This window comes from Triticum urartu, chromosome 6A, assembly GCF_056163025.1.
Source record: "Triticum urartu cultivar PI428250 chromosome 6A, HENAU_Tu73, whole genome shotgun sequence".
Taxonomy (NCBI): domain Eukaryota; kingdom Viridiplantae; phylum Streptophyta; class Magnoliopsida; order Poales; family Poaceae; genus Triticum; species Triticum urartu.
The window spans coordinates 600,555,214-600,627,302 of NC_141878.1; the positions used below are offsets into that span (position 1 = coordinate 600,555,214).

The 72,089-nt window shown below is 45.4% G+C and overlaps 2 protein-coding genes and 1 long non-coding RNA gene across 3 annotated transcripts; 1 reads left to right on the plus strand and 2 right to left on the minus strand.

Moving 5' to 3' along the window:
• Positions 1-29,184: 29,184 nt before the first annotated feature.
• LOC147967102 (uncharacterized) lies at positions 29,185-29,724 on the minus strand. Its single transcript, XM_087531047.1, has one exon. It carries the CDS (start codon positions 29,722-29,724, stop codon positions 29,185-29,187), a length of 540 nt encoding a protein of 179 aa, XP_087387173.1.
• Positions 29,725-33,412: 3,688 nt separating this feature from the next.
• LOC147967103 (F-box protein At5g25290-like) lies at positions 33,413-34,003 on the minus strand. The gene has a single exon (XM_087531048.1). It carries the CDS (start codon positions 34,001-34,003, stop codon positions 33,413-33,415), a length of 591 nt encoding a protein of 196 aa, XP_087387174.1.
• Positions 34,004-56,715: 22,712 nt separating this feature from the next.
• Positions 56,716-57,402, plus strand: LOC147967104 (uncharacterized). The gene is made up of 2 exons (XR_015607892.1): positions 56,716-56,873; positions 57,102-57,402. It is a non-coding gene; the product is annotated as an uncharacterized LOC147967104 (long non-coding RNA).
• The last annotated feature ends 14,687 nt before the right edge of the window (positions 57,403-72,089 follow it).

Here is a 72,089-nt window from a genome sequence, read left to right on the forward strand (position 1 = left end):
TCGCTCCATCTTCAGAACTGTACTGATGCATCGACCTTGCTCGGTCTAGCTATCGTGGACACCACCACGATGCCCAACGGCACCTCCTCCCTGCACGCAAACAGCTGAGCACGTCGCGGTCGCCACTGATAGAGAGCATACACAATATGTGTGATATTGTCTCTTGACTTGCTGAAAAAAAATCCCAAATAATAGCACAACTATCACCTTCAAAAGGCCTCACACGGGTTCATTAGTTGCATAAGATAAACTGTATGGGAGGAGTGCCATTTTTGAACAAACTATAAATGCACTCACAAGTGACACATTTCTGGGTGAAACGCTTTTCGTTCTGCCTTTATTTGGCCATGGGGGGTATGGGAAAGACAACTTTCACCCAACACTTGTATAATGATGAAAGGATTGAGGAGTGCTTCACAGTCAAGGTTTGGCATTCTGTTTCAACAGAGTTCAATGTCCTTAACCTCATCAGGAAGGTCCTTCATTGCATACCTGCAATTGAAAAAGAAGAATACAACACAATGATTGAAACAACCAATTTAGATCAGGTTCAAAAATCCATTGCAGCAGGACTAAAGTCCAAAATGTTTTTAATTGTCTTGGATGACATTTGGAAATGCAATAGTGAGGGTGATTGGAAAAAAAACTATTGGCTCCATTCACAAAGGGGGATACCAAGGGCAACATTGTTCTTGTCATAACTCAATTTCCATGTATAGCACACATGGGCAAAACAACTGAACCAATAGAGTTGCATGGTTTGGACCCTAATGACTTCATGGCACTCTTTGAAGCATGTATATTTGGTCGTAACAAACCAAGGAATTATGAAAATGACTTGATTTATGTTGCAAAAGATATTGCAGCTAAACTGAAGGGTTTGTCGTTAGCAGCTAATATAGTTGGTCGGTTATTGAGGAATAACCTTTCTCAAGAGTATTGGATTGGAGTTCTTGAAAATAATGAGTGGCAAAAGGCAAAAAATGATGATGATATTATGTCATCTCTAAAAATTAGCTATGATTACCTTCCTTTCCTTCTAAAAAAATGTTTTTCACATTGTACCCTATGTCCTCAAGATTATAGGTTTTATAATTCATTAGCAATTAGTAAATTTGGGACCAAAATAGGTATAGTAAACTATAGTTGCGAAAATGATAAAAAAATACTTAGAAGAGATAGCGGACAATGGTTTTCTCATGAAGGGAGTTGATAGGTATGGTCATCAATACTATTGTATGCATGATTTATTGCATGAACTATCCTGAAATGTCGCATCACAAGAATGCGTCAATATAGATAGTTTATGTTTCAGTGCCAATAATATCCCACATTTTTTTAAACACATATCAGTCACCATAGAGAATACATATGGCGAAAGTTTTGTGGAAGAAATTTGAAAATTGGCGGACTTTGATGATTTTTGAATATCATGATGCAATAATTGCTAATGTTTTTAAAAATACATTTCTAGACATAAAATGTCTCCACATTCTATTTATAGTAATGAACACTCTAGAATCTTTGCCAAACAACCTTTCAAATCTTATCCACCTCCAATACCTTAGAATTTATGAAACCCTATGGATTAGAAGACATAACTTTTACCTAGCAGAATGTCTAGATTTTACAACTTAAAATTTGCTGGACCTACAAGGTTGGAATGGCAGTAGAAAGTTGCCTAGAGACATTAGCCACCATGTGAATTTATGCCATTTCCATTCTTCCAAAGAACTCCATTCCAATATTCCTGAGGTTGGAAAGATGAAGTGCCTACAGGAGCTAAAAGAGTTCCATGTTAAGAAAGAGGGTGTTGGGTTTGTACTCAGAGAGCTGGAGGAATTTGGAAAGGAGGAATCTGTATCAGTACTAGGAAAAGCCTTATAGGTGAACTCAAAATAGTGGCGGGCGGGACGAGGCACCCGCCACTGCAAGTTAGGAGAAGAAACAGTGGCGGGTGACACAACGCGGTCGCAAGAGCTATGGGCACACCAATGACGGGCGAAATACACCACCCGCCACAAACAAGCACTGCTGAGATTGGCTATGTTATGAATGCTTGCTGTGGCGGGTAGCTAGGCATACCAGCCACTGGTATTATAGGCATCACTGTGGGCGGGCCAAAGGCCCCGCCGCAAATGAAAGCCTGCAACTATTTATATTTTTGGTTTTTTATGCAGATATTAGCTGTGGCGGGCAAGCGGTCGTGCCCGCCACAAATACGTTAGCTCTGGACTGTCCAAATTCAAATCGAACATTGTTGGCCGCCACCCCAAATTAGTAGTGGCGGGTCATCTGGTGCGTTTGTCGCACGGGATGAGCACTATCTGCACGCGCGCTCCCTCCCCTACCCCACTCTCACTCTCAATCTTACTCCCCATCTCGCTCTCATCACCGCCATCGCCCATCCTCCTTGCCGTCCGTTGCCGCCATTGTCCTCGCCTTACTCGTAGCCCCGCTCGCCCTCCACCATGTCGCCCTCGGCCTCGATCCACCGCCCCGTTGTCCTTTGCTCCGGCAGGTATAACGTCTCCGTCCCCGCCTCTCTTTTCGGCAATCCTCCTCGCCAACCATTGCTGCCACACACGCACGGACAGCCGCGGCAATAACCTCGTTCGAGTAGGGTTAGAGTTAGGGGGTCCTAATGTATAGTTTTTAGTTTTAGTTTCTGGCTAGTTGTAGTTTCTACTTGTATATTTTTTAATGCACATATTAAGACAAATTGTAGTTGTAGTTTGATATTTCTAGTTGTAGTTTTATAGTTGTAATTTATAGTTTGATATATAGCATCACTGTGTACATTATTTTTGTTCATACTGAGTTCAAAATTATGCCGTAGTAGGCCCCTTCATTTCTTTACACGGATATATACTACAAGCGCTAAAGTTTTGGCGAAACATTGATTTATTTTTGTTTTGCCAGATTTCTAATACTTAATGTGTTCATTTGTATGCAGATGTCTTCCCAAATTTCTTTATTTATTATTCATATTGTGCTGCAGCAGATGTCTTAAGTTCTTTATAGGAATTCATACTATAAACGCTAAAGTTTTGGCGAAACGTTGATTTATTTTAGTTTTGCCAAATATCTAGGATTTAATGTGTCCATTTCTATGCAGAGGTCATGCAAAATTTCTTTGTTTATTTTTTATTCATATTTTGCTGTAGTAGATGTCTTAAGTTCTTTACAGGGATTCATACTGTAAGCGCTAAAGTTTTTTGCGAAATGTTGATGTGTTTTCGTTCACCAAATTTCTAGCACTTAATGTGTTCATTTTTATGCAGAGGTCATGCAAAAAATTGTTTGTTTTTAATTCATATTGTGCTGTAGTAGATTTCTTCAGTTCTTTCGGCAAATTTATTTGTCTGCATGTTCTAGGTCATTTGTTTTCGAAGTGGTGGACAACGACAGGTACCGTTGTGTTTTCCAGAGGCCCTTGGGGAAGTTGGGGCACCCAAGACCTAAATCCCATCACTGAGATGAAACAATGGCTCGGCACGTTCGACATCACCGAGGAAGTGGCGCGTGCTTAAAATGCCAGGGCACTCGAGTACCGGGGGCCAAGGGCACAACTCAACTTTCCTCAGATTGCTTGACGCGTGAGTTAGATATCACCTCCTAAGATGAGAATAATCTCCAAGGCCAAGGAGTAAGAGCACCTGAAGGCCGAGGCGCTCATCAGGGCCCGTGAACGGCAGAGCATCGATCCCTTGGTGGAACGGTATCTTCGGGTGGATCCACATTTGTATGCCATTAACAAGGCGTTGCTGATGACCGCACACAACCAGAAGGATGCCAAGGATGACCTACTAGACTAGGATGACGACTTCGGCTCTAACCTTGACTTAGATTAGGAGTTGATCTCTCCATCCCGGCTAGTCGTATAATTCCGTGCTTCATATATTTGAACCCCTAATGTAGTACTTATGAAACTTGCTATGACATACTATATATGTCTATGACTTCGTGGAGCCTTATTTTATACTCCCTCCGTTCCTAAATGCAAGTCTTTTTAAAGATTTCACTACAAACTACATACAGATGTATATAGACATATTTTAGAGTGTAGATTCACTCATTTTGCTCTATATGTAGTCCATAGTGGAATCTCTAAAAAGACTTATATTTAGGAATGGAGGGAGTAGACGTGATAAACCTGCTTATATATATCGTCGTACTAACTCATCGTGATGACATTTTTTCTTGCTGATTTTTATGCCACTTCTCAATATTACTTTCATGACTTAGCACCAATGCTAACAATGTTTTAAATTCTTGAAGGAGGGATCATGGTGCGTAAGGTCTGCAATGTCTGCAAAAGTGCCTGTAGGGATAGTTTATCCCATCCACTAGAATTCGGGCTCTTCTTGAGGGAGGGATTCGAAAAATCTGTGGTAACAATTTTATCATTCAATTCTAACCATTTGCTAAATTCTTCTACTATGCATACCATTAATTATTAACTGTATTATTCTTTATTGTTACATAGCGTGTCCCATGCAACATAAGGGTGCAATTCAATAATTTAATCAGTGACAGTTTCAACTTTTCGGATGGTGAAGGACAATCGTACACAATTGACGTTTGTAAACAAAAGGATAAAACCATCATAGGAGGTGATGGATGGAACAAGTATATTTCAAATAATAAGCTCACCGGGAGAGAGTACATAAGCTTTTACTTGAATAAAGCGGTCAACAAGTTAAGGATTAAGTATTTTTCTTACCAAGATGATGAGCTTGACGAAGATGATTATGAGGATTGCCAAGACGATGAGGGTGATGATGATGAGGAGGATAATGGTGATGATGAGAGACAGGGTGATGATGATGCTAACCAGGATGACGATAGTCAAGAGCGTGAGGATGGGGAAGATGTTGAGGGTAGTGGAGATGATAACGATGGTGATCCATACGGTTCTACAATTATCTCTCAAAGAATGAAAGAGCTTACTGAGGATGAGAAGATCAATCTCATCGCGATCCTACCATCAAGTGTGCACTACTTGGGGAAGCCATTTGTGCACCGTTTTAGTAAGACCAACATCGTGAAACACACCATGGTATGTTTTGTATCTTTTCTCTCTTTTTTGTTCATAACACTATATGTGGGGACATCTAACATTGCGTGCTCTATTTTGCTTTTAATCACGGGTGATCATAGAAATTACCTACGAAGACGATTTCTGGCGAGAACATCCCTGCTACCGGCATGGTTGGAGTACACCTTGGAGTAGCAGGTCCTGTCACCAGCGTTCAATACAAGACGGACACAGACGACCGCATATCATTCTATGAGGTCGGCTGGCGAGAATTCCTGAAGGGAAAGAGGCGGCTAGGGGTTGAAACAGTAGTGCTCATCACGATAAGGAATAACAGGAACATCAACTTCCAGATGATGGTTGTTATAGACCTTATTTAGAAATGAGGTCCAAGTTAAATATCTCCAAGCCGATGAACTCTTAGTTACTTAGTTAAGATGCCGGTGATACTTTGATGTTGGTTTGTTAACTCGAACAAATATGAAGTGTTAGTAGTTGTTACGAAGAGTACTAATTACCTAGTGAACTTGCATACCTAAGCTTACAATGCGTGCTTTATTTGCTTGTAGTATTTGAATCTCTTAAATTGGATTAATGCAAAAACAAAACCATGGCAGCACAATTGTTGTCATGGCGGGCGTTCTAATACGCCTTCCATTGCAACATGAATAAGTAGTGGCGGGCAAGTAAGCTTTGCCCGCCACTCCAAAGACTCCACCAATGGGGGGCGAGTATGCACCCCTGATACGTCTCCAATGTATCTTTAGTTTTTGATTGTTCCATGCTACTATATTATCTGTTTTGGATGTTTTATATGCATTAATATGCTATTTTATATGATTTTTGGGACTAACCTATTAACCTAGAGCCCAGTGCCAGTTCCTGTTTTTTCCTTGTTTTAGAGTTTCACAAAAAGGAATACCAAATGGAGTCCAAACGGAATGAAACTTTCGGGATGATTTTTCTTGGCGCAGAAGACATCCACAGGGCTGCGAGTGCACATCAGGAAAGCCACGAGGTGGACACAAGGTCGGGAGGCGCGCCCAGGGAGGTAGGGCGTCCTCCCACACTTGTGGGCCCCTCGCGACTCCATCGACCTATTTCTTCCACTTATATATTCTCAAATATCCCAAAACCTTCTGAGGGTGCCACAAAACCACTTTTCCACCGCCGCAACCTTCTGTACCCATGAGATCCCATCTAGGGGCCTTCTCCGGCGTCCTGCCGGAGGGGGATTCGATCATGGAGGGCTTCTACATCAACACCATTGCCTCTCCGATGAAGCGTGAGTAGTTTACCACAGGCCTACGGGTCCATAGCTAGTAGCTAGATGGCTTCTTCTCTCTCTTTGATTCTCAATACAAAGTTCTCCTCGATGTTCTTAGAGATCTATTCGATGTAATACCCTTTTGCGGTGTGTTTGCTGAGATCCGATGAATTGTGGATTTATGATCAGCTTATCTATGAATATTATTTGAATCTCCTCTGAATTCTTATATGCATGATTTGATATCTTTGCAAGTCTCTTTGAACTATCGATTTGGTTTGGCCAACTCGATTGGTTTTTCTTGCAATGGGAGAAGTGCTTAGCTTTGAGATAAATCTTGCCGTGCTCGATCCTAGTGACATAAGGGGAACCGACATGTATTGTATTGTTGCCATCGTGGATAACAAGATGGGGGTTTTCATCATATTGGTTGAGTTTATCCCGCTACATCACGTCATCTTACTTAATGCGTTACTCTGTTCTTATGAATTAAATACTCTAGATGCAGGCAGGAGTCGGTTGATGTGTGGAGTAATAGTAGTAGATGCAGGCAGGAGTCGGTCTACTTGACACAGACGTGATGCCTATATTCATGATCATTGATACGTCTCCATCGTATCTACTTTTCCAAACACTTTTGACCTTGTTTTGCACTCTAACTTGCATAATTTGAATGGAGCTAACCCGGACTGACGCTGTTTTCAGCAGAATTGCCATGGTATTATTTTTGTGCAGAAATTAAAGTTCTCGGAATGACCTGAAACTTCATGGAGAATATTTTTGGAATTTATAAAAAATATTAGTGAAAGAATCAACACCAGGGGGGCCACACCCTGTCCATGAGGGTGTGGGCGCCCACCCCCCTGGGGCGCGCCCCCTGTCTCGTGGGCCCCCTGAGGCTCCACTGACCTCAACGCCAACTCTATATATTCACGTTCAGGGAGAAAAAAAATCAAAGAGTAGGATTCATCGCATTTTACGATACGGAGCCGCCGCTAAGCCCTAATCTCTCTCGGGGAGGGCTGATCTGGAGTCCGTTCGGGGCTCCGGATAGGGGAATCCATCGCCATCGTCATCATCAACCTTCCTCCATCACCAATTTCATGATGCTCACCGCCGTGCGTGAGTAATGCTACCTCTTGAGCACTGCGTTGGTTTTCCCCGAAGAGGAAGGGATGATGCAGCAAAGTAGCGTAAGTATTTTCCTCAGTTTTTGAGAACCAAGGTATCAATCCAGTAGGAGGGTACGCGCGAGTCCCTCGTACCTGCACAAAACAAATAAATCCTCGTAACCAACGCAAATAGGGGTTGTCAATCCCTATAAGGCCACTTACGAGAGTGAGATCTGATAGATATGATAAAGATAATATTTTTGGTATTTTTGTGATAAAGATGCAAAGTAAAATAAAGGCAAAGTAAATAGCAAAGGAAATAACTAGGTAGTAGGAGATCAATATGATAAAGATAGACCCGGGGGCCATAGGTTTCACTAGTGGCTTCTCTCGAGAGCATAAGTATTCTACGGTGGGTGAACAAATTACTGTTGAGCAATTGACAGAATTGAGCATAGTTATGAGAATATCTAGGTATGATCATGTATATAGGCATCACGTCCGAGACAAGTAGACCGACTCCTGCCTACATCTACTACTATTACTCCACTCATTGACCGCTATTCAGCATGCATCTAGAGTATTAAGTTAAAAACAGAGTAACGCCTTAAGCAAGATGACATGATGTAGAGGGATAGACTCATGCAATATTAAGAAAACCCCATCTTGCTATCCTCGATGGCAATAATACAGTACGTGCCTTGCTACCCCTACTATCACTGGGACAGGACACCGCAAGAAAGATCAATCCAGTAGGCCAAACCAAACTGATAATTCGAAGAGACTTGCAAAGATAACCAATCATACATAAAAGAATTCAGAGAAGATTCAAATATTATTCATAGATAGACTTGATCATAAACCCACAATTCATCGGTTTCAACAAACTCACCGCAAAAAGAAGATTACATCGAATAGTTCTCCACAAGAGAGGGGGAGAACGTTGTATTGAGATCTAAAAAGAGAGAAGAAGCCATCTAGCTACTAACTCTGGACCCGTAGGTCTCAGGTAAACTACTCGCACTTAATCGGAGAGGCTATGGTGTTGATGTAGAAGCCCTTCGTGATCGATGCCCCCTCCGGCGGAGCTTCGGAACAGGCCCCAAGATGGGATCTCGTGGATACAGAAAGTTACGGCGGTGCAATTAGGGTTTTGGCTCCATATCTGATCGTTTGGGGGTACGTGGATATATATAGGAGGAAGGACTACGTCGGCGGAGCAATAGGGGGCCCACGAGGGTGGAGGGCGCGCCTGTTGGGGGTGGGCGCGCCCCCTATCTCGTGGCCTCCTCTTTTCTTTCTTGACGTAGGGTCCAAGTTTCCCGGGTCTTGTTCGTTGAGAAAATCATGTTCCCGAAGGTTTCATTCCGTTTGGACTCCGTTTGATATTCCTTTTCTTCGAAACCCTAAAACAGGCAAAAAACAACAATTCTGGGCTGGGCCTCCGGTTAATAGGTTAGTCCCAAAAATAATATAAAAGTGGATAATAAAGCCCAATAATGTCCAAAACAGTAGATAATATAGCATGGAGCAACCAAAAATTATAGATACGTTGGAGACGTATCAAGCATCCCCAAGCTTAATTCCTGCTCGTCCTCGAGTAGGTAAATGATAAAAACAGAAGTTTTGATGCGGAGTGCTACTTGGCATAATTTTAATGTAATTCTTCTTAATTTTGGTATGAATATTCAGATCCTAAAGATTCAAGACAAAAGTTCATATTGACATAAAAATAATAATACTTCAAGCATACTAACAAAGCAATTATGTCTTCTCAAAATAACATGGCTAAAGAAAGTTATCCCTACAAAATCATATAGTCTGGCTATGCTCTATCTTCACCACTCAAAATATTTAAATCATGCACAACCCCGATGACAAGCCAAGCAATTGTTTCATACTTTTGACATTCTCAAAACTTTTTCAATCTTCACAGAATACATGAGCGTGAGCCATGGATATAACACTATAGGTGGAATAGAGTGGTGGTTGTGGAGAAGACAAAAAGGAGAAGATAGTCTCACATCAACTAGGCGTATCAACGGGCTATGAAGATGCCCATCAATAGATATCAATGTGAGTGAGTAAGGATTGCCATGCAACGGATGCACTAGAGCTATAAGTATATGAACGCTCAAAAAGAAACTAAGTGGGTGTGCATCCAACTTGCTTGCTCATGAAGACCTAGGGCATTTTGAGGAAGCCCATCATTGGAATATACAAGCCAAGTTCTATAATGAAAAATTCCCACTAGTATATGAAAGTGCTAACATGAGAGACTTTCTACTATGATGATCATGGTGCTACTTTGAAGCACAAGTGTGGTAAAAGGATAGTAGCATTGTCCTTTCTCTCTTTTTCTCTCATTTTTTTATTTGGGCCTTTTCTCTTTTTTTATGGCCTCTTTTTTTCATCCGGAGTCTCACCCCGACTTGTGGGGGAATCATAGTCTCCATCATCCTTTCCTCACTGGGACAATGCTCTAATAATGATGATCATCACACTTTTATTTTTCTTACAACTCAACAATTACAACTCAATACTTAGAACAAAATATGACTCTATATGAATGCCTCCGGCGGTGTACCGGGATATGCAATGACTCAATAGTGACACGTATGAAAGAATTATGAATGGTGGCTTTGCCACAAATACGATGTCAACTACATGATCATGCTAAGCAATATGACAATGATGGAGCGTGTCATAATAAACGGAACGGTGGAAAGTTGCATGGAAATATATCTCAGAATGGCTATGGAAATGCCATAATAGGTAGGTATGGTGGCTATTTTGAGGAAGGTATATGGTGGGTGTATGATACCGGCGAAAGGTGAGTGATATTAGAGAGGCTAGCAAAGGTGGAAGGGTGAGAGTGCGTATAATCCATGGACTCAACATTAGTCATAAAGAGCACATATACTTATTGCAAAAATCTACAAGTTATCAAAGCAAAGTATACGCGCATGCTCCTAGGGGGATAGATTGGTAGGAAAAGACCATCGCTCGTCCCCGACTGCCACTCATAAGGAAGACAATCAATAAATAAATCATGCTCCGACTTCATCACATAACGGTTCACCATACGTGCATGCTACGGGAATCACAAACTTTAACACAAGTGTTTCTCAAATTCACAACTACTCAACTAGCACAACTTTAATATCACCATCTTCATATCTCAAAACAATTATCAAGCATCGAACTTCTCATAGTATTCAACACACTCATAAGAAAGTTTTATTATTGATCTTGTGTACCAAGCATATTAGGATTTTAAGCAAATTACCATGCTATTTAAGACTCTCAAAATAATCTAAGTGAAGCATAAGAGATCAATAGTTTCTATAAAACAAATCCACCACCGTGCTCTAAAAGATATAAGTGAAGTACTAGAGCAAAATTATATAACTCAAAAGATATAAGCGAAGCACATAGAGTATTATAACAAATTCCAAATCATGTATGGCTCTCTCAAAAGGTGTGTACAGCAAGTATGATTGTGGTAAACTAACAAGCAAAGACTCAAATCATACAAGACGCTTCAAGCAAAACACATATCATGTGGGGAATAAAAATATAGCTCCAAGTAAAGTTCCGATAGAAGTAGACGAAAGAGGGGATGCCTTCCGGGGCATCCCCAAGCTTTGGCTTTTAGGTGTCCTTAGATTATGTTGGGCGTGCCATGGGCATCCCCAAGCTTAGGCTCTTGCCACTCCTTGTTCCATAATCCATCAAATCTTTACCCAAAACTTGAAAACTTCACAACACAAAACTTAAAGTAGAAAGTCTCGTGAGCTCCGTTAGCGAAAGAAAATAAAATACCACTTCAGGGTACTATAATGAACTCATTCTTTATTTATATTGGTGTTATACCTACTGTATTCCAACTTCTCTATGGTTTGTAAACTATTTTACTAGCCATATATTGGTGTTACCATTTTGTATTTTGTGAGTCTTGACCATTACGAGATTGAACAACCATGAACTTACAAAACGATGGTCAGTATAACACGATGAAGTGAAGCATCACATAGCTCGCACGTACGGGGCGGCGATAAATCTGCCTCCACCAGCGGAGACATGGTGGCCAGCTGCATGGTTCTGGTTGTGGGTCTGGGAGACAGAAAGTGAAAGGAGAAGGTTGGGAGCAAACCATCAAGGAGGAGACTAGGAGAAGGCGAGGCATCATGAAAAGAAATCAGAGGAGGGAAGATCATCAACGTGGGTATGGGGAGGGGTTATTTTCACGGGAGCGGCTTCAAAGTGAAGGGTAGGAGGGAGAGGGAAGACTGGGTCAATGTGTGAGGGGTTGAGGCATTGAACACCATGTTTAATTGGAGTTTCTGTACCAATGGTCAAATTTTAGAGAGAAACCAATTTTCATCGTTAGGAGAAACACCACGAAAGCATTACCCCACTCAATGCTCCACTGTGCAACATTTCATAGCATATAATAAGAAATCAAGTACACTAGGTAGTTGATAAATTAAAGTTTCTAGTGAGGATATCAAATTTGAAGGGACCAAAGTTACTTGCATAACAAGCTAGGGCTTGGTACTTTAGATTTTATTTGATTGGATGCAAACAAGGACATGAATAAATTATCTCGTTTGAAGGAATGAAAAGCTCTCATAGTTGCAAACCTACCAATGGACCAAACTCATGACCAAGATCCTCACATCATGTGACCTACCAAAGGACCAAAGACATGATGCCACTGTTTACTACCCGTGTCTTTATATGGAGCAAGACGTGCCTCAGCAAAGGATGAATAAGTATTTAGCATTTTACCTGTCTATCAATGTCTTGGAATTATGTAATCCCATTTCATGCATTATCCTTTGTGTTGTGTGTCTCTGTGCACTAGGGATATGTGTTTAATAGGTAGGCATAGAAGGCATCAGGAACTACCGGCATGGTCGTACACTCAATGGATGTGTTGACCGGCACCCTCCCTTGGTTTGACCGGACCATATGCCACACATTCCACGAAGCCTACAGAAGCCTCTTTAAGGGCATCTCCAGCCGCGCCCCCAAGAAGGCCCCCCAGGCATTTTTTCGTCCGCCGGCGTCAATTTCGGCCCGAGCGCGAAGAGCCGTGGGCCCGCCGCATCAGCGACTCTACTCTCTTCTCGCCCCTTCGTCGTCCTCATCGCCTCATTTCCCGTGGCGAATCAATGCCAAAGCTGGCGCGCGCTGCCGCGCCGGTCAGCCTCAATTGATGCCTCACGAGCGGCGCAGTGAAGGCTGGGCAACGCGTCCCTCGGCCGCCACGCAATCATGCCACGCGTAGCGCGCCGGCCAAGCCTACCACGCGGCGTCTCCGCCTATAAAAGCCGACTACAAGCGCGCCGGAGAGACTCACCCCGATCATCCACTGACGACGCGCTCATTTCTCCCCCTTTCCTCCTCTCGCCGTCACCAGTTGAGAAAGCATGGCCGAGCGTTTCCCAGGCGACGGCGCGGCAGCGAACGGATTCGGGCGTCGTCATCTGCATGAGGACGAGGCTCGCCTCCTTTTCGAGACCGAGTACCCGGTCCCGCCGGACATGCGGGTGCCCGGGGCGTGGAGGATCAGCGCCGGCGGCGTGCTGGTTGTCGTGGTTCTAACTCTGACAGTGATGTAGGGGGGTATGTATGGAGAGGCTAGATCTTAGCTATGGAGGAGTCGTAAGCACACGAGGATTACGAGTTCAGGCCCTTCTCGGAGGAAGTAACAGCCCTACGTCTCGGTGCCTGGAGGCGGTCGACTGGATTATGTGTGTATGAATTACAGGGGTGCGAACCCTTTACACTGAGGAGGGGGTGGCTTATATAGAGTTCGCTGGCCCCCTCCGGCCCTCAGTTGTGTAGGGTCTTAAATACATTAAAGTCGGGCGTTACTGGTAACGCCTCTAATAAAGTGCTATGATGGCCATAAAGGCTATTTAAGGGCCGACCGTTTGCTTGCGGAGTGACTTTAGATCTCCTGGCAGTCGAGTGGTTGGCTTCGTGGTCGAGTGATAGTTTCCTGGTCGAGTGTCTTGAATCCGCCGAGTGGGATACCTTCAAGTCGACTGAAAGGTGACTTCTTCTAGGGATGTCCTTGGGTAGGGCTCTTAGGACAGGTCCATGCCCCTACCCTAGGTACATAGCTTCATCATTAGCCCCCGAATGGATCGAGGTTCGAGTGGGGAAGGAGTTGGGGATCCTTCCGACTAGTTCTTAGCGTTATATGAATGTCTTGTACTAGATTAATAGTCACGGATGACGTTGCCAACTTCTTTCAGTCACCTTGATCCATTCTTGGTCTCTCGTCGAGTGACTTTCCTTACTTGTGAAATACCGAGTGCCGGCTCGAGCGGGATATTCTGTTTGATGAGTTGTTCTGTAGCCCGCGGATTTTGCGGGATTTGAATTTCGGGAAGCGAGCGGGACAGGGGCGGCCGCAGTAATCGGATGGGATAAGACGGAAACTCCTCGATTCCCGCGCCACCTTTTTCCCCACGTGTCGCGCGTGCGCCTATTGCGGGATTTGGCGGGATCGCCTGGGCCTACCGGTCAGCCACTTGGAAGTGGCCCCTTATAAGCTGCCGGCTCGGGGCTCCCAAACAGCGTGCTCTTGCCTTTCCCTCTCCCTTCACAAGGTCCTCCGCCACCTCTGCTCGCACCCTAGCGCCGTAGGTCCGTTCGAGCCTTGCCGGCGATGATGGTGAAGGACAAGACGTCGGCTTTGGAGCACGCAAATAAGGCGGCGGTGCAGGGGAAGGGGAAGAAGTCTGCTCGGGGCGGATCTTCCTCGAGGACTGCTCTGCCCAGGGATTGGATCCAGGGCGACTGGATGCCGTCGGTGATTCGATAGGAAGATCTTGATGACATGGTCGAGGGGGGAGTCATTCCCCATGAAGCTGCGCGTCTCCCGGGGAGAGAAGTCGAACCCCAACCTCGTGATGGTGAGTGCGTTCTCCTCGCCACCCATATCGACCGCGGATTTTCTCTACCTCCTCACCCTTTTTCCGGAGCTTTTTGAACTTCTTCGGAGCGTAGCTCCATCACTTCACTCCCAATTCCATCGTGTACCTTGCTTCTTTCGTTTACTTGTGCGAAAGTTTCTTGGGTTGCCGCCCTTACTGGGGATTCTTTAAACACATCTTCACCTGCCGTTCACAATCGGTAAAGAAAGCCAAGTCGAGTGACGAACTGGCACAAGTGATCCAGCTGTGCGGGGGTCTGGCGATCCAGATGAGGAGAAAAAGTTCTTTTTCGTCTATCACTTTTCCTGAGTCGGACCGTGGTTGGCAGTCGACCTGGTTTTATTGCCAAGACCAGGTGACCCTAGGGCAGTCGACTGGGCTTCCCCCTTTCTCTCTGGACCGAGCTCAAAAACCCGCTTCTCTAAAAGTGCTGCCGGAGGAAAAGGCGCAAGTCAAGGTGCTGGTTGGTCGAGTGGTTCAGCTTGTCCGAGAGGGCGTGACGGGCATGGACTTGCTGGAGGTCTTCCTTTGGAGGCGCATCCAACCGCTTCAGGCTCGTGACCACCCTATGTGGCTGTACTCGGGTCTCGACGACACCACTCGGATTCACCCAGAGGAGGTCACTGACGAGATGCTGGAAGGGTGGCTGTCGAGCATCACAGGGAACAAAGACAACCCCCGAGGAGCCAGGAGGGTTCCCCCGCTTGACAGTACATACGACGTGGACCAGGTCTGACCTTGTGTTCCCGACTGAGATCTTGCTTTCTTCATTTGCTCTCTTTCAATCGATCGACTGACCTTCGACTTGTCTGCTGTTCTCCAGGCAACTACAGAGATGTACTCGACACCCAATGGAGCACAGGAGCAGGCCGAAGAAGGGGAGGCGAGCGGAGGCGAAAGTGGAGATGAACAAGGAGAGTGGGAATCTGACGGCGAAGGAGAGGGAGACGACGACGTCAACTCCAGCGAAGAGGAGGAGGAGGAGGAAGCTGAACCTCCCTGCTCGGAAAGGCGATACACACGACCCTGAGCGGGAACGTGGTAAGGCGACTACTCCCGTTGGGCAGTCGTCGAAGCGCCCTCGGACCTCTTCTCCAGCTTCGACTAAAAAAGCTCCCAAGCACCCACGCGCGGCGCCGTCCAAGCCACCCAAAGCTCTGCCCAAGATGAAGATGACTGTCCCCACCATCTCTGGGTAATAATAGAACTTGTTTTCCTTTGTCGACCGTGGACAGGTCCTTGGTCGATTCATTGAACCAACTGACTGTCTTTCGAAATTTGCAGTGCTGCTACTTCTGAGATCTCCGTCAAGGACGATGATCAAGAGATGGAAGATGCTATTACTTCCAACCCTGGTATGATTACTGATGTTCTGCCTTGAGTCGACTGATGATTTCTTATAACTCTGGTCGATTGATTTTTTCTTGTAGCTCCTCCTCATGTTATTAACCTTCCTGACGACGAAGATGAAGCGCCGCTGAGAACGAGACGGCACAGGAAGGCGTCGGCTGGCAAGACCCCACAATCTACTCCGGCGCCTGAGGCCGTAGCTCGAGACGGTGGTGATACCACTCGGTCTTCTGTGACTTTCGCCGATCCTCTGACGAGTGTGCGGCCCTCGACGTCGACCGCAAATCCGCCTTCACTCTTCGCCACACACCACGTCCCTGAGGACCAAGTGGGTGCAGCTAAGGAAGCTATATGCCAGGCAGGGATCATGATGGAGCAGGTCAAGGTGGTTCGAGAAGCCAGCCAAGCAGCTTATGACGCGAGTTCAGCTCTTCAGAGTAACGTCCAGGCCAGTCGATTCACCGCTTGTTCTGTTAGGGTATGCTGTCTGAAGAATCTTTTTTCCGGAGATCTTTAATTCTGTACACCCAGTGGGTGTGTCTGTTAAGTTTTTGGTCGAGTGGGGGCATGCTTAGTGCACCCACTGGGTGTAGTCCCTGAGACTACGGTGGACTGCTGGCAGTCGACTGTAGTATTTATATTGTGTTGCTGTAGTTGCACTTCTTCACTCGGTCTGGTCAGGCCATGTCGAATGAAACTGTATCCGGTCGACTGCGGGCAGTCGATTTTTTTTTCAAAACCAGTGGGGGCACGCTGAGTGCACCCACTGGGTGTAGTCCCCGAGACTACTGTTGAATGTTTTTGATTCAGCTGTAGTCTTAGAAATGTCATCATTGTCTCTTGGTTACTTGGAAGCAACTTATCTTGGACCTTTGTCAACTGATTTTTGCAGAAATCATGTGAACTTGTGGCTCTCTACACCGAGTTGGAGAACAAACAGATCCAGCTCAACCTTGACTTGAAGCTCGCTCAACAGAACCTGCAGAAGGCGCAAGACGAAGCAAAAGGTATGGCTGGTGAGGTTTCTCATTCTTGACGAGTGACTTTCCTTTCTTGCCCGTTCTTGATGTTGAGTTCATTCGACGTTCTGTAGATAAACTGGAGGAGGCTCTGAAGAAGAAGGATCAAGATCTTGCCGAAGCGCAGAAGGAGGCCTTGAGCAAAACGAAGCTTGCAGAAGAGAAACTGGCTTCAGTCGGTACTCTTGAATAGGAGAACTCCAGACTGAAAACTGCTCTCGACATAGCTAATCAAGAGGTCAGCCGTCTAAAGAAAGACAAGATGACTCTGAGTGACCAGGCAGGTGAGCTGGCGGGGCAGAGGAACGATCTGGAGGTTTATCTTGGTGGGCTCGCCAAGAAGCTGTTCGTCATGCTCGAGGGTAATTACTCCATCCGACTGACTTGCAGTGACCAAACCTGCGTAGAGCCACTGACTTATCCTTGAATTGTGTTTACAGAATTCTGCCAGAACTTCGAAGAGGAGACCAGTCGAGTGGAGACAGGCTTGGACCCTGCCAATTCTCTCGTGAAGGACGAGGCTGCTATGAACGTGCTCCGACTGGAGTCTCGTATTACCAGTGTTGTTGGCTAGCTTGCTCGGCTGAAGGTCGCGATGTCGCGGATCGACACATCACTTTGGCCTAGGACGACGCTTCAGAACGACCTCGAGTCTCCGATGGTTCGACTGAATGAAGTCCTGGGTCGAGTGGCGGAATGGAAGAAATCTTTTACTAGATGTGGTGCTGATGTCGCTTTGTCTCTGGTCCGCGTCAATTGCAAGGAGGCACGAGAAGAAAAGCCGGCTGCCATCCAAGTTGCCAATACCAGGAAGCACAGCTTTCAAGACTTCATGGAAACTTTCATCGCTGCTGCCACTCGTATTGCAGACGGGGTCGACTTGGACAAGTTCGTCGCCCCTTCCAGTTAAACTTTTATGCTTCACTTTAAATTTGCCTCGGAATGCCGAGTGGATTTTGTAACCGTTAAACTCTCTCGAGCCGAGGGCTCGAGTACTTTGATCTGAGGCCTGGGACCTTTGGGTCTTATCTGAACTTGATTTATCGTTGAATATCTTCGTGGTCAATCCGTCGAGTGGAACTAGATCTTCACTCGAAATAACCTTGTATTTGTGGTGCGGCTCCGAAGGAGAAGGTAGCAGTCGATTTGCGCCTCGTCGTCCTTGCGGATTGGGTTGTGTTCCGTACTTAGGCGTGCGCCGGGCTGCAGCTAAGCCCCCGAGTGGGAGGTTTGCTCTCCACTCGGTAAGATTTTTCAAACTTAGGCGAGTACTTGGACTGCAGCTAAGCCCCCGAGTGGGAGGTTTGCTCTCCACTCGGTAGGATTTCTTAAACTTAGGCAAGTAATTGGACTGCAGCTAAGCCTCCGAGTGGGAGGTTTGCTCTCCACTCAGTAGGATTTTTCAAACTTAGGCGAGCACTTGGACTGCAGCTAAGCCCTCGAGTGGGAGGTTTGCTCTCCACTCGGTAGGATTTCTTAAACTTAGGCGAGTACTTGGACTGCAGCTAAGCCACTGAGTGGGAGGTTTGCTCTCCACTCGGTAGGATTTTTCAAACTTAGGCGAGCACTGGGCTGCAGCTAAGCCCCCGAGTGGGAGGTTTGCTCTCCACTCGGTACGATTTTAAAACTCTTAGGCGCGCACTGGGCTGCGGCTAAGCCCCCGAGTGGGAGGTTTGCTCTCCACTCGGTAGGATTTTTTCAAACTTAGGCGAGCACTGGGCTGCAGCTAAGCCCCCGAGTGGGAGGTTTGCTCTCCACTCGGTAGGATTTTTTTCAAACTTAGGCGGGCACTGGGCTGCAGCTAAGCCCCCGAGTGGGAGGTTTGCTCTCCACTCGATAGGATTTTTTCAAACTTAGGCGAGCACTGGGCTGTAGCTAAGCCCCCGAGTGGGAGGTTTGCTCTCCACTCGGTAGGATTTTTTCAAACTTAGGCGGGCACTGGGCTGCAGCTAAGCCCCCGAGTGGGAGGTTTGCTCTCCACTCGGTAGAATTTTTTCAAACTTAGGCGAGCACTGGGCTGCAGCTAAGCCCCCGAGTGGGAGGTTTGCTCTCCACTCAGTAGGATTTTTTTCAAACTTAGGCGAGCACTGGGCTGCAGCTAAGCCCTCGAGTGGGAGGTTTGCTCTCCACTCGGTAGGATTTTTTCAAACTTAGCCGAGCATTGGGCTGCAGCTAAGCCCTCGAGTGGGAGGTTTGCTCTCCACTCGGTAGGATTTTTTCAAACTTAGGCGAGCACTGGGCTGCAGCTAAGCCCCCGAGTGGGAGGTTTGCTCTCCACTCGGTAGGATTTTTTCAAACTTAGGCGCGCACTGGGCTGCAGCTAAGTCCCCGAGTGAGAGTCTGGCTCACCACTCGGTAGGATTTTTAAACACTTAGGCGAGCACTGGGCTGCAGCTAAGCTCCCCGAGTGGGAGCTTGGCTCGCCACTCGGTGGGATTCTTTTTTATGAACTTAGGCGAAACGGATTCGCAGCTAAGCCACCCACTGGGGGATTTCGTATGCAAACAAAAGTGACATCAATTATTGGAACACTCTTGTCTTCGATAAAAATAAACTGCAGAAGTTTTTCTTATTACATCTCATCCGAGTGAGAATTCAAGTGTAAAAGGGGCGGAGCAGTTCCGCATTCCAAGCTCGTGGCTCATCGATCTGGCAACCGATATTGTAAAGGTGATATGCTCCATTGTGGAGGACTCTGGTGACAATGAAGGGGCCTTCCTTTCTAGGGGCGAGCTTGTGTGGTTTCTGTTGATCCACTCAGAGGACCAAATCTCCTTGGAAGGCTCGACTCTTCACATTTCGGGCATGGAATCGACGCTAGTCTTGCTGGTAAATGGTCGATCGGATCATAGCCATTTCTCTTTCTTCTTCCAGGAGGTCGACTGCATCTTGCCGGGCTTGTTCTGCTTCATCTTCGGTGTAAAGCTCGACTCGTGGCGCATTGTGAAGTAGATCGCTCGGCAGGACTGCTTCGGCTCCGTAAACCAGAAAGAACGGAGTTCTTCCAGTCGACCGATTTGGGGTGGTCCTCAATCCCCACAGAACCAATGGAAGCTCGTCGACCCATGCGCCCGCTACGTGCTTGAGATCACGCATCAGCCGGGGCTTTAGTCCTTTGAGAATCATACCATTTGCCCTTTCAGCTTGTCCGTTCGACTGGGGATGGGCGACCAATGCGTAGTCGACTCGTGTGCCTTGAGAGGCGCACAAAGCTCTGAACTTGTCCGAATCAAAGTTTGACCCATTGTCAGTGATGATGCTATGTGGGACTCCATATCTGAATGTTAACCCCCTGACGAAACTGATAGGAGTGCAAGCATCAAGATTCTTGATAGGCTTAGCTTCAATCCATTTGGTAAACTTGTCGACTGCCACAAGCACATGTGTGAAACCGCTCCTGCCTGTTCTCAGTGGACCAACCATGTCCAGTCCCCAAACAGCAAAGGGCCAGACAAGTGGAATGGTCTTCAGGGCTGATGCAGGCTTGTGTGACATGTTGGAGTAGAACTGGCACCCTCCACACTTGTCGACTATCTCCTTTGCCATTTCATTTGCTCTTGGCCAGTAAAATCCCGCTCGGTATGCTTTAGCCACAATGGTCCGAGAAGACGCATGGTGACCACAGGTCCCCGAGTGGATATCATCAAGGATTATCTGACCTTCTTCTGGTGTTATGCACTTCTGACCGATTCCAGTCGCGCTTTCTCTATACAACTGTCCCTTTATGACTGTGAAGGCCTTGGATCGACGGACGATCTGTCGAGCCTCTTCCTCGTCCTCCGGGAGTTCTTTCCTCAGGATATACGTGATGTACGGTATCGTCCAGTCGGGAGTGATTGCCAAGACTTCCATGATTAGGTCGACCACAGCAAGAACTTTGACTTTAGTCGGATCTATGGCACTTTTTGGCTGCGGGGATTCTTGTGTAAAAGGATCTTCTTGGACTGACGGTGAGTGGATGTGCTCAAGGAACACGTTGCTGGGAATGGCTTCTCTCTTGGAGCCTATCTTTGCCAAATCGTCAGCCGCTTGATTTTTCAGTAGGGGCATGTGATGAAGCTCTAACCCCTCGAATTTCTGTTCTAACTTTCTCACTGCATTGCAATAACCAGTCATTGCCGGACTTCTGACGTCCCACTCCTTCATCACCTGATTGACCACCAAATCTGAGTCGCCATAGACCATGAGGCGACGGACGCCGAGTGAAATGGCCATGCGCAACCCATACAAAAGTGCTTCATATGCTTCTTCATTATTGGAGGAATCGAAGTGAATCTGGATAACGTATCTGAGCTTATCTCCTCGGGGGGATACTAATACTATCCCAGCATCGGAACCATTTAGCATCTTAGATCCATCGAAGAACATGGTCCAGTGCTCCGAGTGAATTTGCGTCGGAAGTTTCTGCTCAATCCACTCGGCGACGAAATCTGTGATTGCTTGGGACTTGATAGCCTTCTTTGCTTCAAACTTAATATCTAGGGGAAGGAGTTCAATCGCCCACTTTGCCACTCGACCAGTTGCATCTCTGTTGTGCAGAATCTCTGACAGTGGGGCGTCGCTGACGACTGTAATGGAGTGGTCAGAGAAGTAATGAGCAACCTTCTTCGTGGTCATATAAATCCCATATACAAGCTTCTGGTAATGAGGATATCTTTGTTTTGAAGGGGTCAAAACTTCAGACACATAACTTCAGACACATAATATACTGGGCGCTGAACTATGAAGGCCTTTCCTTCTTCTTCCCGCTCGACCGTAAGTACTGTACTGACAACTTGTCCCGTGGCTGCAATGTAAAGCAGCAGAGGCTCTTTACTGATTGGGGCAGCAAGCACCGGCTGGGTGGAGAGCAGAGCTTTGAGCTCTGCAAATGCTGCATCAGCTTCTGGAGTCCACTCGAACTTGTCAGACTTCTTCATCAGTCGGTAAAGAGGCAACGCCTTTTCACCGAGACGAGAAATGAATCGACTTAGAGCGGCCAAGCAACCTGTAAGCTTCTGGACATCGTGCACACGCATAGGACGCTTCATCCGGAGTATGGCACCGACTTTTTCAGGATTGGAGTCGATTCCCCGTTCGGAAACGAGAAAACCGAGTAACTTTCCACCTGGAACTCCGAATGTGCACTTTGATGGATTGAGCTTGATATCATACCTCCTGAGGTTGGCAAAGGTTTCAGCAAGGTCAGTCCGCAGGTCGGAACCTTTCCGTGACTTAACCACAATATCATCCATGTATGCCTCCGCATTCCGACTGATTTGGGTGAGTAAACACTTCTGAATCATCCTCATGAACGTGGCTCCGGCATTCTTGAGGCCGAATGGCATGGTGACATAACAGAAGCATCCGAATGGAGTGATGAAAGCTGTTTTGATCTCGTCGGGTCCATACAAACGGATCTGATGGTACCCGGAATAGGCATCCAGAAAAGACAATCGCTTGCACCCCGCGGTCGAGTCGACTATTTGGTCGATGCGAGGGAGAGGAAAATGATCTTTTGGGCAGGCCCGATTGATATGTTTAAAATCAATGCGCATGCGAAGTGACTTGTCCTTCTTGGGGACCATGACAACATTGGCGAGCCACTCGGAGTGGTAAATCTCTCGGATGAACTCCGCTGCCAAGAGCCGAGCCACCTCCTCGCCAATAGCTTTCATCTTCTGGACGGCAGACCGTGGAAGATGTTCTTTCACAGGCTTAAATTTTGGGTTGACTCATAGACGGTGCTCAGCCAGCCCCCTGGGAACTCCAGGCATGTCAGAGGGCTTCCATGCGAAGATGTCCCAATTCTCTTGGAGGAACTGGATGAGCGCTTCTTCCTATTTGGAGTCGAGCGTCGTTGAGATGTGAGTCGGGGCAGCATTGGGGTCGGTCGGATGAATGTGGACTGGCTTTGTTTCACCGGACGACTGAAAAGCTGATTCTGAAGCAGCCTTCTTGGCTCGTAGCAATTCACTCGGATCAGCAGTCTTCTGGTATTCTTGCAGCTCGACCACTGCCATCTGGGCATGAGCGATCTTTGAGCCTTTCTGAAAACACTCTTCCGCTTTCTTCTGATTGCCTGTAACAGTGATCACACCTCTGGGGCCAGGCATCTTCAATTTGAAATACACATAACACGGTCGAGCCATGAAGCGTGCGTAAGCTGGCCTGCTCAAAATAGCATGATAAGCACTTTGGAAGTCCACAACCTCGAATGTCAAATTTTCCTTGTGGTAATTCTTTGAATCACCGAAAACCACATCAAGAGCGATCTGGCCGAGTGACTCGGCTTTCTTCCCAGGAATGACTCCGTGGAAGCTCATGTTACTGGTACTGAGCCTGGACATCGGAATGCCCATCCCTTTCAATGTTTCTGCATACAGTATGTTCAGGCCACTGCCACCATCCATCAGGACTTTGGTCAGTCGAGTGCCTTCGACAATTGGGTCGACCACCAAAGCTTGCCTCCCAGGGGTGGCAATGTGCGTAGAGTGATCAGACTGGTCGAATGTGATGGCAGTCTGAGACTTCAGATAACTGGGTGTTGCCGGAGCAACCATATTCACCTCACGATTAATGACTTTCAGTAAACTTTTGCTTTCGACATCAGCAAAAATCATCAGGGTGGAATTGACTTGGGGGTATCCATCGTCACTATCTTCCTTGTCCTCAACTCTGTCTGACTCTTTTTCCTTATCTTTGGACTGCTTGCCCTGAAACTGCTGGTTCAGGAGCTGGCACTGTCGAGTGGTATGCTTTGGGTAAATAAGCTTACCCTCTTCATCTTTCTTGGTGTGGATGTGACATGGCAGATCCAAAACATCATTTCCATCTTGATCCTTAACTTTCTTGGGGTTCCAGGTCCCCTTGGGTTTTCCCTTGAATTTCCCCTGGGTTACGGCCAGGGCCTCCCCAGGGGCGGCTGGCTCGGCCTTCCGCTTCTGTTTCCGACTAGAATTTCCTCCGGTTTCTTGGGCGACTGCCTTGTGCTTGCTACTCCGGAGGCGATCTTCGTCTTCACCATTAGTGTATTTGGTGGCAATCTCCATCATCCGATTCAGAGACCTCTCTCCAGTTCGACCGAACTTCAGATTCAATTCTCTATACTTAACGCCTTCTTTAAAGGCACAAACTGCTTGATGATCTGATACATTCTCAACTGTGTGATGCAATGTGATCCACCTCTGGATGTAATCCCTCAGAGTTTCATTCGATTTCTGCATGCAAGACCGCAATTCTGTAAGGCCTGCAGGTCGCTTGCATGTTCCTTCAAAGGTTGTGACAAACACTCGGGAGAGGTCCTCCCAAGTGTAGATGCTGCTGGGTGCTAACTGATTCAGCCACGCTCTGGCCGAGCCCTCTAACATGAGAGGCAAATGCTTCATAGCTACCTCATCATTGCCACCGCCAATCTGGACAACCACTCGGTAATCTTCGAGCCAAGTGTCAGGCTTAGACTCACCGGTGAACTTTCTGACTCCAGTCGCCAGCCTGAAGTTGGGAGGAAACACTGCGGCTCTGATGGCTCGACTGAAACACTCTGGCCCTGAAACATGTACTCTGCTGCTGGCAGGCGCATCTCTGTCGTGGCCTTCTCGGTGAGCTCTGTTCCTGTCAACCAAACCTTGAACGAGGATGGATCTCGCGTCAAAGCCTGGGTCCCTGCGGTCGACTGGAATCCTCCGCCCAACACTATGAGGGCGTCTGTCATCCCGCTGTCGAGGCGCATATGACCCACTCCTCGGGGGAGGGGTTGGCACTCGACGCCGATCATCACGATCGAATCGGTGATCATACTGCTCATTTCTTCTGTACTGATCGTGCCGGTCTCCACGTCCCTCACGCCTCGGGGGCGATCTTGGGCTGTGAGCCGACTGGACTGTAACCGTTGCAACGGATCGACTGTGGACCCTATTCCGCGACTGAGAAACAGCGGAATTCTGGTTTCCCGCTGCACGGAGCAACGCTCTGATTTGCAACAAGCCCCTGCCAGCCTCCGACTGGGAGGGCTGAATCGATTCTGCTATACGGGCCACGGCTGCCAAATTCTGAACTGGGGTTCGATATACCTGCGTAGGCGGGAAGAGCTGACGTCGACTGGACTCGGGAGCTCGCTGACGCGCTTGCTCGTCGAGTATTCGCTGGAGATTCTCCAGTCGAGTGCGCTCGGCCAAGTTAGCCAAGCGTGCGTCCTCCAAGGCCCAGGCCTCAGGGGTTTCTCCGACGATAGGAGTGTGGAGTGCATCCATGTTCCGGCGGCGAAGCTCCTCTCGCTGCAATGACGTGAGAGGTTCGGGGAGATACTCATCGTGGGGATGCGACGGGTCGCCTCCACCCGCGCCTCCATTGGTGCGAGGGAAGCCGGGAGGACTGTGTGTTCCATCGACCGCCAGAACCTCAGCCGCTGGGTCGCTGCTGTCGCACTCGGATGCGGTCTCCGCAGAGCCAATCGATAGGTCGAACAGGCTATAGAGGGATTCGTCGGGCTCGATTGTCGCGACTTGTGGGGCTGCCGACTGGCGAGCCACGGCATGCTTCACCCACCTATGAAGTCTCGACCGACCGGAGCGCTTGCGCCGGTGGGAGACAGGGCGGGAAGATGACACGGGAGCCGACCGATACTGGGTTGACGGCTGCCGCAGGAGGACACCATGAACACATGCGCGGAAGTGCGTCGCACCGCGGACGGGGAGCGCGTCGATGTCGAGTGGAGCCTCCTGAAGCCAAGTGGAGTCATCGGCGATGAACGTGAGCGCGCCGAGACGGATCTCGCGGCCCTCCACCAAATCTCCGCACGAAACCATGATCAAAGGGATCGGAAAAATCGCAACTTCTCCAACTAGGCGCTAAGATTCCTGCCCCACGGTGGGCGCCAACTGTCGTGGTTCTAACTCTGACAGTGATGTAGGGGGGTATGTATGGAGAGTCTAGATCTTAGCTATGGAGGAGTCGTAAGCACATGAGGATTACGAGTTCAGGCCCTTCTTGGAGGAAGTAACAGCCCTACGTCTCCGTGCCCGGAGGCGGTCGACTGGATTATGTGTGTATGAATTACAGGGGTGCGAACCCTTTACACTGAGGAGGGGGGTGGATTATATAGAGTTCGTCGGCCCCCTCCGGCCCTCAGTTGTGTAGGATCTTAAATACATTAAAGTCGGGTGTTACTGGTAACGCCTCTAATAAAGTGCTATGATGGCCATAAAGGCTATTTAAGGGCCGGTCGTTTGCCTGCGGAGTGACTTTAGATCTCCTGGCAGTCGAGTGGTTGGCTTTGTGGTCGAGTGATAGTTTCCTGGTCGAGTGTCTTGAATCCGCCGAGTGGGATACCTTCAAGTCGACTGAAAGGTGACTTCTTCTAGGGATATCCTTGGGTAGGGCTCTTAGGACAGGTCCATGCCCCTACCCTAGGTACATAGCTTCATCACCGGTGCCTCCGGTACCCATCGGCGCGGCGCGGCGTGCGGAGATCGCACGCATCCGCTCGTCCCTGCCGCGTGCAGCGAGGGAGGGGCCCCGGTACGTCCCCGACAGCCCAATCTGGGAGCCGTACTTTCGCCGCCAGCACGAGGAGCAGCTCGAGGCCACCAACGGCGTCGTGCCCTTCGGCAGGTTCAACGCCGCCGGCCAGCATCGGTGGTGGGGCATGCCCGGGTGCACGTTGGAGTCCGTCGTCGAGTACATCGAGGGCGGCAACACGCCGCGCCTCGAGTACCCCGCTCCCCCGTCCTTCTCATGCCGCCGGGGCCACCGGAGAAGCTCCTGGACGCCGAGGCGCATGGAGACCGGGGTGTCCTCCTCCTCGTCCGGCGGCTCTCCCTGCCTCCACCTCCGCCCCGTCAAGCCGGAGCCCCAGGACACGCCTGTCAGCGCGCGTACCCGCAGCTCCGGCGCCCTCGTCGAGCCCAAGGTGGAGCCCAGCCTCCCCACGGAGTACGAGGAGATAGCCCGGCGCGGCTTCTCCGACGAGGACGCCATGCGGTGGTCGCACGACGACTACCTGCGCAAGGAGATGATCCGGCAGCGCCGGGCCCTGGAGGAGATCGCCGCCAGCAAACGTGGGCGCGAGGACGAGGACGGTGTCGTCGTCGTCGATAGCGACGACGACGACGCCCCCGGACCGTCCAACCCGCCGCATCAACCGGGGGAGGGATGCAGTAGGGACGGCGGAGGCGTAGGTGGGGGCGACGATGACGACGACGACAACGACGACGGCGGTGACTACACGCGGTTCTATAGCCTCCTCGGCATGTAGAACCACGTGGGTGGGCGGTGAGGCGGGCGGCGAGAGAGACGGCGGGGGTAGCCCGCGGTAGTTTGTTTTCTTTTTTTATAAAATATGTTTAAATTTAAACGAACTCGCTCGTGTTTGCGTTGTGTTTGTGCTGAATTTGAACATTTTAAAACCCGTGAGGAGCCGCGACTGGGGGCATCACGCCCCCAGTGCGCGGTTTAGTGCCGGTGCATCTCAGAGAGTGATTTTTTGCCTCTCCTGAAGAGCCAACGGCTGGAGATGCCCTAATGTTCGACCATGTTGTATACTAGTGCTAGTACTAGTAGTACAAGTGAAACTTGAGACTTGTTGGACTGTCGCAATGCCGCTCTAGCACCGCCCCTCCTTTTTCCCTTTCGCATCGTCTTCCCCTGATTCTTGATTCCCTCCCCTGGAGCCTTCGGATCTGCCGTTCCTCTTTCGTCTATCCTTCAGTTTCTTCCTCTAATCCACCCCCCATCTTCTTCTCTGTCCCGCAGTCTCATTCCCCTCCTCCTCCTCTACTCTTTTAGGCTCCGTTCGGTTCAAAGGAACACAAAACACAGGAGCAAGAGAAAACGTAGGAACCAAAAAGGAACGCATGCGCAAGACGGCAGAACAAAAGACACAGGAAAATTCTTAGAATGGGTGTTCGGTAGAGCACTGTAAAAACCATGGGGAAGCACTTTGCAAACAATAGTATTCGGCCTTTTTTTTAATGAAGCAACTCAGCTTTATCTCTATCTCTCACGTCACCATGTCACACATCCATTTTTAAATCCTCTGACGAGCGACGGACAGAGTGCTTCACCTCGGTCTTCCGCGAGAAAAATGAGCTCGAGGTGGATGTTTGGATTCCTTTGGAATCGGCACTGTTAGAGCATACTTCCTCCGCTTTACTGTACACTCTTCCTGCATTCCGAACGCTACAAAGGGAAAAAAACTCCATGAACAGTGTTCCTTTAAAATTCCTCCACAAATCCTATGAAGCGAACGGGGCCTTATGGTCTAATACGTTGTGTCATCTGTGTTCACATTCTTTTGTTAGGGAAAGATATAACTCATTCTTATATCAGGGAAGAACATCTTACAGAAAAATACTAGAATGATTGGTCACTCCGACTTTGAGAAGACTAAGATTGCCTCCATTTTGCATAGAGTAATGCTATTGCGCAACATCGACAATCATTATTAGATGTACGAGGATAGACCCCCCCCCCCCCCCCCCCCCCCCCGCCCATGCCCTTGGAAGGGGGGAGAATAATTGGTAGGAAGTGCTAGTCTTCGATTCTTCGTAGCTTTGTTCGTTGATGAACCATTATCGTTTTGCATAAGCATTGGGCTAAAGTCCGGAATAAGGCTGTTATGGAGATGAGCCGGTAACTCCCTTCAGTGTTTTACAGTGAGGAAATAGCTCAATTTCAACGGTTCAATATAGATATCCGGGTTTAGATTCAGGATCTCCCTGATGTTTAATGGGGCTACTCAATCTGCTTAAATCATGTGAAAGAACCTTCCTAAGGCAAGAAAGAGAATTGCTCTGAGTTTGGCCATAGGGACAGGTGAAGATCTGAACATGCAAGGAGTAATTATACCAACAGTTTCTTTCTCAATAGTGGCACCGATGGTTGTGGTAGTGTAATTGTGACTTGTGAGTCTATATGAATCTATATATGTGGTAGTGTAATTGTGAGTCCATGATGCAAGTTATTACCATGAACCCAAAACTGACTAGCATAAAAAGTCAAATGTATTGTCAAAACACATGACAAAAAATATTAAGCAACAAAAGTAAGACGAGAATAAGTAAAAGTAAAATTGTGTATATATGCCACGGCACAACATTCCAACAATGCTGTAGATTGACGATGAATATTTTACGAAAAAGGGTTCCCCCGCTTTATATTATAAAGCAACAACACCGAGCATCCAACATGTCAGGTTAAGGTACAAGCATGTCTCAAATAGTCGCTGGGGCACAACAAGACAAGCCCCAAACAAAGAGAAAATAAAATCTAATCCGGCTCTGGAGGGGGTGGTGGTGGTGGTGGAGCGAACGCCGAAGCCGAGGAGCGGAGACCCGAGATGATGTTGTCGATGACGTCCCGATCGCACCGCTTGCTAAGCGGACTCCAAAACTATAAGAAGCCACACATTTTGTAGATGGCATCGGTCACACGGCAAGGGATCACGCGTTTGATGACTAATTTATTGCGGATGCACCAGAGGGTCCAATGCCAGGGTACCCATAGCCACCCAGGTGGGGGCACGTCTAGGACTGGGGAGCCGAAGGATCTCCCCAAACAAGTCCGGAAGGTTGTCATGGCACCAAACGCCACTCACAACCTCCCGGAAGCAGCTCCATAGGAACTGCTCCGCAGGGCATCGGAATAAAATGTGGTCGCAGTCTTCCGGTATCATGCAAATGGGACAAAGGTCGTCCGCATGGCCATTACGCTTACGCACCTCCGTGCCTGAAGACAGCCAGCCTCGGACCCATTGCAAGAGGAATATGCGGATTTTCAAGGGGAGTTTGATCTCCCATAACACAGAGAGCTCAATCGGTCCAGGACTGGGCACAATCGCCTGGTACAGGGATCTAGTAGAGAACCTGCCATTTGGCTCAAGGCGCCAGGTCAGCGAGTCGGGGTCAAGGGAGGGTGTTTGTAGGGCAATACATTCAAGCAGCTCCTCCCATTGTGCGCGCTCCACCTCTCCGAAGGTACGACGGAAGGCGATAGCGCCCATGTCGGCCAAAGCCACGCCCACCGAAAGTTGTGGGCGGGCGCATATCGAGAATAAAGCGTAGAAGCGCTCCGCAAAAGGTATATTTTAACAAGACATATATACCTCCGTCTAACTGTGACTTTGTATACTAACTAAAACTATTCCTACAATCTACTATGGTTCAGTTTGTGCTGAAGGTTGGCCTTAATGCCCAATACATATATACTAAGCCAAAGGTGAAAGCTAGACTACTCTTGGTTGGCTAGAAATTCTACTCTTGGCTGGCTAGAAATCTGGAGGTAGAACCCACATGCCACCTGGAGCATGAGCAAGTACATATGTTCGGATGCCCCACTTGACATAGACACTCGTAGGATATAAACAATAACCATGATCTTGCAACCTCGTTGAGCCTACCAAATCGGCAACTCGTTGTGCCCAACAGCCGACAGGTACACAGCCTTGGACCACATTTTCCCTAAGAAAATTGCATAGTCACCCAAACTCATTACCTCCTTCCACTTGTAGGTGCACTCTGCCGTCGATTCGTCAGCAAGCTCAAACACCCTGAAGAAGGGCTCACGCTCAGGAAAATATTCATGTCGCGACGGCCAGGTCCTCACCACCATCACTAGCTTGCCGTTTAGCTCAACGATGTTCTTTGGCTGCACGAGGAGAGGGTTGCTACGCGGTGGAATTGACAACAGGCGGGGTTCGGCCGTGACCACCGGCTCATGATGTTTTTTTTTAAAACAACCGGCTTATGATGTTTGTTCACACCTATTTCGAGCTTGAACATATCCTCGAAGATAGTGAGGCAATATAGTTGCCCATTGCAAAATAAGATGTCCACAATCCCGCGTCTGAGGTGTTTTTCTGTCCACTCACCGTTCGGACAACCAATCCTACAGAGCGCGATTCCATAGTGGGAGGTGATGGCAGCGAGGATGCAACCACTTGAGGCGGGGGATTCCGAGAAGACAACCTTCGGAATTATTTCAGTCCGGCTGCCTGGGCAGACCGACCACATGTCCTTTACGGGCAGCAACACCTCAATGCCGGAGAAGAGGTTCACGAACGACTGCGAGCTCCATATTATCCCCAAGCACGGCTACCCACCCGCCGTCATGACCCCCCACGAACCGCTTGCCGACCGCCTGGATCGGCAGCGACACAGGGAAGACCTGGTTATCCTTGGGACAGTACATCCTCCTCCTCTTGTCCTCCTCATGAGCGTGGCTCAAGATAAGCCACGGTACAACGGACGGCGCGGCATGCAGCAACGTGATCACACCCGCTCGCCACGACCTGCACACGGCGGCGAAACGGATGCGCTGGAGTGGGCCAACGACCTTGGTGTAGACCACGCGGAGGAGGTCGTCTGGGAGATCGGACCATGGAGGTGGCATCGTCATCGCTGGCGTGCTCGGTTTGATGCTAGGGTTACGACGCCGCCGCCGGCCCATCGATCGATCGGCGACCTGTTTGGTTGATTTCCGATCAGGTCACGGCATGTACGGGAGCTTTAGGTTTAATTAGCGGGCGTGTGTCTCGTAATTATATTCATTGCATCGTTGGAACCAGACACCTATATGTAGGGAAAACTTCCTGCTTCGGTACAACCCCCCTCATAAAACGTATAAAGGGTGAACAGCTACATTACATCCTGCCGTGTTGGTCCACTGCATGACATCATCGTTACTTTTGACTAGCATAGGATATACATGGTCACCATGGCCGTCCAAATTCGTCAAGTACGTCGCATCATCAGCGTGGATGCAGTTCGTCGGCACCCCGCCGCGCCCAGCTGCCGGCATGTACACAACCTTGGACCACATTGTTCCTAGAAACAATGCATAGTCACCCAAGCTTGTTACCTCCTCCCACTTGTAATCGTACTCTGCTTGATTCATCAACAAGCTCAAACACTTTGAATCCGTTTCTAATGCCGTGTGACCAGGTCCTCCCTACCATTGCTAGCTTGCCATGTAGCTCGACGATGTTGTTTGGGTACTCAAGCATGTCGCTGCTGTGCCATCGGATATGCAGCCACTGGGGTTCGTCGATGATAACCAGACCGCCGTCTTTGTTCACACCTATTTCAAACTTGACTATGTTCTGGTAGAGGAATTTTCCATAGAGTTATCCACTGCAGAATGTGATGTCCATGAAACTTGGTCCACATCGTGTTGACAATGACATCCACGAACTATCAGAAAAAACAAGTCGGCAGAGGGCGATGCCGTGTTAGCATTAATCTTGATTCATGTATCTGCATACCTAGTTTGTTTTTTGTCATGCATGTGACTTATATGGCCTAGGAGTGATAGGCAGGTGGAGATTCACTTTGAGTCGTACAAGAGGTGAGATGCTGAGCTGGTCGTGCGACGCGGCCGGTGTGCAAGATGTGATGCCATGATGCTGTGCGATGCAGCAACGTCGTGTGAAGCGACATGGTACGAGGGAAGTGCAGCATGACAGCCTGTGTGAAAGAGCCCTGGAGCCAACGTCTGCCCATGCGTGAGCCGAGTGAACAGGTTGAGTCAGTTTGCATGCATGTGAGTTTGTTAGCTGCATGTAGTGTGCGTTCGAGGCCAAGTCATGGCTGCTGGAGAGATTCCAGGATTAAGATAAGGTCAGTTAGTACGTGGTTAGTGGATGTAGAGTTTAGTGGAGTAGTGGGTCTAGGTAGTCGCGTGAGTTTTGCACGGCAAGAGTGCCAGCCTCTTCTGTATAAATGTGTTACTCAGGTGTGATCGCAACAAGGATGCATCCACTCGATGTGGGCGATTCTGAGAAGACAACCTTCTAAATAACGTCACTCCGACGGTCTGAGCATACCGTCCTCTGGTCCTTTGCCGGGAGCGGCACCTCGGCGCTGGAAAAGAGGTTGACGACTACAAGCTGCATGTTATCCCCAAGTGCCGCGACCCAGCCATCATCGTGAGCTCCCACCACCCGCTTACTAACGAGTGCGCTTGGGAGCTGGATTCGCATGACCCCGCCATCCTCGGGGCAATATATAGGCAGTATATTATCGTACTATAATAAGGTGAGATGGACGAACCGGGCGACCCGCGCTGGGAGGCATCCTTCGGCGCTGATTTCCAACCCCGGTGTGAGGTCTCTTTTGTCCACAGTGTGCTGGTGCTCCTCCGTATGCAACACGTATGCAAAAACTTCATCATCGACTTTTCATCCTCATACCAGTTATTCATATTTCCCTCGCCCACTAGGCCGGAAAGGCCCGAAATGATTCATTTGTCCCGACCGACGAGGTTGGACATTTTCTCCTTGACCGACTAGGCATGGAGACTTCCATATTTTCCGTGACTGACGAAGCCGGAAGCCCCTCATTTGAACTGACCAACAGAGGTTGGACGCACTTTGTTCGTGACCAACGAGGCCCAACATTCATTTGAGACTATGCAGTGAACCCGGTGCCGACGAGGATGGACATCTTATCACAAAGACCGACAAGGCTTTGGCATGTCATTGTATGGAAACAATGGTCACATGTATCTTGGAGAATATTTCAGGTTACAAGATGACGACCAACAGTGCTTCTTAATCGGAGGTGTTCTATGGATTGGCTAGCCGATTTAATTAACCTGGTTGTCTTATGAGACCGTGAGAACCTGCAACTACACGATCGCCGATTCAAGTTAGATATCTATGAAGTCGTATACTGGTACACCCGCAAATTTATTTATTGTACGCCATTCCGGGGGACGTTACGTTTACGCGATACAGCTAGTTTATATGAAGTAGAAGCCAATTGTTTGACCGTCCATGTGCCGTTCGGACAACCAATCTGGCAGACGGCGACACCGTATTGAGGCATGATGGCGGCGAGGATACAACTAGTTGAGGTGGGGGATTCCGAGAAGACAACTTTGAGAATGTCGTGTATACGGTATGAGTTGCATGGAGGGAACGATACCTCCGTGCCGGAGAAGAGGTTCACGATTACAAGCTTCGATTTGCGTCCTATTGCCGCGACCCAGCCCCCGTCGTGAGCTCCCACGAACCGCTTGCCGGTCAGCACTTGCCTCCGGATCCGGATGCGCAAAATCCCACCTTCCTCAGGGCAGTATGCGCGCCTTGACTTGCCAGAGTCTGAGGAGAAAATGAGCCAGGGGAGGACAGGCGGCGCCGCCTGACGTGACATGATCGCGGCCGCTCGCCATGATCTGCACACTGCGGCAAAGCGGACACGGTGGAGCAGGCTGGCGACCTTGACGTAGATCAGGGGGAGAAGATCGTCGGGGAGATCGCCCCACCGGACTGGCATCGTCATCCATGGCGTTGTAGGTTTGGGGCGGTAGGTGCGGCGCCGCCGTAGACCCATGGATGGATCGGCGCTTGAGATCGTTCGGTAACCTGTTTAATTGATGAGTTGTGCGCCAGTCGGTCGATGGACGAGGTGTTCCAATCGCAATCGTGTTCCAACTTAACTACCGTACGTGTTCTCTAAATGTAATATATACAAGATTTGGCTGGAGTCAGACACGTACATATACGCAAACCGACTTAATCAATATGCTTTAGTCCGGCCTTGTGGTCATCGAGCATCACCTAAAACTCAAAGCTCCCTTGAGAGGGAGGCTCCCTGCAGAGAGGAGAATCTCGCTGTAGGCCGACGACCTCGAAGCCGAGTTGAACGGGAAGGTGGTCGTCGTCAGGGCCTTCTCTTACTAATTTCTTTTCCAAAACTCCCCTGTTCCTCCCCTCCATCGATTTCGTTTCCCCTAATCAGCTAGGGTGATTTACACGAGCAGTGGCTAGCCGGTAAGATCCAATGCCCAAAGCCTTGGACGCACAGGTTCACCCATGCTGTCGCCTGGGGTGACCGATTGGGTGCCACAATCTATGGGACAACGGCCATCCCCATCTCTGATGTTGTTTATGATCTTGGCTGCCTGAGGATTAGAAGGAGGAGGAGAAAATGTGACATTCTATGCTGCGCTAGAACTGGAAGCGACTCTACTCACTTGCTCATGCGACCTTCCCTCACAACAAATTCACCCTTTTATGTCATTATATCCATTAAATCTGGACCTGGTATTACTTTTGTAGCAAAATAATAGGATGGATGGCCATGCATGCCAACTGCATGACGGTTAAGCTAAGGAGATCGAGAATGCCCTGATGTTATGTTAATTTGGTTAATATGTTTATTTTGGGGAATGTATCGGAAATCCAACTCGGTGCCCAGACTCATCTGCTCCCGCTCAAAAAATAAATCAAAACAAATACTAGAAAAAATAAAAAAAACAATTTTTTGTGTGGTACATAATTTGATGCGTCAGGTTCGCTCCAACCCCAAATTTGTCTTTTTTGCCGAGAGCTGCTCAGATGTCCAAATGAGTTGAAATTTGGAGCGAACCTCACACATCAAATTATCTACCACACAAAAAAATTGGATTTTTCTGAATTTTTATAGTATTTGTTTTGATTTTTTTCTGAGCGCGGGTGCAGATGAGCACGGGAGCAAAAAAACTCCACATCCGAAATATATGCTTTACATTACTTTTCCTGCAGAATATAGTGGAGTATATGCATGTACTAAGTTTCTCCTCTAAATTATGTGTAAAGAAACCATTGTGTTTCCTTGCTAACCCACAATATAAACTTATAAAAATCTAGGTGTCAATGAATAAATGAACTATAGATGCCAGGCTATGCTCATACTCTTCAGTAGGCTTTGCTCACTAGTAGAAAATGACCCAGTTGTCCCGGTTCCAGAGGCCATTTAGCCCCGGTTCTTGAACCGTGACTAAAGGGTCAGAACTAAAGCCCAAAACCTTTAGTCCCGGAGAAGGGGCTCCCAAGCAGGAGGACCTTTAGTCCCGGTTGATAACACCAACCGGAATCAAAAGGCATCCACGCGTCAGCATCTCGCAGGAGCTGAGGTTTTTTTAAATGGGGGGGGGGGGATTTAGGGGTTTTGGAGGGTTAAGTTAGGGGTTTCATATTGTGTTAAATAGCTAATAGAGAGAAGTGATAACCCACATGTATAGGGTATCGCAACAATTTTCGACGGTAGAGTATTCGACCCAAATTTATAGATTCGACACAAGGGGAGCCAAAGAATATTTGTAAGTATTAGGAGTCGAGTTGTCAATTCAGCCACACCTATAGATTAATTATCTGCAGCAAAGTGATTGATAACCCACAAGTATAGGGGATCGCAACAGTTTTTGATAAGTAAGAGTGTCGAACCCAAGGAGGAGCTAAAGGTAGAACACATATTCCCTCAAGTTCTATCGACCACCGATACAACTCTACGCACGCTTGACGTTCGCTTTACCAAGAACAAGTATGAAACTAGAAGTACTTTGTATGTGTTTTCGGAAAGGCTCGCAAGAAAGTAAAGAGCACGAAAATAAAACTAGGGGCTGTTAAGGTAAAGAAGCAACTAAAGTAAATATAGAGAGTGTGGAAAAGTGGTGGTAGGAGTTGCGAAATTGTCCCTTAAGCAATTGACTACTTTACTAGACCGATAGCAAGTATTATGTGGGAGAGGCCACTGCTAGCATGTCATTCCTTACATGGAATTCTATGCACTTATGATTGGAACTATTAGCAAGCATCCGCAACTACTAATGTTCATTAAGGTAAAACCCAACCATAGCATTAAGATATATTGGTCCCCCTTCAATCCCGTATGCATCAATTTCTATGCTAGGTTGAAGCTTCTGTCACTCTTGCCCTCCAATACATAGTCCTATCAACATACAACTAACCCTATGGTGTGATTCACGCGCGCGCTTATATGATGGGCACCAAAGGACAACAACATAACCACAAGCAAATTAAATCAATCATAACAATTCATCGGCCACCGATAGGACAACGAAAATCTGCTCAGACATCATAGCATGGCAACATATCGTTGGATAATAATATGAAGCATAAAGCACCATGTTCAAGTAGAGGGTACAGCGGGTTGCGGGAGAGTGGACCGTTGTAGATAGAGGGGGGAAGGTGATGGAGATGTTGGTGAAGATGGAGAAGGTGTTGGTGAAAATCATGGTGATGATGATGATGGCCACGGCAGCGTTCCGGCGCCACCGGAGGAGAGGGGGAGAGGGGCCCCCTCCTTCTTCTTCTTCCTTGACCTCCTCCCTAGATGGGAGAAGGGTTTCCCCTCTGGTCCTTGGCCTCCGTGGCATGGGAGGGGCGAGAGCCCCTCCGAGATTGGATCTATCTCTCTGTTTCTCTCTGGTTCTGCGTTCTCCTCTGGCTCTGTTTCATCGTTTCGTATATATATGGAGATCCGTAACTCCGATTGGCCTGAAACCTTCGCCGTGATTTTTTTCCGAATATTAGCTTTCTTGCGGCAAAAGAAGAGCGTCAACCGCCTTACGGTGGGCTCACGAGGGTAGCGGGCGCGCCCTAGGGGGGGCGCACCCCTGCCTTGTGACCACCTCGGGCACTGGTTCGCGTTGATTTTCCTTCCAAATTTTCCATATTTTTCAAAAATAGGCTCCATCCGTTTTTATCCATTTGGACTCCGTTTGATATGGATATTCTGCGAAACCAAAAACATACAATAGACAGGAACTGGCACTGGGCACTGGATCAATATGTTAGTCCCAAAAATAATATAAAAAGTTGCCAAAAAGTATATGAAAGTTGAATAATATTGACATGGAACAATCAAAAATTATAGATACGACGGAGACGTATCAGCATCTCCAAGCTTAATTCCTGCTCGTCCTCGAGTAGGTAAATGATAAAAAAGATAATATTTTATGTGGAATGCTACCTAGCATAATCTTGATCATATGTCTAATCATGGCATGAATATTAAGACACGAGTGATTCAAAGCAATAGTCTATCCTTTGACATTAAGACACTAATACTTCAAGCATACTAATAAAGCAATCATGTATTTTTAAAATAACATGGCCAAATAAAGTTATCCCTACAAAATCATATAGTCTGGCTATGCTCCATCTTCACCACACAATATTCAAATCATGCACAACCCCGATGACAAGCCAAGCAATTGTTTCATACTTTTGACATTCTCAAACCTTTTCAACTTTCATGCAATACATGAGCGTGAGCCATGGACATAGCACTATAGGTGGAATAGAATATGATGGTGGAGAAGACAAAAAGGAGAAGATAGTCTCACATCAACTAGGCGTATCAACAGGCTATGGAGATGCCCATCAATAGATATCAATGTGAGTGAGTAGGGATTGCCATGCAACGGATGCACTAGAGCTATAAATGTATGAAAGCTCTAACTGAAACTAAGTGGGTGTGCATCCAACTTGCTTGCTCATGAAGACCTCGGGCATTTGAGGAAGCCCATCATCGGAATATACAAGCCAAGTTCTATAATGAAAATTCCCACTAGTATATGAAAGTGATAACTCAAGAGACTCTCTATATGAAGAACATGGTGCTACTTTGAAGCACAAGTGTGGAAAAAGGATAGTAGCATTGCCCCTTCTCACTTTTTCTCTCATTTTTTTTGTTTTTTATCTTTTTTGGGGCCTTCTCTTTTTTTGGCTTTTCTCTTTTTTTATTTTTATTTTTTTCGTCCAGAGTCTCATCCCGACTTGTGGGGGAATCATAGTCTCCATCATCCTTTCCTCACTGTGGCAATGCTCTAATAATGATGATCATCACACTTTTATTTACTTACAACTCGATATCTAGAACAAAGATATGACTCTATATGAATGCCTCCGACGGTGTACCGGGATGTGCAATGACCTAGCGTAGCAATGACATAAAAAACGGACAAGCCATGAAAACATCATGCTAGCTATCTTACGATCATGCAAAGCAATATGACAATGAATGCTCAAGTCATGTATATGATGATGATGGAAGCTGCATGGCAATATATCTCGGAATGGCTATGGAAATGCCATGATAGGTAGGTATGGTGGCTGTTTTGAGGAAGGTATATGGTGGGTTTATGGTACCGGCGAAAGTTGCGGTACTAGAGAGGCTAGCAATGGTGGAAGGGTGATGGTGCGTATAATCCATGGACTCAACATTAGTCATAAAGAACTCACATACTTATTGCAAAAATCTATTAGTCATCGAAACAAAGTACTACGCACATGCTCCTAGGGGGATAGATTGGTAGGAAAAGACCATCACTCGTCCCCGGCCGCCACTCATAAGGAAGACAATCAATAAACACCTCATGCTCCGACTTCGTTACATAACGGTTCACCATACGTGCATGCTACGGGAATCACAAACATCAACACAAGTATTTCTACAATCCACAACTACCCACTAGCATGACTCTAATATCACCATCTTTATATCGCAAAACTATTGCAAGGAATCAAACATATCATATTCAGTGATCTACAAGTTTTATGTAGGATTTTATGACTAACCATGTGAATGACCAATTCATGTCATCTCTCTAAACAGATATAAGTGAAGCAAGAGAGTTTTAATTCTTTCTACAAAAGATATGCCCACGCTCTAACAAATATAAGTGAAGAAAAAGAGCATTCTATAAATGGCGGTTGTCTAAGTAAAGAGAAACAGGCAATCCAAACTTCAAATGCTATAAGTGAAGCACATGAAGCATTCGATAAAACCATACTCAAAAGATATAAGTGAAGTTCATAGAGCATTCTATAAATCAACCAAGGACTATCTCATACCAGCATGGTGCATAAAAAGAAAAATAAAAACCTAAATGCAAAAGACGCTCCAAGACTTGCACATATCGCATGAACGAAACGAATCCGAAAACATACCGATATTTGTTGAAGAAAGAGGGGATGCCTCCCCAACATCCCCAAGTTTAGACGCTTGAGTCTCCTTGAATATTTACTTGGGGTGCCTCGGGCATCCCCAAGCTTGAGCTCTTGCCTCTCTTCCTTCTTCTCACATCGGAACCTTCTCAATCATCGAACACTTCATCCACACAAAACTTCAACAGAAAACTCGGTAAGATCCGTTAGTATAATGAAGCAAATATGTACTCTAAGTACTGTTGCGAACCAATTCATATTTTGTTTTTGCATTGTGTCTACTGTAATATAACCTTTTCATGTCTTAATCAACTAATATGAATCGATAGTTTCATCAAAACAAGAAAACTATGCATCAAAAACAGAATCTGTCTAAAACAGAACAGTCTGTAATAATTTGAACATTCACCATACTTCTGATACTTGAAAAATTCTACCAAAATTAGAAAACACAAACAATTTGTATAGGAAGACAGTGCAAAAAGAATCATAACCATTTAACGTTCCAGATAAAAATGTAAAATCGCGCACTACAGCCAAAGTTTCTGTCCTGCACCGTACAAACCATCAAGCAAATGTAAACATCCTAAAGGCAAACCTTGGCACATTATTTTTATAATACAATGGAATTGTACAAGGAGATAATTGTTTTTGTTGAAAAGTTTCTGTAATCAAGATTCACAAAGTTGTCGTGAGCATGAACAAAGTTCAAGGAGCTCTCCCACTTCAACAGTGCTTGTCTTTCTCACTTTCGCTTTTCTTTTTGAAAAGTTTTGGGTTCTCCTCTTTATTTTTGTTGTTTTTTAAACTATATGAAAGCACTCAACAGAAATAAATGACTCTCTAAAACTTCCGGGTTGTCTCCCTGGCAGCGCTTTCTTTAAAGCCATTAAGCTAGGCATATAGTGCTCAAGTAGTGAACCCACCCGGATCCCAAGGTATATCAAAGCCAATTTTAATTAACAATGATTTGTAATTTAGTAATGAGCACAAAGCAACATATATCAAGCAATGACGAAGTCTAACTCTCTTCCTATGCATCGGCATGTCATAAAAGAATAATTCATGCACACCTAGTAAAGGCCAATGCATAGTATAAACAGTTTCTTGCAATTTTATCATGTTGGAAACATAGAGAGGTGGAGATATAGTTCCTCTCTCATAATAATTGCAAGTAGGAGCAGCAAGCACATGCATGTTATATTTATCGAAATCATCATGTGCAACGGTAAAAGGCAACCCATAAATATAATCCTTAATAAGTGCAAACTTCTCCGATATAGTATAATCGGGAGAATTCAAAAAGATAATAGGACTATCATGCGTGGGTGCAATAGCAACAATTTCATGTTTAACATAAGGAACTATAGCAAGTTCATTTCCATAAGCATAATTCATATTGGCATCTTGGCCACAAGCATAGCAAGCATCATCAAAAAGGGATATTTCAAGAGAATCAACCGGATCATAACAGTCATCATAGCAATCACCCTTCAGTAAGCACGAAGGGGAATTAAACAATGTATGAGTTGAAGAGTTACTCTCATTAGAAGGTGGGCACGGGTGATCAATCCGTTCTTCCTCCTTTTGTTCTTCGCTCTCCTCATCGTCTTTTTCATCCAATGAGCTCACAATGTCATCAATTTCTTCTTCCATGGACTCCTGCAAAATATTAATCTCTTCTTGGACAGCAGAGTATTCCTCAATATATTGTTTAACATAGGTATTAGAAGCATAATTATCATAGCAATATTTAAGTATAGCAAAAATTTCAGATTTGTGAAAAGTAGCAAAATACTTTTCAATCAAAGAAGCAATTTCATAAGCACCCTCAAAAGCAACAAATTCTTCAATTTGTTGAAAATCATAGTAACTATAAACACCTTTAGCATAAGAAGATAAGATTCCATTATCATTAAACTCACATTGGTAGGGAAGGTGTTTCTTAGGGTTTTCAGAACAACAAGTAAAATCATATAATTCACATAAATTCCAAGCATAGCATTGCAAACGTTGAATTTGACTCCATAATAATTTCCCTTTTTCAGATATACGGTGTCGCACATAAAAAGCATGCTCATCTAAAGATTTGCCCTCAACTAAGCTAGTTGGGGTTTCAGCACGAGCACATAGGGATCGAAGTTGATCCAAGTAATAAGCTTCAGCAGTGTGATAGATTTTGATTGGTTCTTCAACCATTGGTTCAGTAGGTACAACTAATTTCTTTGCTATTTTGCGTTAACTACCCATAACTGAAGATAGGAAACAACTAAGAACAGCAAATAAAAATTACTTAGTGATAAAGCAAACAAGCACACACGAGAATATTCACCCCACGCTATTGCTCCCCGGCAACGGCGCCAGAAAAAGGTCTTGATAACCCACAAGTATAGGGGATTGCAACAGTTTTCGATAAGTAAGATTGTCGAACCCAACGAGGAGCTAAAGGTAGAACAAATATTCCCTCAAGTTCTATCGACCACCATTACAACTCTACGCATGCTTGACGTTCGCTTTACCAAGAACAAGTATGAAACTAGAAGTACTTTGTAGGTGTTTTCGGAAAGGCTTGCAAGAAAGTAAAGAGCACGAAAATAAAACTAGGGGCTGTTAAGGTAAAGAAGCAACTAAAGTAAATATAGCGAGTGTGGAAAAGTGGTGGTAGGAGTTGCGAAATTGTCCCTTAAGCAATTGACTACTTTACTAGACCGATAGCAAGTATTATGTGGGAGAGGCCACTGCTAGCATGTCATTCCTTACTTGGAATTCTATGCACTTATGATTGGAACTATTAGCAAGCATCCGCAACTACTAATGTTCATTAAGGTAAAACCCAACCATAGCATTAAGATATATTGGTCCCCATTCAATCCCGTATGCATCAATTTCTATGCTAGGTTGAAGCTTCTGTCACTCTTGCCCTCCAATACATAGTCCTATCAACATACAACTAACCCTATGGTGTGATCCACGCGCGCGCTCATATGATGGGCACCAAAGGACAGCAACATAACCACAAGCAAATTAAATCAATCATAGCAATTCATCAACCACCAATAGGACAACGAAAATCTACTCAGACATCATAGGATGGCGACACATCATTGGATAATAATATGAAGCATAAAGCACCATGTTCAAGTAGAGGGTACAGCGGGTTGCGGGAGAGTGGACTGCTGTAGATAGAGGGGGGAGGTGATGGAGATGTTGGTGAAGATGGCGGAGGTGTTGGTGAAGATCGCGGTGATGATGATGATGGCCACGGCGGCGTTCCGGCACCACCGGAGGAGAGGGGGAGAGGGCCCCCCTCCTTCTTCTTCCTTGACCACCTCCCTAGATGGGAGAAGGGTTTCCCCTCTGGTCCTTGGCCTCCATGGCATGGGAGGGGCGAGAGCCCCTCCGAGATTGGATCTATCTCTCTGTTTATCTCTGGTTCTGTGTTCTCCTCTGTCTCTGTTTCACCGTTTCGTATATATATGGAGATCCGTAACTCCAATTGGCCTGAAACCTTCGCCATGATTTTTTTTCCGAATATTAGCTTTCTTGCGGCAAAAGAAGAGCGTCAACCGCCTTACGGTGGGCTCACGAGGGTAGGGGCGCGCCCTAGGGGGGGGGAGCCCCCTGCCTCGTGACCACCTCAGGCACTGGTTCGCGTTGATTTTCCTTCCGAATTTTCCATATTTTCCAAAAATAAGCTGCGCCCATTTTTATCCTGTTTGGACTCCGTTTGATATGGATATTCTGTGAAACCAAAAACATGCAATGGACAGGAACTAGCACTGGGCACTGGATCAATATGTTAGTCCCAAAAATAATATAAGAAGTTGCCAAAAAGTATATGAAAGTTGAATAATATTGGTATGGAACAATCAAAAATTATAAATACGACGGAGACGTATCAGTGATCAGTTGCAAAGTAGTATGATAGTTTTGATAGTAGTGACAACAGCAATAGTAATGGTAACAGTGATAGCAGTGATTTTGTAGCAAGTGCAATAGTAACGATAGAAGTAGTAACTTAGCAAGAACAATATAAGATAAATTCGTAGGAATTGGATCGGTTACTTGTTGGATGATATTCATTATGAGACAGTTATAATCTAGGGCGATACGGCAGTAGCTCCAGTTCATCAATATAATGTAGGCATGTATTCCGGAAATAATCATATGTGCTTATGAAAAGAACTTGCATGACATCTTTTGTCCTACCCTCCCATGACAGCGGGGTCCTATTGAAAACTAAGGGATATTAAGGCCTCCTTTTAATAGAGAACCGGATCACAGTGTTAACACACGGTGAATACATGAACTCCTCACACTACGGTCATCACCGGGAGTGGTCCCGACTATTGTCACTCCGGGGTTGCCGGATCATAACACGTAGTAGGTGACTATAACTTGCAAGATCGGATTTAGAACATGGATATAATGGTGATAACATAAATGGTTCAGATCTGAAATCATGGCACCCGGGCTCAAAGTGACAAGCATTAAGCATGGCAAAGTCATAGCAACATCAATCTTAAAACATAGTGGATACTAGGGATCAAGCCCTAACAAACTAACTCGATTACATGATGAATCTCATCCAACTCCTCACCGACCAGCGAGCCTACGAAGGAATTACTCACTTCTGGTGGGGAGCATCATGGAATTGGCGATGGAGAAGGGTTGGCGATGACGAAGAATGAAGATCCCCCTCTCCGAAGCCCCAAACGGACTCCAGATCTGGCCTTCCGATGAAGAACAGGAGGTGACGGCGGCTCCGTCTCGTCGAACACGATAATTCTTTTCTCCCAGATTTTTTTGGAAAAATAGGATTTTACAGCGTCGGTTTCAGGGTCTGCGGGGTCACCAGGTGGGGACAACCCACCTGGGCGTGCCAGGAGGGGGCACGCCCTGGTGGGTTGTGCCCACCTAGGTGGCCCCCTCTGGTGGGTCTTGGCTCTAGAAATTATTGTTTATTGTATAAAATTACTCGCAAAGTTTTGCTCCACTCCGAGAACTTTTATTTCTGCACAAAAACAACACCATGGTAGTTCTGGTGAAAACAACGTCAGTTCGGGGTTAGTTTCATTCAAATCATGTAAATTAGAGTCCAAAACAAGAGGAAAAGCTTTAGGAAAGTAGATACGTTGGAGACGTATCAACTCCCCCAAGTTTAAACATTTGCTTGTCCTCAAGCAATTTTGTTGATAAACTAAAAGTGAATAAGAAAAAAATTGTGAATTCTTTTGCTCTTGTTTGCATAAATAAGCTTAAACAACACCCGGGTTTTCAGCCAATCATTATAACTAACAATGCCAACAATAACTCTTAAAAATTATATTGACTCATATCAATGGCATAATCAGCTAGCGAGCAATAATAAGACATCTCAAATAGCAACGTGTTGTCTAAAGAACCATGATATAATATGACAATAGTGGTCTCTCGCTAGCCCTTTCTGAGACCGTGAAATATAAATGTAGAGCACCTCCAAAGTTCAAGCAGCGACTAAACATTATAATTCATGGTAGAAAAGATTCAGTCATGATGCACCCAATATTAGATACACACAATGCATAAGCATGACAACAATGCTCTCAGGTTTTGACATTTATTTTAGAAGATGATGACACAACATAAAAATAAATAGAAAGTCCCTTCGCAGAGGGAATCAGTGATTTGCAGAGTTGCCAGAGCCGAAGTTTAAAAATAGAGGTCAATGAAATTTTGAGACATGCACCCTTCTCATTTACTTCACGACCCTCAGTTATCAATATCTTCCATGCTAAACATGCTAGTGGCGGTTCCCAAGCGATAAAAGTAAAGGTTTTGATTCCATTGGAAGTTTTTGTTTGATTATTTAGAGCAGAATGAACAAAATGAAAGATAAATTTCATCATCTAGCAAACTACTTTGACAAAAAGCAAATTAACCAGATAAAAATAACAGTGAAGACGGATCACTAAGAATCGTACGTGTACCACTCGCATCCTCGCTCAGCCCCATGGCCTCTAGCAGCACTAGCACTGTATGTGCGCGCGTCGCTGGTGCTCCTTCTACGTCTATGCGACGGATGCCACACAACAGCCGTGCCACTGTACACTGCTGCCACCTCGCTCAGTCTTATCTTGCCAAATGCTGCCGGCCTCCACCATGCCTCCCCATCTACCCATCCCAATTGCCACAGCGGGATCGCATCAGCTCATGCCAACAAATTCCCGTAGGTGTCCTTCCTCTCAACATGCTTTGGGCCCTGTTTGGGGGTACACCATGTATCCCCGAGCACAACAAAGGCAATGTAATATATCTTATAACCTTTCATCGAAAAAGCTTTTCACAAACAGAAGTCGTATATAAAAACCAAAATGACTGAACATGAAAATAAAGCATACAAATATGAAACAATGGAGCAAAAGCCAAACTTGAAAGGTTGCAGATGTTGCCCAATGGAGCAGACATACAAATTCACTGGTACAATTTTAAAGAAAAATGGGGGACCTTTAAAACAAGCTGAATTTACAGGATAAAAGTTAGAAATAAAGTAAAACAGTATAAAATTGTCAAAGATCATTGGCAGGTAATTTGAAGAAAGTAAGTTACTAAGGATGTGTTTGTTTGGGCTGCAACTTCTTCGGCTGCAGCTGCAAGGAGCGACTGTAACTGCTAGCTGCGGCTGAAAGTTTGGAGCTGAGGTGCGGTCGTTTGGTAGTCATGCTGTAACAGCTGCGGCTGATGCGGAAACATGCTGAAATGACAATAACACCCTTTGTTGCTCTGTAGATTGGGTTTAAGTGTTGATTGTACTGATTTAACCGTAAATGACCCGATTAAGAGCTGTTTCTGTTGTAGATGGCTATTTTTCAGAGAACTAAACTGAAATTACACTAGTACGAATAATTTTGACATATATTGGACATATGACAACCCAACACAACATACAGTAATAATTATATATAGTTTATTAATCAACACGGTTAGAGACAGTAGCAATCGAGAGATGATGCCGTTAATTAATTTTAGACAGTAGCCGATGCAGAGCAAGCACACGACAAGCGCAACAACAACAGCGACATAGCAAGAACACACACGTCGTGCACACGCGCACAGCCAGCGCACCACCCACGCTCCATGCACGCAGGGGGCGCACAGCCAGCGCACCACCCACGCTGGATGAGTAGGTGGCGTCGTAGGCGACGAGCTCGGGCCGCCGGTGGCGGCGGCGGCGGTGAAGAAGTTTGGGCCTCGGGGGCGCAGGTGGTAGCGTACGGCATGGAGAGAGGCAGGGAAACTAGGGGGAGGATGATTTCCGGGCGGATGGAGCCGATGCACTTGCTGGAGAAGAGCAGGTACTCCGGTCGCCGGAGATCCCATGGGTGGCGCCGCGGTGGCGGGGAGCGAGCGAAACCCTATTGGCGTGTGAGATCAGATGGGAGAGGAAGAAAAAGAACGAACCGTTCCATGGCATTATGGTGGTAGTATGTAGTTTGGTGGGGGGGCATAAGCGTGTTTTGCGTTTTAGGAGCCAGCTGCAGCTGCGAGAAGCCCATTTTCCGAGCTGCAGCTTCCGGGGCATTTTTACGGAGTGCTCCGCAGGAGCGCTACCTGGAGCACGTTCGAGTTTTGCCCGTTTGTTTGGGCTCTGGCTTCTACGGACGAGAAGCTGGTGGAGCCGTTTTTTGGATCCCAAACAAACACACCGTAACGGATATTGTCTAATGAGCCGGAAAAAATTAGTTCAAAATAAACATGAAGATTTGAAATTTTAGTTACATCACGCGGAGGTAGTGAGAACTGAGAATCAATACCTACCGATCTTTTCTCACAGCACCTTCAAGGATCAGCAGGTTACCGCCGCTACACAGAGAGTCGGGTCCATTGCCTCCGCGTCTGCTCCCAGCTCCATCAGTGGACTGCACTATATCCCGCAGTAGCTCCAGCAGCATCCCTTCTGATCGGCGGCAACCACATCGGCGCCCAGCACAAGCAGCGCACACACGGGCGTCGCCGCACCACGTGCAATAACATCAGCCCATCGGCGGTGATGCGGGGCCTCCACATTGGCTTGTACCTCAGAGCAACCCACGCACAACTCGAGCTAAATATCCATGCGTTCCCACTGGACGATAAATAAAATATGTGTTCGTTAGTTAATATATTTAATCAAATACGCCGAGTACAACATATGTTCAGTTTCACCACATCTCATATATACATTATTGATCTCATCCAAAAAAAATTAATGTTGACATACATAAACAAAAGATCATATCGTAACTCCTCACATACATAAATGAATGTATGCATTGTCGTTGTCCTAGGGGTAAAGATCCTGCATTGTTTCAACACCAAGTCTCGCCACTTTCATCTGTTATTATGGTTACTCTCATAATCATGGGCAATTTAATATTTGGAAATATCAGGATGGTGGTGTGATTACGCATGTCAAGAGAAAGCTGATCAAATGCCATAAGCGCAAAATCCTGCGTGAAGATGAAACTTAGAACATGTCTTGCACTATACTGAAAAAATTTACCTCTCATATTTACGGACTCATGGGTGATAAGAAATCCTATGCACCCTTTTTGCTAGCCACATCGTGGTCGCCCCCATTCTTGTCAGCACGCTTGCCTTCCTCATGCACACTGCTTAGTTTCGGCTTCACCCCTGGCAATGTTTATTGAATACAAAAAACACTGACCTGCGATAGATAAGCTTCATTCTTCACTGCAGAGAATAATTTGGAGGTATTAGCAAAGACAAGTACCCCATAATTTTGCATGACATAATGGTGTGAGTATTAAAAGCATTGATAAACAAGAGAGTCTGTTAATTCAGTAAACCCTTCCATTATGTTAAATTACCTAGCATCAAGCAGCGATAGATCAGTAGTTCCACCGTCGACCCATATGCTCGTTCCGCCATCGCCGTCTATGCTCGTCCCACTGCTGGCACCTCATCTCGTCCCGCCTCCGCGCTACACAGGACCAGGCGCCTCATATCCATATCAATAATGGACATCAAAACATATAGTGTACTCTTCTCATTTATAGTACAAATCTTACCGATCTAAGATTCTTCTCTTTTGTCCTCTTCAAGGTCAGACACAATGCAAAGCTATTTGTACTAAACTCTTGTACTTTTATAACTTACTTATTCTCACACAAATCATATTTCAGTTGATTACTTCTACCATAATATTTTATAGTATTTCTTGGTTATTTCGTAAACGACAATATTTCTAAGACAACGTTAAAAACTGTCAAATATAAACACCGAGACTCTTTCAAGTAGAAAATTATGAAAATTATTTGTTATTTTATATATGCCCTTTGTGTGCTAAACTAATGAAAGGAGACATATTTTCAATGTTGATTCAGTTTGGGGCCTTAAATATATTTTTCCTAAATGTTAGCAATTCTATTACATGACATTCACCGATAATGTAAGTTCTGTCACTTCATGTATTATAATACATTTATATGTAATGGCATCCAAATACCAAAATAACTTGGTAGAATATTCAACGATTATCATGGCAGAGGACCTACTAGAGTATTACCGTACAAGACTATTATATAAATATCGGAGCAGGTCGAACAATACAAATATACTGACAGAGTCCATACAATCTTACCACTGACATACGTGGTAAGCAATGCAAACTATTTGAAAACGAAAAAGACTGCAATCTTGTAGGTATAGATTTGGGAGGCATTAGAAAAAAATCATCTTGGATCTGCCTGACGATTTGTGGTCCATCCATTCAATACTATTTCTCTGTACTGCTGGAATCCATGGTGTGAGTTGTGCCAATGGACCACTGTAGAAGCAGGAGTATACCATATTTGTGTGGCTATGCAGTTTCCGCAGATGATTTGAGCAGATCCAGGATATGGGATTTTCTCGGGTCGTTCCCAGCCAGCGAGCGACATTGCCATTAGTGTCGCCGCATGTGGGCAACCAAGTACATCAGTCTACCAACGTGCACATGGCCTGAGAAGGCTCTTCTAGACCCATTGTCTCTTTTTTCCGCAAAAAAAAGACAATACACACTGCATTTTTTTTCCTAGTACTATATGCCAACCTAAATAATGGAGCATGGGACAACAGGTTTAATCATTCTGTTGGTAGCATGATGTCATTCAAATTATGTATCGTTTATAGAGAACCAACACTTCTGGTGGTACTATTCGCCCATTCGGACAATTTCAACATGGCAACAATATCAAATAAAAAAAGGAGGTATGAGGAAATTGTAATGTTTTATTCGCGTGTGGAATATATGATCCATGCACATTATGAACAGCGCAGGTCATGTACTTTACTTTTCATTCCAGAAAAAAACGCCCGCGTCGCTCCTCACGGGCGGCACGGGCGGAAACTAATCTCCGCCGCCGGCGCTCCCTTCTTGGCGTCTCCCCCTCGCCGCCGCTGGCTTACGTCGCCGGGCAAAGCCTGCCGGCGGCCAGCGGCGGCGGGATCTTCCTCTCGCGGCCTTGGTGATGGACGTGCGGCCTCCGTGGCGGTGGCCGGTGCAGCGGTCACGGCGCCTCTGATCGACAACCACTCCTGGAGCTGCTCGTCTTGCCGGCGCGTGGGAGGCGGGGACCTGGCGGTGGGATCTCATGGCGGCCGTGATCCGTCGGCCGGCCGCCAGATCTGGATCGACCTGCGCTAGCTTCATTTCCTTCACCTTATCCCGCTTGATCTGGGCTTCGGTGTGGTCTTGCTTGCCAGATCCGGGTGGTGGGCAGTGACTGGATGGTGGGGCTCTTGGGATCGGGGGAGACCCTTGGCCGGCGACGGCGGCCACAACGATGACGACGCCGCGGCGCCGATCCACTCCTTGGAGTCTTCGTTGAGATCCCAGCAGGGATGGCGGCGGCCCGTGCACGAGAGATGGAGGTCTTCGATCAGATCTAGGTGAAAACCTGCTTTTGGCTATGGCCAAGGCCGACGACGGCGACGCTGTCTGCGTCGTTTCCTTTCAGAAGGCATCGCCGTGGAGAAGTTCAAAGCCACTCTCTGCTACCTCCGGGGGAAACCCTAGATCAGTAGATCGGATGACGACGGCTCTATGGTGTCGTTTCCCCCTTGGGGGCATCATTCTTGGAGATGCACACGGGCTCGTGGGACCGGAGGACGGCGTGTTTGGTGGAGCGGTGCTTCATCTTCCACATTGATGGTGGCGGTTCTCGACGGTGTGGCGCTCTGGAGACTCGGTGTCTGATGCGCGGAGAAGGACTCGCGCAGGAGGAGAAAGCTGTTTGGCATCATGGTGGCGTTGATGGCAGAGAGGCCTGGCAAGGTTGGTGCATCAGCTATGCTCTGAAGATGGACCGAGGGATGATGGAGGTGACGGCCCTTGCAGCGTGCGGTGCTCACTGTGAGTGTGCCAGACCGGTGTGGGACCCAATCCAGGTAGTGTCTTGGATGGGACACCCGGCTTTAGATGTTAGGCTTTGGTGCGATATCTATTTGGTATTAGGCCCGGACATTCGGCACGCCTTCATCAAGGGGATAGGAGTAGCAACGGTGTTGCCAAGATGGTGGTTTTAGGCTTATTGATGTATCACCTTGTATGGTTTCTGTGAATAATTAATAATATGGCTGCATGCATCGTCCAGATGCAGAGGCCGGGGGTACATCCTCCTTTTCTAAAAAAAATGTACTTTACTTTTTGGTCATAACCTTCATCTTTCACAACCAACTCTCGATTCTGCAGATTATGCCTATTTCTTCTTTTCAATGAAGAACCATTGTGTTAGTAACCTTGTTCCGAGCATTCCAGTTTTGTAAGCTTTATTCCACAATAGAATGTCCTGATCATGATCTTCCTTCTCTGCCTACTAACAACCTAACCTATCCTGTATATGATGTACTTTCTATGTAACTCAATATAAGACGTTTTTTGACACTGTCACAGACTCTAGAAGGTCTTATAAAAAGTTACAGAGGAAGTACTTTACAGTGGAGCGGCAACTGTTTTTATGTGTACCGCACACACGATATCCAGCGCATCCTCTTGCCTCTTGGTGTGCCTACCCGCATCTGCATCATCTGCTCCTCTGACTACTCCATATCATATGTCGAGGATGGACCTTGCCATCTTCGACTCCAGCAGCGTAATTTGGTGCCTACACTGAGTGTCTTTTGTGTGGTCATCCTCCACGGCCGGATGTGTTGTACCAACACCACCGTGTGCTTAGCTCCAGCAGCAAGAAACGGTACACCTGCAGGTGCTTACTGAATGGCTTGACAGACATGAACATGGGTCGTCATCTTCCTTGTAAAAGACGATGCGATGATTCATTGTGTAGACAATAAATGTATCGATGTATGTAACACCAAGACGGGAGAGAAGGTTCCGATTGTTTTGGGGACGCCAAAGAACATGTCGAGAAGTCCTTGGGGAGCCATTCTTGAACTACATATCCTTCTCCTGTTTATATACTTAGGCAGATTAAGGCAACTATTATGGAACTACATATTCTTCTCTGTTTACATATTTAGGCAGATTAAAGAAACTGAATTAATACAAACTGGAGAGTTACTTTCCATCCTAGCTAGGTAGCCCTGCTTCTAGCTTTTGTCTATAGCAAAGCAAACAGGATCGTAGCTTCCTCGGACTTTGGCTCAAGACGTGAAGCAGTAATTACAAGATCCACGCTGTTTCTTACTTCATATCTCGTACAACTCATGATCTTTCGATGAATACAATTAAGTGAAATAAGTTTAAGAGATACTCCCTCTGTCCGAAAAAGCTTGTCCCTCAAATGAATGTATCTAGCATCAAATTAGTGCTAGATACATCCATTTGATGAACAAGTTTGGGACAAATTTTTTCGGACGGAGGGAGTAGGAGTAATTCAGAAACGTACAAGGATATGACATCACTGCGGGCTTATTGATCATCCTTAAGCACAATTAATTAATATTAATTGTCTCAATTAATATAAGAAATATTAATGGGGATGTAGCTCAAATGGTGGTAGAGTGCTTTTAAGAAATATTAATGGGGATCGATACCTCCCACCTTCAAATTCTAAATCGTTTTGTTCATATGGTCGCTTTTTTTCCTTTGGAGTACAAACTCTTCCAATTTTCCAAGAACCTTCACCTTTTGCTTCGGCGTGTCCGCACCAGAAAAAGCCCTGACAAATCTTGTCGACGCAGGAGATGAAACCATGGCGGAAGATCTAAAATCACATAAGGTAGATCGCCGTAGAGATGAGAGTCGAGTTAATGATAAACAACCTCCATGCACGGTAGAGCATGGAAGCAGGTATTGGGCAACACGATCCACACAAGGTTGCGGGTCCATCTTGTACAGGCATGTGACAGATAGCGGCGATCCAGATACTTGAGGAAACTATGAAAGAGTGGGGAGTGGGTTCTGGGAGAAGCTGAGGAGGGGGCAGTTTCTGAAAGAAGCTATCACAGAACTAAAAATAAATGGCCTTAGATGATCTCAACCTATATTGTTCTTCGTTTGAACGTCTTTTAAACTTCCAACATGTTACCGAACGATTGAAAAATATGAAAAGAAAAATGCAAATGTGAGGGCTGGGCTAAAATATCAATGGTTGTGAGAGCATGACTTAGAAACTTGTGAAATTTTTTTTTAGTTGAAAACTTGCGAATATATTTGAGATAATGCAGGAAGCATGGTATCTTTTATTACAACAAAATGCATGTGACTTGATTGGGTGTCGTCAGACTATTTGAACATCGCTGAAACTTAAAACTTGTTACTAAATCAAATGGAACAAATAAAAGTGCAAACATTTGGGTTGCACTGGAAGATGAATTGCCAGGACAACACATACTCAAAAAATTATAAATATATCTGTCAAGAAATGTCTCACTAATATTACATTCCAACTTGAAATATTTCAGGCACATTAGGACTATATAATTCTTTTGGGGAAAATACAGACCGGAACAACCTGAGTCCTTAATAGTATACTATTTAGATATATGCAAAATTTTGTTGCAAAATATGAGAAAATATTTCCTTTCTGTATAGAGCATATGCAGTTATATTTTTGCACTAAACTTCACTAGTAATGTATTTATTATACCATAACTTAAGGCCATTAAATGGTTTTAGAATTACAAATTTGAGGTGGGTAAAGAATAGAGAATATAAGTTTCACACACAAGTATATCACTTGTGATAAAGTCATAATAGGAAATAACATAGAGAGATATGTAAATAATACATTAATTGATCAATTTATATAACATCTTTTGTTAACCTATAAAAGGGCATACAATTGTATGTAGACAAATCAGTCATCTGATCATGACAACTCCATTTACACATACACAACCAGATCTTCATAACTACACATAAACAAATTATATTTATGGTCATAATTATATATATGCATATAGCACATTGTTAACTCATAAAAACTCTATTTAAACCAATCACCATTAATAGATCTTTATAATTGTATATCTAAACAACTTGTTGCTAGTAAATCATCATAACTTACATAAACTACCATCCATCGCATTTATATTCAAATGGTGTAGATGTTAAAAAATCAGTTTCAGTTAACAGGCGCAAACATGTTTATGCTTAGTAAAATCGTTAAATCCTAATCATTACACCAAAAGATTTCATGGTCCTTATTCATTTATCTTTTATTATTTTTGTTTGTTTCAATCATTCTTTTGGTCTGACATTTTTTAGTGAGCATGAAACATATATAGTAAATATTTGCCATTTGCAGAAAGAACGCCATTTGAGAGTTTCTTAAACATTTATTTAAGAAAACCATATCATACACAACTCTTGAAAAAAAGGTTCTATAGGAAATACACGGTATGCAAGTGAAAACTATCTACACTATTAGGTTGCTTCTTGTGAACTAACATGATTCTCGATGAATGGCACAATATATAGTAGTATCTAAATTTACAAGTGAACATTTATTCAGTCCAAGTGGTAACTAACGTATGTGGTGGCCATGGAATATTATTATTTTCTAAATGCATATTGTTTTTTTCTGAAATAATGATTTATTTTAAACTCATGCAAGACACCTAAGATGATGCCCTCACATTTGTGAGGGCCACCTCGCTACTTAGTTTTTAAAAATAGTAAATGTGAGGGCCGAAGCATTGGAGAGGCCAAGGCAAGAGGCAAACTGATAACCAATTCTCTCCACTATTGCATTTTCAACAATATCTCCACGCTCATAATGCAATCTTGTAATGTATATTGCTTTTTCACAAATCTTAGTAGTGTTATCCTGGTGAAATATTTAACCATGTTTTTTCTATCAACCATCTTAACCTCTAGGACAGATACACATTATATATGGTTTATACTTGTCGTGTAGATGAATTGATAAAATCCAAAAGAAGGATTAAATGAAGCCCAAGATCATTGTTATATGCATGGTTTCAAGATCATTGAAATATTTAACCATGTTTTTTCTGGTTCGGGTTTATTTCTTTTTTAATCTGCAATTTCGGTTTCAAGCGCTAATCGGGTATCATCGCTTGTTACCAGAATAGACCACAATAATCAAAAGAAACATGCATCCGACGTCCCACATCGCAAAATAGGCCCGACCCATTATAGAAGATACCCCAACCAACCATCTCTACTCACCCCACGCCCCACCACCCCCTCTCTTGTCTCTCCATCGCCCATGAATTCTGGATCAGGCAGAGCTCCTGTCTCGACCATGCCCCATGGCTAACATAGTCCACCTCCTCCTTGACCTCTCATTGTTCTAGATCTGCCGTCGCCTAGGTTGAGGAGCACCTCCTCCGCCTATGGCAACGAGTTGAAACTGGCACTAGCCTTCTTGATGGACTCACGACCCGCCGCTCATTGCCTCATCTATCCCAATGGCGAGGACGAGGGCCTCAGCCCCATATTCAAGGAAGACGGCGACCGAGGGTCTCCTACACGTGTATCCCGCACGTGGTCGCCTGGTGCAGGGTGTCTAGGGGCTGCTTCCTCCAATATTTTAGTTTTCATGGGTAACCAAATTACTCAAACCAGAATCTTTTAGTAATTTGGGTTGGGTTATTTTATCACCAGACATAAATTCAGATGAGTATAATTTGGAAACACGTCGAACTAGAGGTGATAAAATCTATCTAATAATAACTTGGTGACCGACATTCTTTTTTCGCCACCCTATTTTGAAAGTTTGTCCAAAAGAAGGGAGATGAACTAGCATAAATGTAATGATAGAATCGTATTTTAGGAGAACTAGCTTAATATTCGTGTGTTGCCACGGGATGAGACAATATTTGAAGAGTGGTGGGATGCGAAATGGTAGATTATGTGCAGTTTTGCAAAGAATAGCTAGAAAAGTTGATCATCCACGACTATTAGAGAAAATACATTTGAAAAAAAGAGGTAATATCGCCGGGAGTCGTAGAACTTGGGTTCGATGTTCAGTTTCGTGTTAGAACTTTCAAAATACGGAATTGCAATCACTCAACTTGACTCAAGCGGGCACATATGGTCGCATTTAAATGAACCTAATTAATATCTAACTAGTAATTAATTGCATTAATGTTGATTCGGCACCTGGTTTCCAAATAGTTTTTGCATTAGACTAGTCACAATGGGGAGTAACTTAGACTAGTAACATCACATTTTATTAGGCTATGTTACTACCTCCACAGTGGGTAGTAACATATGTGTGTTGTCATGTTATGGTTCATTTATTAGCCTATAGACTCATATTGTCTTGATATGTGTGATGTTACAGTAACTAGCTAAGTTACCACCATCACCTCTCTCATCATTAAATATGTGCCACATAAGCAAAATTATCTTGAAAAATGTGATGTTACTAGTGACGTTACTCCCACTGTGGCCAGCCTTAGTGGTTGTGTGCGAACGACTACAACATACGCATTCCATCAAGGACTCCATATCCAAATTGATTCCACAAGGAAAAAAATCCTATTTAAATGGACTGAATTAATTGTACATCTAACTAAGTGTCCAACTAATTTATTGCATAAATCGCTTGATTTCCAGATTGATTTTGTCCTTGGTTTCCAAAAAAGATATCGCATTAATGTATCCGTGTGAGCGATGGCTACATGCGCACTTTCTCCTTTAATACTAGTGATAGTGATCTTCACCCAATCCTAATGGCAATCATTTATCGCCAGCTTATGTTGGAAATATTTCCTGAATATGAAAAGGTTTATGCAAATCCTGCTCTGACTATTTCTATATATATGGGATTGTGCATATGTGGATAGGAAAATCATCTTGCAGTTTTGCTTACAACAGATATTGTCCTGTCACTCTCGATCCTGTTAATAAGCAAAACAAGCGCCACCATTGCATTACATTATCTAGATGGACAAGTACATGACTCTTCCAGTCCTGTTTTCTCTGCTTCTTCTCGTATGCCTTGCAACTACCACACAATGTAAGCGCCGCTGGATACACAACTCTAATTTCGGTAATCTGTCTTTAAAATATGTCCATGCACAGGCTAATTATACTCGTTTAATGATTTAATTTTCTATTTATGCTGGAAGTAGATATTTTGTTAGTGCATGACATGTTTTTTTTTCAATTCTTGTGCCATCTGGTGCTTCCTAGTTAATCAACGCGAGTCATACTAATGTCAACTTGTCTTTAAATTTCTCTATAGGTCAAATCACCGAAGGCATGCATAATGATAAGATCAATTTTCCACACGGGTTGTGCGTCCATAGAAAAAAGAACTACTACTGTTGCCTTGTGACGAGTATGTGCTATTACCCACAAGAGTTATGCGTTCGAATGTGCCAAAGTGCACTCCTATCAAATTGAACTTTTGTTCGAATAAGCAATATGTGATTGCGAAGTCATATATATATGAAAGAATAAAACATGCTAAGCTAGCGCCCTTGCCATGCGTTTGAAGTACTTTGCGTGAGTGGATTTCAAGCTGACACGTGTTAGTTTCTTAATTAGTTTACTACAAGTTTTTTCTCTTTTGTGTTTGCTACAGTTATTTAACACAGTACAACACAGATGCTCACATATACGCACATACGCTTACCCTTATAAACGGACACGCATCTACCCTACCTGAGAATAATCTTCGAGATACTGAGCTAGCACAATATCTTGAGATTGCCGAAGTCACAACAGACGTATTCGTGGTCAACAGTAACATATCCTCCCACCCAGGGGCAAAGCCAGGAAAACATGTTGCTAAGGTCAACACAAACAAGTAAAACTTTGTATCCCGCCTTAAAATCAAAGTATCAATAATATATGGATAACAAAATGTGCAATTTTTGTTAACTAACGTGTCTACGATGTTTTTTTAATAACCTCACATAAATAAGAACTCATATATAGTTGCCAATATATCATAACAATATAAACTCCGATCCCAAAAGTAGGTACCTTTTTATTTTGCTAGCTTACTTGACATTGTGATTGGGGTGCAACTTAAAAAGGCCTAATCTAGATTGAGTAATCCACGTGATTACCGACCTAGACCTTCAAGTAATCATAAGAAAAATCTACATGTCAAACAAACCCTAAGATAATAAGGAGAATAAGAATTTAAGATGTTAAATCTCGCTCCTTCAAATTAATTGGATGGATAAATCAAATTTAATGCCACTTACAAATTGGATCTGCAGACCGGATGGAGAGGATTAAAGATTGGGGGACGGTAGGCGGCGGTTCAGGCGAACTGACGAATAGAGGGCCCCAGGCGACACGAGGAATAGAGGGGCTGGGGGCGACACGGGAGAAGGGGAGGAGATCATCGTATATCAATTTTTGTTCTTTTTGACAAAATGTATATGGAGCAATCTGCGATCAGGCGCGCACTGTCTGAATCGGTGGTTTTTTTTTTGAGGCAACCCTGCGGAACTTTATTCATCCGTCACAATATTTACATGGACGAAGGGAATACCCTCAGGCTGGCCTAACCAAACATGGCGGCCAAACCCGAGACCCAACGCATATTTCGCAAGATTGTGAACATCAAAGTTTGAGCTCCTAAATTCGTGAACTACTCTGCATGAAATAAAAGAAAGTGCATGTAACCTAATCTCTTGAATAATTGCACCCTAGTTCGATGCACCACCACTCAATATTTCCTCAACTGCTTCCTTGCAATCCGAAGCCACGTGAACTCGCTGGAGGTATAGATCATCGGCAAGGGAAAGGGCTTCACGTATAGCCAAGGCTTCAAGCGTTGCTGGATCTCTAATCGCTCTATATACGATAGCTGACGCTCCTGCAAACGTTCCGGTTGCATCCCGGCAGATTGCTGCCACTGCGCCAAAGCTCCCCCGTCCTCCGACCGCGGCATCAGTGTTTATCTTGGCATGATTCTCCACCGGCGGCAGCCACCGCCGTGGTCTTGCTGCAGCTACTCTGGCCGTTGCTACCTTCTGAGGATATATCATCTTGATTTCTGATAAGTAGGAACTTATGAAGTCGTTGATGGATTGGGGGCTCCTGAATACTCCTTCATGTATAGCTTTCCTTTTAGCTCCCCAAATTGCCCAAAGGGTGACCACCAACCTGGTAAATTCATCGGCATTGAGGCTATCTTTAAGGGCAAACAACCATTTTTTCGCACTGTCGTGTTGCACAACACAGAGCTGATCCAGCACTTGTACCGAAGACAAGGCCCATGTGCAGCGAGACATCGGACACTATAGTAAAGCATGCTTCCATGTATCTTGGGTTCCACACAGAGGACACGCTGCTGTTGTGGCCATATGGCGGCGGTGTAGCACGTCTCCCACCGGGATCGAGTGCCTCACCAACCTCCATGCAAATACTTTGATCTTGGACAGCGCATGCATCTTCCACAGGTCATTCCACTCCCCGCTCTCCATGTTGATATTCGATGATTCCTCCCTCCCCTCCAACCAATTTTCTCTGCCAAGCTTTGTTGTTACAAGCATACGATAAGCCGACGCTACTGTGAATATTCCCCTCAGGGTCTCACTCCAAGCCCAAAAGTCATCAACCTTCCTGGTACACAGCGGAATTTTCAAAATTTCTTCGGCCTCAAAAGGGGTGAAAACCGTTCTTACTAGTCCTGCTCTCCAAGAGGCTGTGTTTGTATCAATAAGCTCTGATACTTTCTCTGGTGGAACCGGTACTAGAGAAGTAATTGGTCGCTTGAAACTTGGTCTCGGTATCCAGTTATGATGCCAAATATTGGTAGTTTCTCCGTCTCCCACTCCCCGTATGATTCCTTGAGCAAGCACATCTCTACCATCAATTATGGCCCTCCAAATCTGCGGTGGATGTGGTCCAAGGGTTGCATCAAGCAATGAGCTATTTGGATAATAAGCCGCTTTGAGTATTTGAGAACTCAGGGATTCATCATCAACCAAGACTCTCCATGCCTGCCTTGCCAATAACGCCAAGTTGAACAGCTCCAAATCTCTGAATCCCATGCCACCCATGTACTTTGGTCTGGTCATCACATCCCACGCAACCCATGCTGGTTTCCTCTTTCCTCTTTTACTTCCACACCAGAATTGACGAATTAGAGAGGTGATATCATCACACACACCCCTTGGCAACCCGAAGCATGACAGAGAATAAACTGGAATTGCTTGCGCAATTGACTTTACTAACACTTCCTTTCCTGCAGCTGACAACAAATTTTCCATCCATCCTCTTATTTTCTCCCACACTCTATCCCGCAGATATCTGAACGTTCCATTCTTTGATTGTCCAACATCAGTGGGCATGCCCAGATAGCGATCACTTAGGGTTTCGTTTTGCACCTGGAGGCTATTCTTCACCCCATCTCTAGTAACTTGTGGACATCCTCTACTGAAAAAGATGGATGATTTTGCGTGATTTACTCTCTGACATGAAGCATTACAATACCTGTTCAGTAGGTTTGATGCAAGTTCTTCTCCCTCCACACTCGCCTTGAAAAGCAGCAGGCTATCATCTACAAATAAAAGATGGTTAACGGCCGGAGCCGTGGGAGCCACCTTAACACCTGCAAGAAGTGATGACTGAGAACTATTTTTTAGGAGGCACGAGAGGCCCTCTGCTGCAATCAAGAAAAGGTAAGGGGAGATTGGATCTACCTGCCGAATTCCTCTGGATGGTTTAAAAGCTTCAAGTTTTTCACCATTGAACAAAACTGAGAAGGAAACTGATGAAACAATGTTCATAACTGTGTCAATCCATGCCTGTGCAAACCCCAGTTTTTGCATGATAGCTTCCAGATAAGGCCACTCCAACCTGTCATAAGCTTTCATCATATCGAGCTTCAAAGAACAGAAGCTATTGTTCTTTGACCTGTTTCTCTTCATAAAGTGCAGACACTCATAAGCACAAATAATATTATCTGTTATTAACCTCCCTGGCACAAAAGCTGACTGCTCCTTTGAGATGATATCCGGTAAGATAAGCTTCAATCTATTCGCAACTACCTTGGATGCAATTTTGTATAGCACATTACATAAACTTATGGGTCTATATTGAGAGAGTAGGGTGGGATTTGTCACCTTGGGAATTAAGACAAGTACGGTATCATTGATACATTCAGGACTCATCTCTCCTCTGACAATCTGTAGCACAATGTTTGTCACATCCTCTCCACATACATCCCAATGTTTCTGATAGAAGTGGGCTGGGAACCCATCGGGGCCCGGTGCCTTCGTAGGGAACATTTGGAACAAAGCACACTTAACCTCATCAGCAGTGTAGTCCGCACATAACTGCGCATTCATTGCCGCTGAAAATTTTTGTGGTACATGCTCCAGGACTGATTCCACATCCTGCACTCCTTCCGTTGAGTACAACTCTTGATAGAAGTTATTAGCCAAAGCTCTCAGCTCCGCCGGGTCATCAACTAGTACTCCCAATGAGTTTTGCAAAGCTCGGATCATATTCTTCTTTCTCCTCAGGCTCGCTCGCATATGAAAGAACTTTGTGTTTTTGTCTCCCGAAGAAAGCCACTCCGAGCGAGCACGCTGTCTCCACATTATCTCCTCTCGATGGTAAAGTCCGATCAACCTTTCGTTGATTTTTAGTTCCGCATGTGATGGACTTCACCTCAAAGGGTCACTCTGCAACTTATCAAGCTCCTTCTTCATGTTCTTTATCTCCAGACGTACACTCCCAAAGATTCTTTACTCCAGTTTGTCAAACCCTTTGAGACACCCAGTAGCTTCTGTTGTAGTTCATGAACCGTAGCACATGGCCCTAACGCTGCCCATGCTATCCCGATGGTCTCCCGAAAGTCTTCATGTTTTTCCCACATTAACTCATAACGGAAGCTTTTATGCATTAAGTTGGTCTGGTTGCGTCCCAGATCTAGCACAATAGGGCCATGGTCCGATGTCGCTGCAGCTAGATGCTCCAGGCTCGCCGCCGGGAAGCGTGACATCCAAGGGGAATTAGCCAAAGCCCTATCCAACCTGCACCGTGTATAGGATCCACCAGTTACCTTCTTCTCCCATGTCCAGGAACGGCCCTTGTACCCTAAATCAAGCAACATGCACACGTCCATGGTATCTCTAAATGCCTGCATTTGAGCATTGCTGTGCCTAGCAATCCCGTCATGCTCGTTTGGACGTAGCACTTCGTTAAAATCTCCAATGCATAGCCAAGGGAGCGAGCTCAAAGTGCTTATATTTTTCAACATTGTCCACGTCTGGTGCCTCAAGTGGGTTTGAGCCTCACCGTACACACACGTAAGCCTCCACTCTTCCAAACTTGATTCTTCCACAGACACATCCAAATGACAATCAGAGTAACCCAAGACTTCAATCTTTATTTCATTATTCCAAAAAAGGCCTAAACCTCCACTTCTACCTCTACCTTCAACAGCATAAGATTTATCATAGCCCAAAGTACCAGCTAAATTCTCCACCCTATTTCCTTCTATCTGTGTTTCAACAATACATAAAAGGGTAGGGGCAAACTTTCTCGCTAAGTCGCGAAGTTCGTTGACTGTCGCGGCATTGCCCACTCCGCGATAGTTCCAGCACATAACACTCATTGGGATGTGTGGCTCTCCTCAATGGAGGCCGCCAAATTTTTCACCACCACGCCGGATATGCCATCTGAACCAGTCTTGGTCCTCTTCGGGTCCCTCTTTGGGGGAGGGCTCACCATGCCTCCTCCTGACTGAACAATTGCGAGCTGGTTGTCCACTCGATCTTCTAGAAACTGGCCCTCATTCCCTTTCGAGTTATCACCTATTTCAGAGCGAACCCCTCTCTTTCTGCTTGGGTCCTCCATGCTGATATCCTGTTTTTCCTCTTCACGTTCTGTCCCCTCTGCTCCATATGCCCCGGTTCCTTCGCTACCAGCACCTCTGTCACCACCCGAGCGACCATCCCGCCTGCCCCGGCGTCCCCTGTTTCCTCCCGGACCACGCCCAGAGCGCATCCTCCATGTCGCACGCAGATCCTTGAACACTAATGCGGATTTTGGGTGTATCCCATCACCATGTTCCTTGAAAACATGGCCTAAATGTCCGCACACAGCACACCAATCCGGCAAACGTTCGTACTTGACACGGTAGATCTGTCTCTGTCCATCGCGGATCAACGACACGGCATTCTTCAAGGGCCTATGGACATTGATTTTTACCCACATACGGTAGAAGTTTCCCGTGTAGTCATAAGAATCCCCCTCTGTATGAAGAACCTCACCAACCTTGGCTGCTAGGGCTGGCACCAGATGTGCAAAAAGTTTCGGGACGTCGTGTATCTAAATCCAGATGTTGAGAGTATCCAGCTGAACCTTTGATGGCTGCGTTATTCCGTCATACGGCGTAATAATGACTGCATGCCCTCTAAAATTCCATGGTCCTTCATCCATAACTCGCTCCCAATCTGCCAGGCAATTAAACTGTAATGTATACAGATTCGGTTCTAGAGGTTTGAAGTTCACCACCTGGGCTAGATCCCACGCCGATCCCATGTTGCGGAAGAACCAAGTCTGGCTGTATGGCTTATCTATATGGACTCTGGCCACTGCCATCCAGCGAACTGCATCGTGAGGAACCGATGCCTCATCTACTATCACGTCATCAAGATCGTCTTCCTAGAGCCCCAGTTCTTCCATCAGCCTCGCGATCTCACTAGCAGAAGAAGAGCCGCCGGCCTTGCCGGCCCCTTCCTCAGCCATCATCCAAACCCTAACCCGAAGAGTATCCTCGTCGGGTGTCAGAAAAGCTGTGAACCCTACCCCTATTCCTCCCATGATACTCAACCAAGGCTGGGTAGCGGTACCAGACCACCCCTTGATCAACCCGAATCAAGATCCCCGGGTAAAGGATTGGGAGGGACGAAGCTATGTCTCAACGGTGGCGTAGATCGCCGCCGAGAGAAGAAACCCTAATGAGAGGGGAAAAGACGTCTGAATCGGTGGTGGGCACTGTGTGTACGTGTTGCTTCCTTTTGGGCCTGTACAAGCAGTGGGCTGTAGGCTTATTACTGCTGGACTGACATCAAATATTGTTTTTTCCAATGGGGCCGTGGGCTTATTACTGCTGGATTGAGATCAAATATTTTCTTCCAATGGGGCTTTTATCTTCCTGGGCTATTTGAATGCACATGGTTTGGGCCGTGGTCATCAGGATCAATTAACCCTAGGCCAACACTGTAGCTCCGTCCTTGCTCCCGAAAGAATAGAGAGCAACTAGTTAACGAGTGCTCCTTCGGGAGCCTCGCCACGATCAGCGCCACTTGGCGCGCTCTCAGCCATTTGCCACGTGTCGCGCTCTAGGCGCTTCCTTCTGATTTTGTTGTTTTTTTATTTTTCCGCATGTGTTTTCGGCATTTTAATCGGGTTTTTTTCGGGGTTTTTCGACGTTTTGGTTTTCCACCGGTCTTCCTTAGCATTTCAATCAATTTTTTTTGAAAAAAACATTTGCGTGAAAAAACACGTTTTCTCTTTTTCCTTTCGCAAGAGTCACGGTTTTGCTTCCACGAGAGGCGCGGTTTTGTTTTCACGAGAGTCATGCCCGTGCCTCTCGAAAACGAAAAAAACGCGTTTCAGTTTTTTCCTTTCGCGAGAGTCACAGTTTTGCTTCCGCGAGAGGCACAGATGTGCTTTCGCGAGAGTCACGACCGTGCTTCTCGGAAGCAAAAAAAAATGCGTTTTCTATTTATTTCTTTCACGAGAGTCACGGTTTTACTTCTGCTAGAGGCATGGTTGTGCATTCGCGAGAGTTACTGCCGTGCCTATCGGAAAGGGGAAAACGCGTTTTCTGTTTTTTTTCCTTTCGCGAGAGTCACGGTTTTGCTTTCGCAAGAGTCACGGTTGTGCTTTCATGAGAGTCATGGCCGTGCCTCCTCGAAAACAGAAAAAAAATGTGTTTCCACTTTTTTTTCTTTTTTTCCTTCCGCGGGAGTCACGGTTTTGTTTCCGCGAGAGGCACGGTTGTGATTTCCTGAGAGGCACGAACGTGCCTCTTTCAGAAAGGGAAAAAACCCGTGCTCTCGGTTCGGTTTTTTCATCTGGTTTTTTTTGTGAAAAAAAAGTTTGTAAAAACCTATCAATGTGGGATCTAGTTTTGAAGATCCCGACGCAAGAAATCCAACGGTGAAAGCGAATCAAGATTTGGACACACGTTTTGAGAGATAAAACGTTTTGAATAAATGGATCTATGAAAAAAGGGAAAACTCTCAGGTTGCGACAAGTGGCGCGTTACATATGCGCCACTTGTCACAACTAGGGGAATTGAATTGATCTTTGCAACGAGTACTCCTTAATTAGTGATTTCGGAAACAATATCATCGACAGAGAGCCTGAAATAAATTCAAGAAAATGCGGGCCCTAGTGCCAACAAAATACGACGATGATGCTCACATATACTCGCCCCTATAAATGCACGCACACATATTCTACCCCTATAACGTCATTTGGAGAGCCTGAAATAAATTCAGAAAAAATGAGAAAACCAGTACCAACACACTACAATACAAATACTTAATTACATTCACTCATATAAACACACACATGGACACCCTACTCGTATGACGTTGTTAGTAGTACAAAGCGCAACATTTTTTGCTTATTCTACCTTCTATATAAAGTTAAGTTAATTATGATGCAATACCTAGCAACTCTTTCCGCTGGATACCATAGCATAAGCAAATAAAACAAAATCATGGGCCTCAGAGTATCAGATTAGTATCATTTAGACTGTGAGAATTAGACTTGATTTTGGTTGATAACGCATCTCTAATTCCGTTTCCCATGCGTGCTATTATTCATGACTAAGGGTTTCGGGATAAATTCAGGAAAATGCAAGAATCAGTGTCAACTTAGTACACCACAGATGCTTAGTTATACTCATCCCTATGAACACACACACTCACATCCATCCCCTATGGTGTATTATCTGTACAAATATGATCTTTAAAATGTATACAAGAGCAATTGTCCATTGATTCAAAGGAAGCTTCATTTTGTACAACTTTTGGTTGCTCCAGACGATTTTCAAACTTTGGTTATCTTGCTAGAAACAACTTTGGCTGGAATATCTAAAAAGTATAGCTAAGTGTTTGTTTTTCAACAAAGGATGTATTTTATTTACTCAAAATGAAGCATCAAGTGGATACAAACACAGTAAAGACACACCCAGCCTCTGTATAGGTAGGATGGACACACATAAAAAAACATCGGCAAATAATAAAGTACAATAATACCAAAGCTAAGCCTAAGAGAGAGAGAAAAAATGAAGCGATCACATCCGCAAACGGCAAACTACATCAATGACCATATCTGCACCAGTCATATCATAACACCACAAGGACAATGAGATTCGTCAATGGCAACGCCTTTAGGAAAAGTGGGTCGCTCAAGTGTCGCCATCAGTGGATCCAACCAGTAGAGGCCAGAATCTAGGTTTTCACCCTGAAGAGCCGGTATGAGCATATCCGAGTAATGCCTCGAACAAGGTAACGATGCAAAAATATCACCATTGTCAGGTATAACCAACTCGGGCCAAGCCTAGGTTTTCACCACAGTGCTCGAGACGTGGTACTCGGGAAGCACCACCATCGAAGTTAACCATGTGTTGTTGCCACCACTTTCCCGCGATCCTAATAGATGCATGCGTTGGCCTAGAACACCGATCGTTGCAACTGCACAATAATATCCTCTGCGCCAAAGTCGTCATCCATGGAATGCATCTCATTGCCAAGGCAACCATTGTATCTGGAAAGAGGAACCCTCGCAAAGACCTTTTGGTGGCCCCACAATTTGTGGTGAGGCCGCCGCCACAGGTCGGAGTTGTCAACACACTGACCAACATCAAGACGGAGCATATCATAATCGACTTCCATCTCATAGAAGATAGCCTTGCCCAAACATGTCGGCCAAGGAGCAGGCATGATGGATCTTGAACAAGGTAGATCAGTCTGTGGCATCACCGCCCGCCTAGCTGCAACATCCACGTCGGATTCATGCGGGGCCTTTCCATGACGGCGATGAGTGCGAGAAAACGTCGAAGGGTCAGCACTCGCCGACCGAAAAGGAGATGGCGACTCCGGAACCTTGGATCCGAGGAATAGTTTGGGGCACCAAGGTGAGGCAGCACACATCCTCACTGCCACTATCCGCTGCAGGGCTTAGCCCGACGGCCTCCGACGATGACAATGAGGGAGGGAGTAGCGGAGGTGAAGGCTAGGAGCGGCTGCAGTTGCGGCCTCCAGAGTGGCTAAGTATTTGTAACAACGTGTGAACTGCTTTTTCGTACCTTTCGGTATTGATCTGAGTGAAATTGGCTTACATATCACCGACTGTCAACTCACTTACCTATATTATTTTCTTTTATAAAAGAAACAACACAGCCACGTATACAGGCTTCATGATGGGCGCGGTGTGCCGCCGCGCTTTTGCCTGCTAGTTAGAGCATCTCCAGCCGCCTCCCCGAGTGCCACCCCCAGGCGCCTTTTCTTCTGCCGGCGAGCTAAAAATGACAAAAAAGGCCCAGCCATGCCCCCAAGCCCCCCAAGACCTCAAAAAGGTGCCGGCGAACCCAGGCCACACCCAACGCGCTGGGGGGCTGCTGGGGGCGCCAGCGGAAGCAACAGCCAATCATATTCCTCCATGTATCATTTCTTCTGGCCCACTCATTCACTTTTTGCCTGGCGACTGTCTGGGGGGCACCAACGGTTGGGAAACCGTCCTTGCGTTTCATCCGGCGAAGGTGTTTTGCCCCCCAGGACGTGCTATTTTTGGCCCGGCGATTGTCCTGGGGGGCTCCAACGGCTGAAGATGCTCTTAGAAATAAAGAGTACTACATCCGTTGTCGTTTGATTGGTAGATCGTGTTTCAAGTAAACTCTGGGTAGGACTAGATTCTTGAGGTGAAAAACATATCCTAAACCACTCTTTGCCCTTGAATGAGGGAACTTTTGTTTGTTAAGAGCAACTCCAATAACTCCACTATCCGTACAAAGACTACCATTTAAGGGGAGTTGAACCAAAAATAGCCGTCCAAAAGCTTTCATAAATTATACAGACATCCTGTAATCCATCACGCTTCCTTAAATGTTGAATAAAACAACTATAAATATCAGTAGAACACGTGTGTGTTGCTACAGGCTAACAAAATATAAATGAATCAATCAAATGATTAAGGTCGATACTCATTTACATTTGGGCGCGTTCGAACATCAAACGGGCGCCCAACGGGTTCCTGAGAACTCAACTGTCTAGACAGTCCGGGCTCCCCCAAATTCATCCCATAAGTGGAGGCAAATATAGTTTTCTGGACTATCCGCCATGTTATCTCCAACATGCCGTCACAACACAGAAACCCTACTCCACGGCACACCCTTTCCTTTTCCTGTCAGACCATCCCTTTCCTGCTTGATCGGTTTCCTGCGGTAATGGGACATTTCCTGTTGGACTTCTCTCCTTTAAAACCGGCTGGCGTCCACCTCACGTTCGCCTTGGCGTCTTCTCTCTTTCACACCGTACTTCCCCATGAACTGTAAAGGAGGAGTCTCCCGCGAACCACCCCGCTCTCCGGCATGACCCCCCCCCCCCCCTCCCCCCACCCCTCTCCATGTTCGTGTCGATCTACCACCAGAAGGAGGCTTGCACCGCCCTTGACGCCCCTAAGGAAAAAAGGCGTATCCGATGTCTCCTCAGCCATTGCCACGTTGTAACATACAGTTGAATGTCGTGCATTATCATGAAACAGAAAAACGCCGCCTCAGAACCCTTGTCGCATCTAAAGGCGCAAAATGATGTTATCGTTTGCGCATCATTTTGCTTCATAAAATTCGCTGAATTATTTACCACTTCCAACAACGTCGCCTCAGAACCCTTGTCGATGGTTGCTTTTTGAAAGTCGTAGAATCCATCTTTGTCTCTCTCATATGGGGCAAATGTAATCATATACAAAAATACACCTTTTGTCTTATTATGTGCACCATGCATACAAAGAAGAAGAATTATTTGTATGGCTCTTCTGGTTTTGTAAAACTCGATGGGTTTTCTGTCCAGTCCATCATTTTTATGCCCGTCGATATTTCCAAAGCATGGCCTGAATTCATCCATTTTTCATCTTTGATTAACAAAAGTGAAACATATAAAAAATATATTTTTATACTAGTATTAAACAGTTTTTTACATTTAAACAATATTATATATTTTCAAACCTGCTCCGATTTCAAACTTTTTTTTCACCTACACAGCCTTACCCCCCTTAGAAAAACATGCAACCTGTTACTTTCACTGCTAAAAAACACATAGCCTTATCCTCACTGCGAACAACGGCTCGTTCCTCTCACTCTCTTCTCAGCCACTGCTGGCCATGGTGCCAAAATGTTATTCATTGAACATTTTTCATATACATTAAAAATATTTTATACACGTTTAACATTTTTCGAATGCATGATTAATATTTTTTAATTTTTGCATAAAGTGATTTTGTATTATATATATTCAGAATATTTCCATTTATAAATAAAAGTAAAAACATCAGAAAATTGCAAAAGAGAAAAAAAACAAGTGCTTAACTCCTCGCACCCTAGGCAGGTCATTAGAGCAGGTGATTGAAGCGAGCGCTCCTGTCATCTCGCGTGAAGCGAGGTATAGCGTCGCCCCGTTTTAAACTTTAATCAGCTGAAGCAATCCACCGGACTAGTAAGCGATCCTGGCCCGAAAAAACACAAGTGGTGGTGTAAAGAGTTCTACGGAGCTCCGGCCCAAACACAAGTGGTCATCGACTCAATAGACGCCCAGTCATGTTAAAGCGTTGTGAAGCCTCGCAGGTCATCCAATTTTACTGTTTCTTGTGCCTACACACGTCAGATTAAGGGTGGGCAGACTGCCTAAAAAGTGGGATCATAACAATATTTCCAGGGTAATGGTAGGGTCGGATAGTATACTGATTTGATTGTCAAGCCATGAGCCATTACCCGCCCGCTTCAATACCGTATGATTAAGCTTCTGTCTGATCATGTGTGCATGTCTTGAAGTCTGTGGATGCGTACAGATGAAATCTTGCCCGGTACAATTTTAAAGCAGAGTAATTTGCTACCACTAGAAAAACAGAGTACAATTTAGGCAAACGTCTATAATTAGAAGGTGATAAAATCTAGCTACTAATAATAACTTGACGACCTGCATTCATTTTTTGTAACCCTATTTTGGAAACCTGTCCCAAAAAGAGCACAAAAGTAATGATAGAATGCCATTTTAGGAGAATATTCACTCAATACTAATGGCAATCATTTTCACCACCTTGTTTTTTAATCTTTCCAAACTATGGAAAGGTTTATGCAAATCACACGGAAAATTTCTATATATACAGGATTATGCTTTTGTGGGTGGTCAAATCATCTAGCAGTTTTCTTTACAACAGATATTCTCCTGTCAATCTCAATCTTGTTAGTAAGCACAAACAAGCGCCACTGTTACATTACATTATCTAGATGGACAAGTACATGACTGCTCCAGTCCTATTCTCTCTACTTCTTCTCGTATGCCTTGCTACTACTACACAATGTAAGCGTTTACACAATTCTACCTCCGGTAATCCGTCGATGTGCATGCACAGGTTCATTATACTCGCGTAATAATTTAGGTTCCTATTTAGTTCGGAAGTAGGTATTTTGTTAGTTCCTGATGACTGGTTTGTTTTCTGTTCTTGTGCCATCTGATGTTTCTTTGTTAATCAATGCGAATTCATACTAATGTGAATGATTTGTTTGTACATTTTTCCGTAGGTCAAATCACCGACGACATGGATAATGATCTGATCAATTTACCAGGCGGGTTGTGCGTCAATAGAAATGGCATCTATTGTTGCCTTGTGACAAATAGCTGCTATTCCCCACTAGAATTATGTGTTCAGGCATGCAAAACTGCACTCCTATCAAATTGAACTTTTCTTTGAAGAAGTAATATGTGATGCGGAAGTCATATTTGAAATAAATAGTAGTATCTACTATCTCCATTGTAGTTTGATTGGTCGAACATGTTGTAAGTAAACTCTCGGGTGGAAAAAAATGCGGAACCTCTCTTTGCCCTTAAATAAGGGAAGTTTTGTTTTCTAGGAGCAACTCCAATAGCTCCACTATCTACAAAAAACTACCATTTAAGGGGTCTTGAAAAAAAAAATAACCCTTCAATGGTTTCTGTAAACCTGATCTCTAACGACATCGTGTCTACTTCCTCCCATCCTCTCTCACATTTACCGGAAGATGATCTTTCTGGTATAACTTGGCATTCAGGAAACCCTATCACTTATGGAGTTATGGTGCATTTGAGTTTTGCCGCTCTTGGCTATCTGTAATGTACCGTTCATCGACAACCATACACTGCAATTTATTATGACTATCTGTCTGTATCCTGCTGTTAGTGTTGAACTCGATGTTGTCTTGCTTTTGCGACAGACCGGATATTTCTTCTTTGTAACCTGAAAATCAGTTATCCTGCATAGTATATATATATCCTAAACTTGTCTTCCTATTAAGGAAACATGGGGATTAACATTAAAGCTTTTTACTATTTTGCATTACCACTAGCTTGCTTTTGGTGCCGTATAAGTCAACTCTTTGTGCTGAGCTTGACGTGGATGAATCGTCCTGCCTTTGTTTTGGAACAAATTAAATGCTTCTTCTTTGTCATGAGCTTGCAAAGCAGTTGTCCTATAGATAATACTTCTTCTTCGGTACAACCCCCCAGACACATCAACACGGGAGTTGGATCTATGGTTTTGGGAAGCTTCCAGAAGCTTCCCGGCCTTTTTTTCGATTTGGTATTTTCTAGACCGGTTTTGTTTGATAATTTCTTGATTTTTGTTTTCTTTTTTATGAACTTTTTCAAATGGATGAAATTTTAATTTTCATGTTTTTTTTCAAAATTGATAAACTATTATTCAAAATTGCTGATTTTTTCCAAAATTGATCAAGAATTATTTTTCTGTTTTTTCTCCTTGCGCTTGCTTTTCTTCAGCAGATTACTGGGCCGGCCCGCTTCGCTTCCCTTGCAAGCGACAACGCTTACCGGCGCTTGCGGTGCAGAATAGAAGCTCTATGGGCAATTCATATTTGGCGCTGCAGGCGCCCGTTCTAGTGCAATTTGCAAACAGGTGCCTGCAGCAGTCCAAGTTGGGCTGGCCCGTTTTACGTTTTTCGTTTCTAGAAAATATTAAAAAAATGTTT

Bases quoted from the DNA above. Each gene is read 5' to 3' on its own strand.
- LOC147967102 (XM_087531047.1), bottom strand. From the start codon at position 29,724: ATGGGCGCTATCGCCTTCCGTCGTACCTTCGGAGAGGTGGAGCGCGCA.
- LOC147967103 (XM_087531048.1), bottom strand. From the start codon at position 34,003: ATGACGATGCCAGTCCGGTGGGGCGATCTCCCCGACGATCTTCTCCCC.